At 41.3% G+C, this 72089-nt stretch overlaps 2 protein-coding genes across 8 annotated transcripts; both read right to left on the bottom strand.

Annotated features, from left to right (window-relative positions):
• Positions 1-37145: 37145 nt before the first annotated feature.
• On the bottom strand, positions 37146-51491 carry LOC120106258 (pentatricopeptide repeat-containing protein At2g17140-like). Of its 7 annotated transcripts, XM_039119225.1 has the most exons (4): positions 51407-51491; positions 48327-50578; positions 43129-43276; positions 42383-43042 (listed from the first exon to the last, which is right to left on the bottom strand). In XM_039119225.1, the coding sequence occupies exon 2, from the start codon at positions 50446-50448 to the stop codon at positions 48544-48546; it is 1905 nt and encodes a 634-aa protein (XP_038975153.1). In that variant the 5' UTR covers positions 50449-50578; positions 51407-51491; the 3' UTR covers positions 42383-43042; positions 43129-43276; positions 48327-48543. The 7 variants fall into 7 exon arrangements, 6 of the variants coding, with proteins under 6 accessions (XP_038975151.1, XP_038975153.1, XP_038975148.1 ...); XM_039119223.1 differs by lacking the exons at positions 42383-43042; positions 51407-51491 and adding an exon at positions 37146-37351 and having other exon boundaries at positions 48327-51168; XM_039119220.1 differs by lacking the exon at positions 51407-51491 and having other exon boundaries at positions 48327-51168.
• LOC120106259 lies at positions 38038-38618 on the bottom strand. The gene is made up of 2 exons (XM_039119226.1): positions 38139-38618; positions 38038-38055 (listed from the first exon to the last, which is right to left on the bottom strand). Exons 1-2 carry the CDS (start codon positions 38616-38618, stop codon positions 38038-38040), a joined length of 498 nt encoding a protein of 165 aa, XP_038975154.1.
• Positions 51492-72089: the final 20598 nt, after the last annotated feature.

The following is a 72089-nucleotide window of genomic DNA, read 5'->3' as shown; positions in this document are numbered from 1 at the left end:
CGTGGAAACAAGAATATAACCGTTAGAGACAAAAATAGAGCCGTTGGACACAGTCGGCACTTCCTGACAATATTACCGTTGGGATCGGAGTCGACTCGCGCGATCAGGAGTCGACTCGTCTGTTGCAGGAGTCGACTCGTGCTTTTCTGGAGTCGGCTCGGCCACTGTTCCAGATTTGAATTAAAGTGGTCTTCTCGACTGGGAGTCGACTCGACTTAACCCGGAGTCGACTCGCCAAAATCTGGAGCTGACCTTGCACTTTTGGAGTCGGCTCATCCCAAGGAATCCATGGATGCATTTTTCAACTTTGCTTACTCGAGTCGACTCGGAAATTCTGGGAGTCGACCCGGTGCTCAGAGTCCGAACTTCCGAGCTTCTGTCTTTGGCTCGTGCTGTCTCGGAGTCGACTCGAACTGTCTCGGAGTCGACTCGGCCCTCAGTATCCAAAAAAAAAAGTCTTCTGTCTTTTGGGGTCGCGCTGCCTTGGAGTCGACTCGAACTGTCTTGGAGTCAACTCGCCTCTTAGAGACGAAAATGCCGTCTTCTGTCTTTGGGGTTGCGCTGCCTCGGAGTCGACTCGGATTTTGCGGGAGTCGACTCGGCTCTCAGTGTCTGAAATTGGCTCTCTGACTTTTTGCTTGTTTTCCTCTGGGAGTCGACTCTAGCTTCCTTTGGAGTCGATCTGCCAACCATCGGAGTCGACTCGAGTTCCTCAGGAGTCGACTCGGCTCTCAGGGTCCAAAATAGCTTCTCTGTGTTTCTGCCTTGTTACTCCCTGGAGTCGACTCGTACTATCCAGGAGTCGACTCGAGGACTATTCTTTTGGTTTTTCCTTTGAATTTGCTCTTCCAACTTGAGTCCTTTGAACTTGAAACTTGGGTCAATAAATTGTAGCTTTCTTCCAACTTTTCTTGAGAGCTTTGGAGGCCTTCTTGTGTTCTTCCAACTTGCTATATTCCTTGCAAAATAACTATCTTTCTCCTTGCAACACAAACGTTAGTATTTATACTTCAAGGTTTTGTGATCATCAAAATCAATCTTTAAATCAATCTTTGGGTCATCAGTCTCTCCCTTTTTGATGATGACAAAACTTGGAGTATATGCAATATAAAAGATATTGTTTTCTAGGAGTAATACATAGCTAAGTTGCATGAAGTAGAAAACATATATATTTAAAAACATACTTCATGATAATGCTTTAGATTTAATCAGCTTAACACAATCAACATATTTCAATTTAAGCTGATTTGTATTCAATACAAAACACAAAGCATTATGAGCATATACTTAGATATTTCTCCTCCTTTTTGACAACATCAAAAAGATAGTGAAACATTAAGCACAAAGATAAGAATACTCAAATATTTCTTTTCCTTATTGTACTCTGATTTGCATGTCAAATTATTGCAAGGATATGAATCATAAAACTCAAGGCAATAATATTAGAATCAGATTAATGAGCATAGATCAGAGCCAATTAAGATAATTTCAGAGCAGAACACATCGAATGTGATTTCAAGAAGTTTTCTAATTTGATACCACAGATAGTTTTCTAATCAAGTATAGGTGAAATCTTCCTTAGGTTAATACAAGAAGTACCACAAATGATATTCAAGGAAACACATGAGTGGAAATCTAACCTCTCTTTAATAAGTATGAAAGCTTGTTCATTTAAAACCTTTTGCCCAATCTATTAAGTATTTTATCAATATGAGAGCAATTTAATTGATTTTCAGAGTAAAAGATCAAAACTTATATATTTGAAAGACATATCATCATGTTGGATCATTAATTCTTAATGACTTCAAGGTTCTTTTATGATAATAAGAGCATTGGGGCACAAATACCAAAATATGAATTCATGCAATTTATGATTCATCTCAAAGCTCTTTTAAAGACTTTCTTTTGTTCTTTTAGAAAATAAGCACAATTTGATACATAAAAAATATGAATTGGCACACAATTTAAGTTCTAAAGAGCAAGCCAATTTGGACTCATTAGTGAATTTCAAAATAGATTTTCTAAGAGATACTCAAGAAAATTCAACACGTTATTCTCCCCCTTTTTCATTAAATTAGAGGCTCTTAAGATCAACTATTTGAATTGCAATTTAGTTCATGATTGATGCATAAGACATACTAACCAAGTAACATGTCTCAAGGTGTATCATAAAGATATTCAGATTTAAATTTCAGATGATACATATTGGAGAGTATTAGGATCACTTTTCATTATGCTTTCTTTCTCCTTTAGTTATAGATTTATGCGATTAAGTTCTATAAGACCTCTTCTTCTGAAATTTTCTTTCTCTCCCCTCAATTGATCATTCCATTTAAGAATTTAGAATTTGAAGATAATGTTCAATAAAATTGTCAATCTCAAAAATATATTTTCTATAAGTTTCAGCTTATTTTCATAAGACTCAAGGTATGAGATAAGACAACCTTTATAGAACTCTTCTCAAGGCATAAACTTATAATTAAAGCAAGTATTGCATTATTGTTGGGATTTGTATCCTAAATGTCAATCGTCAGCATATTGATGATTGAATTTTGTAAATGAATTGACAAATTAATAAAGTGTTATTTGGCATTATTCATCATTTCATCTTCAAATGAACTCTTATATGATGAAGTCCTTAGGACTTATGTTATGATAAAGGAGGATTTATCTTTGAGTCCTTAAACTTGTTTGCGACGAAATGATATGTTGTTATTAGGACGACAACATTATCGAGATTAGGTCGTTGTGTGACATATATGTTGGTTGTCCTCTTAACCAAGGAGTGTGGAGACACTGGTATGCCACACAAGTGAAGTGTAGAAGTATATTTCACTAAACGTGACCAATTCCGGAACGCTCTACTGTCGAGAGATGTTCCGAGTGGATATGGGTATAAGTTTGGCCCTCTGACCTGAGACCGCAACCTGTGACTAGCAAGCAACTCACTGTACTTTGGTACCGGACTACCTGAATTTCTAATTCAGTGACGGAAGGTCACTGGGTGCAGTCAAGTACTTGCGTAGTCAGTTGTGAGTCAAGATGGAATTGACCCCTCCTGAAAACAGGAGATAATGTCTTATGATTAATTTAGCAAAACCTTGGCCAGGGTAATCCCAGTGAGGAGTCACGGGATATCTAAAGTTAATCACATAATGGATGTACTAATTATAGGGTTGACAGTGAGCTCTAAGTCATCCTGGCATTAGGAGTCAAAGGGATTGAATTATACAGTAACCATAGTTCAGGGTTCCAGAATATTTGCTTCGCATATATTCGGCCTATCCGGACGTTGGGTACCATTGCTAGATGGTCACATCAATTAGTGTAGGAAATTGTTCCTATACTACCGGCTTAGGTTCGAACCTATGAGGTCACACGCATAGAAGATTCCTGATTGATCAAGAAAGCTGATGAATGATTAAGAATCATTCAGGGATAATTTGGTCAATTTGATTGGCAAATTATCTTATAAAATAATTAAAGTAATTGTTGAAGGATTAATTAGTAATTAAATTACTAATAAACTCAATTTGATTGAGTAATTGTGCTAAGGATGAGCCAAATTGAATTGGATTCAAGTTTGGGCTCAATCAGGATTTTGACCTGATTGGATTAGGTTAGAACCAAAAAGGACTTAAGCTGATCAAATTAATTTTAAATTAATTTGTTCTTAATTGGGGATTGACCTAATTGGATTAGGTCCAACACAAAGTAATTAATTCAATTTGATTGAGTTTGCATGAGCCAAAATTGAATTGGATTCAATTTGAGCTCAATCAGGGTCTGACCTGATTAGATTGGGTTCAACCAAATTGCTTTGTTTTAATTTGGGTTTGACCAAATTTGATTAGGTGCAACCCAAGAGGATTAGGCTCAGATGATGTGGCAATTATTGGTGACATGGAATTGGATTTCATGAATTTTAAATAAACCAAAATTATTGCATGGCACATGGACCCATTGCTTGACACATGGCGACATTGTTTGTTATTTGAATTTAAATTCAAACATTAAGCAATGTGTTAAATGATTTTAATCACTCAAACCATCAGCCAAGGTGGCGTATGAGTTTTTGAATGGATTAAATTCGAATTTCAAGAGGTGATTTCGAAATCATGAAGTGTTTTACCTTGCCGCATGGATTTCAAATTCCTTCCCTCTTGCACATGTGTTTAAAATTTGAATTTAAATCAGATTTGGTTGAGATCTGATTTGGGTTGTTCCTATTCCTTTGCATGTGCCAACTAAAAGAGGTTTTCTGAAAATAAATTTCGAATTTTGAATGAAAATTCGGAGGCCATTAAAAGGGGTCAAACATGGGCACCAAAAACACATCCATTGCAGCCTTCTTCCTCACCCGCCTCCTCTTCCTCTTCTTCTCCATTTTAGATAGGGTTTTCAGGGTGAATATCTAGAAGATTCAAGATCAGATCTGAGTCCTCTACTTCTCTTACAAACCTCATCTCCATCTGCTTCAAGACGATTGATCAAGAGTTGATTGAATCCCGACGGGCAGATTTCAGCTTTCAAGAAATTCTGCGCAAGCTAGCACTTCCGCAGGATTGGATCTCTTCAGGAACTTCGCGTGGACTTCTCGTAGAGGCCATTCGTGTGCGTGGCTGCGAAGTCGAGGATCAGATCCACAAGTTTCTTCCATCATAAAAGGTATTAATCCTACATTAATCTTTTATTATGGTGTCAAGATCTAGGTCTGATTCCCCGAGGTTTTACCCTCTTTTGGGGCTCCTCACGGAGATATCTCCAGAATCCATTCAATGGATATTCGGAGATTAATCGGAATAGAGTTCTTAAATTTCAGATCTGATAGTTAATCATGCATAAAAGTTTTAGCATAATTGTTTAAACGATTCCGGCATAATCCTATGTGTTCTTAAGGTGCTGATTTCTAGATTTGATCTTGTAAGCATGCATGAATTAAATTGTTTGATTCGATTTTTCCGCTGCGTTTTAAAACTTAAAAAGAACTACGTATGGCTTGATCCCCCTTATGAAGGGGTACGTAGGCAACCCGATCAGGTTCAGCCATGGTTTTTTTTTTTTAAAAAAAAAAAAAAAATCAGCATGCTTAACACCGAAGAACCTAGGATTCACTTTCAATTATAAGGAGGTTCATCAAAATCAATCCATAAAAATCAAGGTATGCTTCAAATTGAAGTAACTTTAGGATAAGATATCTAAAGCTCCCCCTCGAAAGATGCATACTTCTTTAATCATTCTTTTCTTTTGTTGAATTTCAGATTTTAATGTTAAACGTGAATAAAACTGAAATTCTATGATATCGAGAATGTAGAGTAATCTATCATTATTCAAAATTTGTAGCAATTACTCTTTCTAATCCTTCAAGAACAAGTTATGCTTTCTCTTAATCTTAGAGAAAATGTGTAGAAATATTAATCAGAAAATGATTCATTTGAAGCTCAGTTTCTTTCAAAAGCATTCACATTTTCTTTCTTTTAGAATCATTTGAGTGAGCTGAAATATTTCTAGCTTTAAAATCATTCACTCTATATATATTCTGATGGAAGTCTTTAAGAATGTAGGAGAGAAAAACATATAGATGATCATTAAGGTATATATATTTATAGAGTTCTATTTCTTAATCATAGTTATTCAGCAATGTATACATGAAACACAATAAATCTTTTTAATATCAAAATAAAATCATATATTTAAAAATATTTGTTTGCAATTAAGATCATTGAAAGACACATCATTTGGATCAATATTAGTATACTTTGAAGATAAGAAATGATATGTTTCGGATGCGTATCGGAGCAATCAACCAAAGGCATCAAAATAATTTCTGTTTTTCTTACATTAAGATTTTATTTAGTAATCATATGGAGTTTAAACTTTTATACAAAATCAGATTCTGAATTACATAGGATTTTCAATAGAGGCTTTCTAAGTCATAATTTGAGATATGTATCTTTCACATTGTAGCTCATCTTAAATTATTATGATTGAAAGCACATATTTCAAACATATAAAAGTATATTCAGAATATTTGTATTTATGTTGAGTTTTGGTATGAATTAGAACATTATATACCAAATTTAGGCAAGTTGAAGAACAAAATCAATTTATTTTCCCTAAATAGAGATATCCTTCTCTTCTCCTTTTTACAAATTTATTCAACTTTCAGATTTTAGAGATGATTGTGGACGACAAATCTGAAATTTCTTTTCAATGACACCAAACAAAATTTATGTAGTATTCCAAACATTCAATCAAATTATCCAATCATGGAACATTATAAAATATTGAGAATCCATAATTCAGAACATCATGCCATATGCAAAAAAAATATATTAAGTGTTAAGTCATGCATTAATATAATAAGAACAAGCATGTCAAGGATCAAAATAAACTCCCCTTATTTAAGTATTGGTTTCATCCTTAAGGTGTGTTTCCAAGTGACAAAGAAATTGAATTGATTCTTCTTATATATTTTCATTTACTTTGTCTTTCATTTTTACTTTCTTATGCTCTATACTCTATTTGCTCCCTATCCGGTGGAGTTGGAAGGGGCACGAGGTACTACCACTAGCCTCCCTCTTGTGCCGTCCCTAATATGCCCTACACCGAATAGTTGGGTCAAATAGTGCCGGGTACTACCACTAGCCTCCCCATTGGCACCATCCCTATGATGAGCAATATAGAAAGGTTAAAATATTTACTTCAAACTCTCCCTGTTTAAGTGTAATTAATTATGGATTTTATCCCTTTCACAAGTCAAATATATTATGCTTGTTTTGCTTTTCCTTAAGATGAAGTATTTGCCTTTACTTAGATTTTACTTCTCTTGAATAATATCCATTTTCTTTTCTTTATCTCTCTCTCTTTTTGTTATTCTCAAGTAATTTACATGAAAGAGTAGAATAAAGAATTAATCTTATGTATCATATATATGTATATCATGCAAACAACATTTTCATTATGCTCATGGATTCATAACTTCTCACAAGTTATTTTACATCCAAAATTTTGAGCATATACTTGTGTATTTCATGGTTATGATATAGGCTAATAAATCATTTAGTTTGGACAAACTATGAAATAGTTTCTAAAAGTATAAGTCAGTCAATACACATATAGACATGATATCAAAAATTAATAATTAAAGAATTTAATCATGCCATCATAAGATTTAAGTTATTGACTTTGCTCAATTAATTTGTGAGAAAGGTATATAAAATTACCTATTCATTATATATATTCTTCAAGCCAAACTAGATTTCTTATGTGTGAACTTTTGGCTGAAGAAGATCCTCTCTCTTGTTTGCATGTGAATGTTTATTGTATCTTATGTGGAGGTGTCCTTCAAGTTGAAATCACTCATTTTCTTGCTCAAGGATTCTGCATTATTAACAAACTCCTTTTCTTTCTTGAAAGAAAGTCTTTAGTTTCTTTAAGATACAAACCATTCATCCAACATATTTCTAACTAGATGACTCAATATAAGATAAGACAATAGTTGATTATTGAGTCACTATACTCAAGAGATTGCCTAAATATAAGTAAGTACATGTCACTTGAACTAAAGAGATAGTTTCATTAACCAAGATAGTTCAAGGATAAACATGTGAGTCAATAGAAAGATTTATCAAGGTCAAATTAATTTCTTATTTCCAAAATCAATTTAGTTTAGATTCTATTTGCTTAAGATAATTATTAATAAGACATGTTAGCTAAGTTTTAATCAACTTTATCTTAAACAGTTGTTTCTATCAAAATTCTGATTATGATTTATTTGTTATCAATAAAATATGATTCATTAAAGTTAGATTGAAGTCTTGCACAAGATCACATAATGAGCATACAATCTGGTCTACTAGCTGTATGCTAAAATAATTATTCTATCATGCTTCAATACAGCTTTAAAACAATAGATCTACTTTGCTCATCCTTTTCAAATTCTACAAGATGGGGTCATAGATATACCTTCTTCATGCCAATCTTCTATAAGAGTTTTCTTGTGGACTAACGTTGGTCAATGAAGATCCCCTTTCTTGTTTGTCTTAATTTGGAGTTTGAGAGAAGATGTTAATTCATTCATCATACATATTTCAAACTCACCTTACATGAACTTAGTAAAATCTTCATATAACTCTTCATTAGTAGAACCAAAAATGATGTCATCAATGCATACTTTGAGCAAATAAGATATCACAAGTTCTTCTTTTTGATGCATAGATTTATCACTATTACTCTCTATCAAAAAGGTTACTTAAGCTTTTATATCATGCTTTTGATGCTTGTTCCAAATCACACATTGCCTTATCATATATGTAATGTGTAATTTTTTTAAAATATGGTGGTTATTTTACATAGATCTCCTTTTTAATGAAATAACCACATAGGAGTGAATTCTACACATTCATTTGACAGAATATAAAGCTCATGAAGCAAACGAATGATAATGGTGATCTTTACTTCTAGTCATGCAAGAATCTTATCAAGATCTATTTCATCTTTTCTTGATTTAGTCTTTTAGTAGTCATCAGTTTTTCTTCATTAAGTGCATTTCTGAAAAACTTAATTTGGTTATAATTATTAACAAGTTTTCAGATTGTTATATGTAAAATATTAACCATATACATACATGATTTAATTTTAGTATCTTGATAATAAATCATTAGTCTCATAAAGAATAAAATGACTTGATATTTTTGCAACTAAAAACTTTTCATTGAATATTCTATATGCATTGCTTAATGAATGATATCCAAGGATAGACATATCTCTATCAGATTTGGCATTATTTTCATAAGAGCATATCAAGTATAACATGTACGACTGAAAAATATGAAAGATATGCAATGGTTCATTTTCCATTTTTCAGAAGATCAAAATTTTCATCACAAATAGATCTAATAGAAATCATATGTATGACAAGCAGTGATGATAGTCTTTTAAAAATTATTTAAGTAGATGACTATCATACATAATTGTCTTTTTCATTTCTTCAAGAATTCTATTAACCCTATTTTACTTATGATGTCCTTGGAGCTGAAATAATTGAATTTAATATTATTTTCTGTATAACCTTAATCAGGATTTTGGTTTTCAACACTGTGCCATGATCTTCACAGTTTGGAAATCTTTTTTCATTTGAAACGCTTTTACAAGATTTAGTAAATACAGAAAAATACTTCAGTTTTATTTTCCAAGAACAAATCCAATGTAAGCTTTTGAAAACTTAGAGATGGAAACAACATCTTTAGATTTAGAAATGATTTTTGTTTGTTTCCTTAGTTAGCATGCATAGCAAAACTTTGACCTTTAAGTAGATAATCTAAGTAAGCCTATGGCAAGGTCTTTTGAGATTAAGTACATATTAGCATGAGTTGATTCTATGTGCCAAGGATGGTTTCTTTAATCTTGGTATTCATAGTGCATATATTCAAAAGCATACCAAGTACACATTATCATATCTATGATCAATAAACAATAATGCCATGGATAAAAACTCTCAATCAAGCATATAGAGAATTCATAGAATTAATCTTAATAATGATTAATCATTTAGCAACTTTATCCAATGGTGAGTAAAGTATCCTATAAAATGAAGTGATTTGATTATATTTCCAAAAGTATTTTCTATATCACAAAATTGATCAACACATGCAATTCATACTTTAATCAAATACTAAAACAAAAATAATGATGAGATGCAAGGATTACTGATTTCATTATTATTATTATTTAAAATTACTTTTCATAAGTATATTTTAAGTTTCAATGTGTCTAGAACACTCATTTGTATGAATCTATTTGTTTCATGGGTATCTTGGCACATCTATGTCTACATCCTCATATTTTCATTTTGGGTACCCAAGCTTGCTTGGGTCCTTGAGAGTTAGGACATATGGTTCCTTTTGGAATCCAAATCTGTTTGATAGTAATAACTTTACCATTTGATTTAATTGTGTTAGAACGATAGGTAAAGTTGTTATGCCCATTCTTTTCATTTTTGAAATAAGTTATCTTATTTAATGGTTTGCTTGGTGAATTGATAACCTTTTTTTCTAGAGATTTATGACTAAGTGAAGGAGTCAAGCTAAATTTTGATTTATCAAAATCAGCATGTTGGCTTTCAAACATCATTTTTAATCTTTCTGAACTTACAGTGAATTTGTTAATAAAAGATCTTAATTGATTGATTTCTTTACTTAAGTTTTGATTTTTTTTAATTAAATTCTGATTTTTCTGAATCAATTGTTCTGAATTTGACCTTAAGATTTCATTTTCAGAATTTAGTTTATCTTGTATTTCATCATTAGAATTTCTTTCTTTTGAAATTTTCAAATTTAGTTTCTTAAGATTTTTATTCTTCACAGTTAATTTTCTACATTCACCATACAAATCATGAAAAGCATTTAATAATTCATCATTAGAGAATTCTTCTTGAGAAACATTTGATGTAAGAGAAGATTCAGTATTTACCTTGTCTTCTTGTGCCATAAAGCACAAGTTAGTTACCTCTTGTAGTTCCTTGGAGCTAATATCATCATTGTTGCTCCTAACTTTTATTTTCTTGCTTGACGCTTTCTTGGTCAAGGCTTTCTTCCTTTTTATCTCTTTCTTCCTTTCTTCTTGCTTCCTCTTCTTCTTTGTCTTTAGGAGGCTGATTTGCCTCGGAGTCGACTCGAACCTTATTGGAGTCGACTCGGTTAACTTGAGGGTCGACTCTGGAATACTTGGAGTCGACTCGACTGAGGTGGGAGATTCAACACCTTCTTCTGCAGTCTCATTATTAGTAGGTAATTGAAGCACAAGTGAGCTAATCTGAGATTTATCATAAATATTTTCTAAAGTATCCCAGATCTCCTTAGCAGATAAGCATGCAGAAATTTCATTAAACTTCATTTCTTGAATAGCACAATATAATATGTTCATAGCATTAGCATTCAATTGTGCTACGTCCTTTTCATTAATAGTTTGAGAGAGTGTGTGAAGGTCATTTATTATAATTTTCCATAAATAATAGTTTTGTGATTGAATAAAAATGCGCATGCGTATTTTCCAATGTGTGTAGTTTATGCCATTAAATAGTGGAGGTGTATCAATTGATTGTCCTTCTCCTAGAAAACTATCTATTTGAGTTGTCATGATCTTTGGCTCTTGATCGTGAGATCTATAATTAAACTTAGAGCACCCGCTCTGATACCACTTGTTGCCCAGTAGATACAACCCAAGAGGGGGGGTGAATTGGGTCTTTTAAATCTTTTAACCTACTTCTTAAAGTGTTTGATTAATTATGCTAAGTTGTATAGATGCACAGTAAAAGTTAAACTTAGCAACAGTTTGATGTATAGAATGTGACTTGATTGAATATGCTTGCAACTAAAGGATGTGCAGATAAGAGTTAAGCAAGCAATTTATCTAAGTAAGTAAGTGTGATAGTTAGACAATGACAAGAGGCATTACAAACACAACAAACATATAGTGGTTCGGTGCACCCCAGCACCTACATCCACTCCCCAAGACCTCTTGGGAATTTCACTATAATCCTACAGATTACAGCCGGTTGTTTTACAAGCTCACAACCCAACTTGTTGTTTTACGAGCGCACAACGAACTCGGTCGGTTTTTCCAGGCTCACCGACTAGAACCACCCCGATTGTTTTTCCGGGATCACAATCGAACCCTTACACGTTGGTTTTACCCTCGGCTCACCAACCAACCTAACACCGTTGGTTTTCCCTTTGGCTCACCAACAAACCTTAACCCCTTGATTCAATCCCTTGATTGAATCAAGTTACAAGATATTAAAAATAAAGTTTAAAACAAATCAAAGCTTCTTAAACAAGCAAATATAACAATATAAACAAAATAGTGTAAAGAGAAGCCCTCAACCGAGTTTTGAAGATGAAGGAGCTCGGCTTCTTCTTTACTTGACCCTCTTCTGATTTGGCACGAAGTAGAGGATCACCGAGGCAGCACACGGATGAAGAGGAAGCTTTGTGATTCACTTGGATGCTCTTCTTCTCTCTATTTTGCTTTGAATGGCCCTTTTGTGCTTATGGGAGATTTTCCTTGTAATCTCTTTGAAATCTCTTTCCTAAATGTTCTCTCCCACTTCCATAACTTCTCCCCTAGCTCTCCTCTTGTTTTTATAGCTTTTGATGGCGTGGAAACAAGAATATAGCCGTTAGAGACAAAAATAGAGCCGTTGGACACAGTCTGCACTTCCTGACAATATTACCGTTGGGATCGGAGTCGACTCGCGCGATCAGGAGTCGACTCGTCTGTTGCAGGAGTCGACTCGTGCTTTTCTGGAGTCGGCTCGGCAACTGTTCCAGATTTGAATGAAAGTGGTCTTCTCGACTGGGAGTCGACTCGACTTAACCCGGAGTCGACTCGCCAAAATCTGGAGCTGACCTTGCACTTTTGGAGTCGGCTCATCCCAAGGAATCCATGGATGCATTTTTCAACTTTGCTTACTCGAGTCGACTCGAAAATTCTGGGAGTCGACCCGGTACTCAGAGTTCGAACTCCCGAGCTTCTGTCTTTTGGCTCGTGCTGTCTCGGAGTCGACTCGAACTGTCTCGGAGTCGACTCGGCCCTCAGTATCCAAAAAAAAAGTCTTCTGTCTTTTGGGGTCGCGCTGCCTTGGAGTCGACTCGAACTGTCTTGGAGTCGACTCGCCTCTCAGAGACGAAAATGCCGTCTTCTGTCTTTGGGGTTGCGCTGCCTCGGAGTCGACTCGGATTTTGCGGGAGTCGACTCGGCTCTCAGTGTCTGAAATTGGCTCTCTGACTTTTTGCTTGTTTTCCTCTGGGAGTCGACTCTAGCTTCCTTTGGAGTCGATCTGCCAACCATCGGAGTCGACTCGAGTTCCTCAGGAGTCGTCTCGGCTCTCAGGGTCCAAAATAGCTTCTCTGTGTTTCTGCCTTGTTACTCCCTGGAGTCGACTCGTACTATCCAGGAGTCGACTCGAGGACTATTCTTTTAGTTTTTCCTTTGAATTTGCTCTTCCAACTTGAGTCCTTTGAACTTGAAACTTGGGTCAATAAATTGTAGCTTTCTTCCAACTTTTCTTGAGAGCTTTGGAGGCCTTCTTGTGTTCTTCCAACTTGCTATATTCCTTGCAAAATAACTATCTTTCTCCTTGCAACACAAACGTTAGTATTTATACTTCAAGGTTTTGTGATCATCAAAATCAATCTTTAAATCAATCTTTGGGTCATCAACTGTCTTTAGGATAACCTACAAATGTACATTTGTCCGATCTAGCACTTAGCTTATGTCCAAAATTTCTTTTGACATAAGCATGACAACCCTATATCTTAAGATACTTAAGATTAGATTTTTTTCCTTTCCATATCTCATATGGAGTGCTAGATACAGACTTAGATGGTACTCTATTTAATACTAATGCAGCAGTTTCTAGGGCATGTCCCCAGAAGAAAATTAGAAGATTTGTGAAGCACATCATGGACCGTACCATATCTAATAAGGTACGATTCCTTCTTTCAGCTACACCATTTAATTGTGGCGTATATGGAGGTGTCCATTCAGAGAGTATACCCTTTAATTTAAGATAGTCTAAAAATTCAATAGAAAGGTATTCTCCTCCTCGATCAGATCGAAGGATTTTAATACACTTTCCAGTTTGTTTTTCGACCATACTTTGATACTCTTTAAATTTATCAAAGACTTCGGATTTATGTTTCATTAGATACACAAAACCGAACCTTGATAAGTCATCAGTAAATATGATGAAGTAAGAGTATCCATCTCTAGCTTGAGTTGACATAGGACCGCACACATCAGTGTGTACGAGTTCTAACAACTCACTTGCCCTTTCTCCATGTCCCGAGAATGGAGACTTGGTCATTTTACCCATAAGACAAGATTCACAAGTTCCTAATGATTCAAAATCATAAGGGTCAAAGAATTTATCTTTATACAACTTATGTAACCTTGTCTCACTAATATGACCTAATCGGTAATGCCAGAGGAGGGTATTATTAATATTTTCTTTTTTTCTTTTATTATCTTTGCCAATATGAAACATAACATTATTAAGACATAATACTAAAAGACCTTTTTCCATAGTGCCATGACAATAATACTCATTAGATAAAGAAATAGAGCAACCATTGCTCTTTCCATTTATTTCGAATCCTTTCTTAAGCAACAAAGGAATTGAAATTACATTTCTAATAATTTTTGGCATAAAATAACAGTCTTCTAGCTTCAAGAATTTTCTGGAGGGTAGCTCCAGTATGTAGGTGCCAACAGCTTCAGCCTGGATGGATTCTCCTCCAGCGCCATATAGCTCGAAGTCACCTTTCTTCAAACTTCTAATTTTCTGCAGTCCATGCAAAGATTTGCATATGTGAGAACCACAACCGGTATCCAATACCCATGAATTAGAATCAGAAGAACTTAATGTCATATTGGCATGTAATAAAAACATACCTTTTGATGCAACACTTGCATCAGGCTTCACACTTGCAAAAAAGCTCTTGCAGTTCCTTTTTCAATGCCCCGTCTTGCCGCAGTGGAAACAGGTACCGGGTCCAGAGATTTTCTTTTCCTTCTTCTTTTTGATGCGACTCTTAGGGTTTAATTTTTTCTTTGAACCCTTGTTGCCCGTTTTCTTTCTTTGAGCTCTCACCAACAAGAAGGATCGGACCCTTGTCCTTCTTGATGTGAGACTCTGCTGTTTTCAGCATATTTAGAAGCTCAGGCAAGGAGGAATTCAGTTTGTTCATGTGATAATTCACAACAAACTGCGAGAATGAGTCGGGTAGTGATTGCAGGATCAAATCTTGACTGAGCTCACTGTCCATAGCAAAGCCAAGTTGACTCAATCGAGTGATCAAGTCTATAACCTTTAAACAGTGGTCTTGCACAGACGATCCCTCGATCATTCTAGCACGGAACAACTGCTTAGATATCTCATATCTAGCAGTTCTGCTCTGCTCACCATATAACTCCTTCAAGTTAAGGAGTATGGAGTAAGTATCCATGCTATCATGCTGCCTCTGCAATTCATTATTCATAGAAGCAAGCATGATACATTTGACAGTCAAACTGTCATTTTTCCACATACGATATGTGGCCAGTTCCTCCTCAGTTGCATTTTTCCCTGCTGACCCTAGGTCAGGGGTTTCAAGAATGTAGGAAAGTTTTTCTTGTGTGAGAGCAATCTTTAAATTCCTCAACCAGTCCACATAGTTGGGACCAATCAATTTGTTTGTATCTAAGATACCTCTAAGTGAGAGTGAAGATGCCATTTTTGCAGAATTAATCTATAATTACAAAGAACACTAATATAAGCAGACCAATCATGATGACATGTATTCAATCAGACAAGGACTTTTATCTAATTGTTACTCCCACTATTTTTATCGAAAATCATAACCCTCAAGTATGATAAACGAGAAAATACTAATTTTCTTAGTGGGGTTGAGATCCAAATTCCTTATAAAAGACCTTGTGGGAATCACAACAAGCCCTTATAAGTTCAAAGGTAGAAAACTCTTTCCAATTGCATCCCATGCAATTCCCAACTCTATTCTGTCCTCTAGCACACATATAGTTTTGTGGGAATCACAACAAACTATTGTGTCTAGTTAAGTCAAACCCTTCATTTTTATACAGTCATATTTGAATAATGCTGCCCTTGTGGGAATCACAACAAGGCAACATATTAAAATATATGCATCATATGCACCAAGATATTACAATATCAATCCCTAATACTAGCCTTGTGGAATCACAACAAGCTAGCGTAGATATTGACATAATAATATCTAAGCATGAAGGAAGGACCTTTATAGTGTTATATCAGCAATTAGCTTTTCCATGGAGGTCAATCAAATAGTTGGCCAAGTAAGTAGATGGGAGGCTCTCCTTACTTAGTAAGGTCCTAATTAAATAACCACCTGTAGCCTCTTTCCTAGACACCAACTTAGCCAATTGATTCAGAATGGCTCAGCTTAAAGCAATTAACACTACGACTTAATTATGAATTTAGTGAGGGCTTTCAAATAGTAGTATCTTACTAACATTAAGCTCAACCATAAAGGACAATCAAATAATTGGCCAGGAAAGCAGGTGGGAGGCACCCCTCACTCAGAGAGTGAGGTCCTAATTAAGTAACCACCTGTGGCTTCCTTCCTAGACACCAACCGAGTCGATTGTTCCAGAATGGGTCAGCCCAAAGTTTTCATACTACTATATTGGTCTCCTTGCACATTCTATAATTTAGTACTAGCAATTATACTGTGCTACAACATGAATATAACACTATCTCATAGCATAAACTAATCATGCATACAAACTGTTGCTGGTGGTCCAAACCGAGAACGATTGGCACTGCGGTGTGAACGGGGTTCCGTCTGAGTTGTCTTGGTTGGTGTTGGTTGCGCTCCACCTTCCGCCAAGAAACCTGCAAACAAGCCTTGCACCACCACCAGGGTGGTGATGGCCCTCCGACGGTCAAGTCAGAGGAGATTGGAGGAGGAGGAGAGGTGATAATCGCAAGTAAGAGAGTGCTCTGGGAGATATTGCTCACCTCCCCCCTTTCTCCCCCCAGCCGCATATATACCTGGCTGGGGGGTCTCTCAGGGGGGTTCGTTATCGTGGGGCACGATGGTGTGGCCACTGACATGGCCGTTACAGGGCGTCGTGGAGCAGCACCGGGTACGGCCACGTCAGGGCATAGTGGGGCTCCGCTTTGTACGGCTGATGCAGGAGATCGTGGAGCAGCATCGGATACAGCCGTTGCAGGGAGTAGTGGAGCAGGAGGCCGCGGCGTGCCTCTGGGGAATAGCCTGTCGTTATCAAGAGATCTCCGACTCGGGGTCGGAGCGCTGGATCAAAGGGCAGCCGACTCGGGGTCGGGCTGCGGAGCCGAGGATATCCGACTCGGGGTCGGATTGCTGGATCAAAGGACAGCCGACTCGGGGTCGGGCTGCGGAGCCGAGGGCGTCCGACTTGGGGTCGGATTGCTGGATCAAAGGGCAGCCGACTCGGGGTCGGGCTGCGGAGCCGAGGACGTCCGACTCGGGGTCGGAGCGCTGGATCAAAGGGCAGCCGACTCGGGGTCGGGCTGCGGAGCCGAGGACGTCCGACTCGGGGTCGGAGCGCTGGATCAAAGGGCAGCCGTAGTCTTCCTGGCGCGCGTGCCGGTCACGTGGGGCATGGCGGCTTAGTTCCCCCGTAACAGTAGCCCCCCACTTCCGAGCCTGGAACCAGAAGGGGAACAGGTGAAGGGAGTGATGTTTCGGGATTGCCGCCGTTCCTCGGAGAGGCGCGCGCGCTTCGAGCTCCCCGCCCTTTTTATGGCGTATGGCGGTTATTGCTGACCTGGCAGTCTGAGGATTTCGGCGGACATCCTTCCCTAATGGTGTCGATTCGCCTTTGGGGCGCGAGCGACCCTTCGGCAGCCAGGCGTCCTCTGGCGTCATTGAGGCGTCACTTGCCTTTCCGCCTATTTAATCGGGGGCCTTTCCCCGTCCGTCTTCTTCTTTACAGATATTTTCAAGTTTCCTCTTTGCGCTGCTGTTGCTGCCGTCGGACTGTTCACTCGTTTCTCCTTTGGCGCTCTCGGAGCCGTTCTTACCTCTTTTCCGGTGAGTTTTCCCCATTCTTCTGCTTAGGGCTCTCCATACTTTCCCCTCTTATACTAGTGTACTCCAGTCGCTCCGGTCTTTCCCCCCTTCCGGTCCCCGTCCTAACCGTAGGTTTATTGGCCATTAGGAATGGGCGAAGTGAGAGCAGACCAAATTAAGTCGGAGCTGGTCGCCACAGATTAGACAGACTCGTGGCTCGGTACCACCTTCCCGAGGCCTGCAACGCCACGCTCCCGGGGCCTGAGGAGAGGATGTCCCATCCTCCTCCAGGGAAGATCGCCATCAATGAGGGCATTCTCCAGGCTGGGTTCCGCTTTCCCCCCTTCGGACTTGGTCATGCAGGTGCTACGGGGTTTAAGAGTGGCACCGACGCAACTGGTGCCGAACTCGTGGCGGGCCCTGACGGTCTTCCAGGTTCTCTGCCGTATGCACGAGATCTCCGCCACCCTGAATGTTTTTTGGGAGTTCTACAGCCTGAGCGGCCACCCCCAGGACAAAGGGTGGTGGTGCTTCGCAGCGCGGCGAGGATGCGGCCTTGTCAAGGAGGCTCCTACCTCCATTCACAAATGGAAGGAGCGCTTCTTTTTTGTTGATGCAGATCCCTCTTGGGAAATCAGGGCGACCTGGGAGACCCCGATGAAGTCTCCGATCGGCCTATCGAGACTGTCAAGGGAGGAGTCCGATGGCTTGGCCGCCTTGAAGGGGTTGGTTGCCGAGGGCCAGCTCCCCCCGGTGGCCCGCCTTATTTCCGAGGATACTTTGGTGAATGTCGGTCTGAGCTCGGTCCCCACCGACCGTGAGTCCGCCACCGATTCTTTCTTGACTTTTTTCCCTTCTTTCGTCCCGTTCTTTCCTTTGGTTTCTCCGTCTCCGACTATCCCGTCCTTTTTGCAGAGATCGACGACGTCATGCGGTCGGTGAAGACAAAGGCTGTTGGTAGGGCGTCCCTGCTGGAAGCAGCCCAGAGGAGGAAACGAGCTCTTCCGAGCGGGGCCCCACCGGCGAAGAAGTCCCGTAAGGAGGTGCCTCCGACGCCGACCGACGAGTCCGGGCCCACCGATCAGGGAGACGTCGTGGGCACGGACCGGCAGCTGACGCTATATCAGCCCTCCGGTGGTAAGATTGCCGCTACTCCGGAGATATCATCCGAGCCTGCCCGAGACGGACGGGTCGGACGTGATCAGTCCCCGACCCGGCCTTCGACTCGGTCGGCTCCTGATGACTCGAGGAGGGACGCGCCGAGGCCCCGACCGAGCGGGACCCTATCAATTCCTGGGGTGACCCCCGCCCCGAGCGCGATCGGCCGGACTCTTCCCCAGGCGATGGATAGGGGTAAGGCTGCAGAACCACCGTCCGGCTCTGGGGAGAAATCGGGGTCTGCCTTCACTACCGATGGCGCCCGAAATCTCATCGAAACAGTGCTGCTGGAGAAGGACCGTCGGCGGGTCCGGGAGTTGGCGGTCTCTGACGTTGGGGCTGCCAGCTGTGTCTGTCTCATGTCGGTGAGTATTCTTCTGGCCGCTTTTCACCATTTATTGGCTCTGTTGTTCTCCGCCTGACTCCCTTATTTTCCTATTTCTTCGATCGCCCAGTACATGATCCGTCTGGAGGAGTGCTACAAGGAACAGGCGGGGCTTCTGGCGAAGGCGAGGACGGCTGAAAGCAGTGGAAAAGGGAGGCCAGGCTGTGGCAGGCAGAACAACCGGGGACTTCGAGGCGAGGCTCCGGGAGGCCGAAGAGCGGGCACTCGGCTTTGCTGCCCTCGAGAAGCAACTGTTGGAGGCTCAGGAGCTTGCCTCGGGTCTCGAGGGCGAGGTCAAGAAGGCGGATGAGCGGGCCGAGAAGCAGTCCCGGAAGGCTGCCGACTACCGGGAGAGGTGGGAGAAGGCCCAGCGGTCAGCCGACAACGCCCGCAACCGAATCCGGTCCCTTGAAGCTAAGCTGGGCGAATTGGAGTCGGCCTTGGAGAAGTCCCGTGCGAGCGATCAGGAGCTTCATTCGCGCCTGACGGAGGCTGAGACTGCTCGCATTGCTGCCGAAGCGAAGCACAAGGAGGCTCGGGCTGAGCTGCTAAGGGTCTCCACCGAGGCGGAAGGCCGGATTGTGGCGAAGGTCTTGGAGGCGAAAGCCCAGATTATGGAGCGGGCAGAGGCGGCGCTGGCCGAGAGGAGTGCGGAAATCGGGCGTCAGGCGGTAGAGGCTTATCGCCAGTCCGCCGAGTTCGCTCATGATATGTCGGAGGCCAGTACAGACCTATCGTCAGTCCGACGAGTTTGTCCGTGACGCGTCGGACGCGGGGCCGAAGCCTTTATCTTAGGCTTCGAGGAGGGCCTGGCAAGGGTGTCGGCTAAGTACCCCGAAGTTGACCTTGAGCGAGATTTCCCTTCTCGACTCCTCTCCGGCGCCATTGCCTGCTGGTTCTCCTGCTGCTTCCCTACCTCCTGCGGACGAGCCCGACGTTCCCGACCCGGGAGTTCCTCCAAGCTGACCTCTTCTATCTTTCGTTGTCTTCTCTTTTTTTTGTATACCGGGGTTTTGCCAAATTGTATGGGCCTCGGCCCTGAAACAATGAAAATTGATGCAAGTTGAATGTTTCTTCATCTCGCCTTCGTCCTTCTTTTTCTTTTAACTCTCCGGTAGCGTCTTGCTGACTCCTGGCTTCTGAAATTCTTCCGGCGCTAAGCCAGGCATCCGAGGGTTAGGCCTCGGGAAATTCTTCCGGCGCTAAGCCAGGCATCCGAGGGTTAGGCCTCAGGAAATTCTCCGGCGCTAAGCCAGGCATCTGAGGGTTAGGCCCCAGGAAATTCTTCCGGCGCTAAGCCAGGCATCCGAGGGTCAGGCCCCAGGAAACTCTTCCGGCGCTAAGCCAGGCATCCAAGGGTTAGGCCTCAGGAAATTCTTCCGGCGCTAAGCCAGGCATCCGAGGGTTAGGCCTCAGGAAACTCTTCCGGCGCTAAGCCAGGCATCCGAGGGTTGGGCCTCAGGAAATTCTTCCGGCGCTAAGCCGGGCATCCGAGGGTTAGGCCTCAGGAAATTCTTCCGGCGCTAAGCCAGGCATCCGAGGGTTAGGCCCCAGGAAACTCTTCCGGCGCTAAGCCAGACATCCGAGGGTTGGGCCTCAGGAAATTCTTCCGGCGCTAAGCCAGGCATCCGAGGGTTAGGCCTCGGGAAATTCTTCCGGCGCTAAGCCAGGCGTCCGAGGGCCGTCAAGCCTCAGGGAATTCCGCTCGTTGGTCGGCCAAGGCTGGCGCAAGCCGAGGCGACCGGTCGGGGCTTCAGGCTAGTCTGCTCCCGGGATGATCGTCGGGTTAGCCTGGCATCCGAGGCCGAGCCTCGGGAAATTCCGCTCGTTGGTCGGGCCAAGGCTGGCGCAAGCCGAGGCGACCGGTCGGGGCTTCAGGCTAGTCTGCTCCCGGGATGATCGTCGGGTTAGCCTGGCATCCGAGGGCCGAGCCTCGAGAAATTCCCGTCGTTGGTCGGCCAGGCTGCGCAAGCCGAGGCGACCGGTCGGGGCTTCAGGCTAGTCTGCTCCCGGGATGATCGTCGGGTTAGCCTGGCATCCGAGGGCCGAGCCTCGGGAAATTCCGCTCGTTGGTCGGCCAAGGCTGGCGCAAGCCGAGGCGACCGTCGGGCTTCAGGCTAGTCTGCTCCCGGGATGATCGTCGGTTAGCCTGGCATCCGAGGGCCGAGCCTCGGGAAATTCCCGTCGTTGGTCGGCCAAGGCTGGCGCAAGCCGAGGCGACGGTCGGGGGCTTCAGGCTTAGTCTGCTCCCGGGTATGATCGCTCGGGTTAGCCTCGGGACATTCCACTCGTTTGGTCGGCCAAGCGCTGGCGCAAGCCGAGGCGACCGGTCGGCGGCTTCCGGGCTAGTCTGCTCCGGGATGATCATCGGCAGCCAGGCATCCGAGGGCCGAGCCTCGGGAAATTCCGCTCGCTGGTCGTGCGCTTGTCGTCGCTGCCCGACGGGGTTTTCTCCGTGGCCAGCCGCGATCATTGTTTCTCCTTTCTCTAAGCGTTGCCTGGGGGAACACGAGAGGGCATTAAATGCTAATAATGCGTTACCTGGGAAAATCGGATCGCCAGCTGCTGCTTGCGAGGAGTGTTAGCTGAGCGGCCGCGATTACGCGGGTTCTTCGTGGAGGATACGGGCCTGGGGGCGAGCGGAGATATGTGGACCTAGGGTACATGACACCCGGATTGTCCTGCACAAAGAATGCGGTTAAGGAGAATGACGCTTAGGAAATCGCGGGGAGATACGCCTCGGGAGCCGGAACGGCTCCGGTTTCAATGCGCCTGCATTTATTGGAGCCACCCGCATCGGACGACCAGGGGGCCGCAGTTTGGCTATAAATACAGTGCAGGTACGATGGAGTTTGCCAAGCTGGAGCTGTTCAGGTTGCCATGGATCGCGGACCTCCTCCTTGGCATATGACTGAGAGACTCCTGTTGAAGGAAAGGGGAGACGCTCCCCTTGCGACTTCAGCCAACTAGCCGTTTCATCTGGGATCAACAAGGAGGGTCTTCCCGGCGGAGCTCCGCTCTAGGCGTTTCATCCGGGATCACATCTCCCCTCCTTGAAGTTCAGCCTCCCGATCGAGCTCTGCACCAGACGCTCAGTCCGGGCCGCGCCTCCATATGCTCTTCCCCCTCGATTCCTTCTCTTCCCTATCCACTGGGGAGGATGGGAATATCCTTTGGAGGCGGCGTTCCCCTGGGGGCAGCGGGAGCTTCTTCTGCGGCGCTCCTCGTCTTTTTGGTGAGGTGCTGTGATGGCGCCTCCGGTTAGAAGCACCCACTTCCGGTGGGATTGCAGCTGCTTTGGATTGAGGGTTTGGGATCCTCGGTCCTCAGCTCCACGGATTCTCCACCTCTTCTTTGCTTTCTTTACTCCCTAATTCCCCTCTGGGAATTCCTTGTAATCACACGAGCACGCCATTGTAACCAGAAATTATTGAAATGAAAAGTGTTGCACCTTTCAAATTGTCTTTCTGGCCTTGTTGTTCTACTGGTAATACATCCGCAGGTTAGCGGAATTCCAGCCCCTTGGAATTTCTCGGCCATCTAGGGGCTTCCAACTGGTAGGAAGCCAGGTCGGTTTACCCAACGAACTTTATACGGGCCTTCCCAATTCGGCGCTAGCTTCCCACCTTCCGTAGGTTGAGATGCCTTAGCTCGCCTCAGCACCAGATCTCCAATTCTGAAAAGCTTCGGTCGGACTTTGGAGTTTGTAATATCGGGCCACCCTCCGCTGATACATTTGCCATCCGAACCTGCGCCATTTCCCTTGCTTCTTTCCAAGAGATCCAGGTTCCCTCGGAGTTGCTCCGAGTGGCCTCGGGTCGCGTGTGCGGCTACCCGAGGTGAGGAAGTCGAGCTCTACGGGGACAACGGTTTCCGTGCCATAGGTTAGGCTGAAAAGGCGTCTCCCCGGTAGGAGTCCGATGCGTGGTCCGATACGCCCAAAGGACATTCTCGAGTTCCTCGACCCAAGCTTGCCCCGTCCGTCCGATCCGCGCTTTGATACCTTGGAGGATTGTCCGATTTGTGACCTCGGCCTCGCCGTTGGTTTGGGGGTGCGACACGGACGTGAACCGATGTTCGATCGCCCGAACTCCTCGCAGAAGTCTCGGAAATGCTTGTTATCAAACTGTCGACCGTTATCCGAGATGAGGACCCGAGGTACCCCAAATCGGACAATGATGTTCCTCTTTACGAACTTCCGGACTTGCGCCTCCGTGATGGTGGCCAGTGGCTCTGCCTCCACCCACTTGGTGAAGTAGTCGGATGGCGACAATCAAAAATTTCCGCTGGGCCGAAGCGATGGGGAATGGTCGAGGATATCCATTCCCCACTGTGCAAAGGGCCAGGGGCGGTGATTGGCGCCAAGGGAACAGAGGGGACTCTCTGGATGTTGGCGTGGCGCTGGCAGGCGGTCGCATTTCCGTACGTGGATCCTTTGAGTCTTCCAATAAGGTCGGCCAATAGTAGCCTTGCCTCATGATCTTATGTGCCAGGGACCTAGCCCCCAGGTGCGATCCGCAGATGCCTTCGTGGACTTCGCTGAGGGCGTAAGCCGCTTCCGAAGGGCGGAGGCACCTTAAGAGGGGGGCGGTGAACGAGGTCCGATACAGCCTCCCTTCGTAGAGTACGTATGTGGGCGGACTTCATAACAAGTCGCCGAGCTTGATCTTCATCTTCGGGGAGGATCCCTTCGGCGAAGGTAAGCTACAAGCGGGTCCATCCAAGATGGTTCCGGATCAATTGCCATTACCGCTTCAGCCTCGCCGATGCTCGGGGCATCTAGGGTCTCCAGGTATATCGCCCTTGACAAGTTGTGTGGCCTCAGCGCCCACCAAGCGGGACAACCTGTCGGCCCTAGCATTTTCGCTCCTTGGGACCTGCTGAATGTCAATACTGCCGAGGTCGGGAATGAGTGCTTTGCACCTTCCGGACGTAGCTCTGCATGGTCGGGCTCCGTGCCTCGAACTCCCCTCGAACCTGCCCGACCACCAGCTGGGAGTCGGTGAAGACCTTCAGACGCCGGATGCCGAGCTCCTTGGCGAGTTGAGTCCCGTGACTAGGGGCCTCGTACTCCGCCTCATTGTTGGTCACTGGAAATCCGAACCTCAAGGCATACTCGGCTATCACTCCATCGGATTGGTAAGGACCAGCCCAGGCCCCTCCACCTTTCAGGGTTCGACGACCCTGTCAATGTGGAGCGTCCAGATCGGGGATGATCGAGGCTGGGTGTTTCCGGCGGCCTAGGTTCCGCCTCCTGCACAGTGCACTCAGCGAGAAAGTCCGCGAGCACCTGGGCCTTGATGGCGGGCCGGGCTCGGTAGCGGATGTCGAACTCACCAAGTTCTACTGCCCACTTCACCAGCCGTCCCGCATTCTCAGGATTGCTGAGGATCTGCCGCAGTGGTTGATCGGTCAAAAGGTGACAGAATGAGCCTGGAAATAGGGGCGAAGCCTCCTGGCCGCAGTCAGCAGCGCGAAGGCGATCTTTTCAGCCTTCGTGTACCGCGTCTCGGCATCCCGGAGGACTCGGCTGGTGTAGTACACGGGCTTCTGAAGTTTTGCCTCTTCCCGAACCAGTACTGCGCTGACTGCGGTGGGGAGACCGCCAAGGTAAAGGTAGAGCATCTCCCCCTCTTGCGGCTTGGACAGCAGGGGAGGAGACGCCATGTACTCCTTGAGCTGGTCGAACGCCACTTGACATTCAGCCGTCCAGAGGAAGTCTTTCGGGCGCTTCAACACCTTGTAAGAACGGGTTGGCAGCGTTCGGCCGATTTTGCCACAAATCGTCCCGAGCGCGGCGACCCTTCCAGCGAGCTCCTGAACCTCCTTCACTTTGGTCGTGAGGGGACATATCTTGGCATGGCCTTGATTTTGTCCGGGTTGGCCTCGATCCCCCGCTGGTTGACAATGAAGCCGGGAACCTCCCGGCCGAAGCCACCAAAGGCGCACTTCGCTGGGTTTAGCTTTCATACGAACTTCCGCAAGGTGGCGAAGGTCTCCTCCAGATCCGCAATGTGCTGATCCGCATGGCGGCTCTTTACCAGCATATCGTCCACGTACACCTCCATGTTCCGGCCGATCTGCTCCTTTGAAGATTTTATTGACGAGGCGCTGGTAAAGTAGCGCCAGCGTTCTTCAGGACCGAAGGGCATTACCTTGTAACAGTACAGCCCCTGTCTGTTATGAGGCCGTTTTCTCCTCGTCCTGTGGAGCCATCATTATTTGGTTTGTAGCCGGAGAAGGCGTCATGAAAGACAGCAGCTGATATCCGGAAGTCGCGTCGACAGTTGGTCTATTCGCGGAAGCGGAAAGCTATCCTTGGGGCACGCCTTGTTCAGGTCGGTGTTAGTCGACGCACATCCTCCACTTCCGCTCGCCTTCCGGACAAGTACGACGTTTGCCAGCCACTCGGGTAGCTCACTTCCCTTATGAAACCTGCCTCCAAGAGTTTGTCTACCTCCTGGTCGACCACCCGGATCCGATCCGGGGGCACAGTTGTCTCTTCTTTTGCTTTACTGGTCGGTGGGTCGGGTCGACGTTGAGGGCGTGAGAAATGACCTCCGGGTCGATCCCAGGTACATCGGCCGCCGACCAGGCAAACACATCAGCATTGGCTCGGAGGAATTCCACTAACCGGAACCGAGCTTCCAGTCGAGGTTGGCACCGATCCGACCGTGCGGTCCGGGCGGCCTTCTTCGAGGGGAACCTCGATTACGCCCTCGGCCGGCTCCCCGTGCCGCAAGGCCACTTCGTCTCTGGCGTCAAGGGACTCGACGCTTAGGGCCTCCATGGGCTTCTTCCCTTTGAGAGTTGCTAGGAAACACTGCCGTGCGTTGGTTGGTCACCTCGGACCTCTCCAATCCCGGCCGCCGTGGGGAACCGCATGAGCAAATGGTAGGTAGAAACCACCGCGCGAAGGGCGTTCAGTCCGGGTCGTCCGAGGGATAGCGTTGTAGCCGAGGGACACGGACGACCAAGAACCCGAGTCGCACCGTGGCTTTCTGCGGGTGCAACGCCCGCAGTCACAGGCAGCTCAATGACACCTTCGGCCGAGGATAGCGTCTCCAGTGAATCCTATGAGGGGGGTGGATGTTTTGTGCAACAATTGTCGGACAAGCTCATCTTTCGAAAGGCCTCGTAATACAGAATATCAGCTGAGCTTCCACTATCCACAAGAACACGCCTTACATCATAGTTCGCCATAGTGAGAGAGATCACCATGGCGTCATCGTGGGGAGTCTGAACCCCCTTTACATCTTCATCACAAAAGTGATTACATTTCCGACCCGCTGCCTCTTCGCGACGGCCACTCCTGATGCTTCCGCCGAGCCCCCTGCGTTCCTCACGGGCCGAGAGCAGCCCCCAGTGATGGTGTGGATCACTCCCGCAACGGGTCGATTCTGTCCCGAGGCTCCTGAGGGGCGGGTCGGCCGGACGCGGGTCTGCCGGGGGACGTCGGTCGTTTACATATCGACCGAGACGCCCTCGGCGAATGAGAGCCTCGATCTCGTCCCGAAGCTGGAAGCAGTCTTCGGTATCATGGCCGTGGTCTCGGTGGTACTCACAGTACGCCCGAGAAGGCCTCCTTCCCAGGGATCTTCTTCATCTGCCTCGGGACCGGGAGGTCCTCCCGCCCCTTGACCTCCATGAGGGATCTGGGCCGGGGGCCAGGAGTGGGGTGTACCGGTTGAAGCGTCGGTGCGGAGAACGAGGGCGTGTGGCGCCGTGGTTCCTTGCTGGTGACGGGCTTCTGCGCCGGCGTTGAGGCGTCGGGCTCCTCCTCTGGGGTGCCTCTTTTCGCCTTTTCTTCCCGGGGCTTTAGAGGGGCCTCGGCGGCCTCCTTGTTCCGGTGGGATGCTGCCTCCTCGGCGTCTGCATACTGGTTTGCCCGAGGATAACAGCTCCGGGAAGCTCCGCGGCAGGCGTTTGTCCAGGGAGAAGGTGAGTCTGCCCTTCCGGAAGCCACGCTTCAGGGCTGAGAGAGCCACTTCCTGGCTCAGGTTCCGGACCTCCAGTGTAGCCTTGTTGAAGCGGGTGAGATAATCCCGCAGGCTTTCTCCCTCGTTTTGCCGGACATCAAAGAGGGAGTCGGAGACCAGTCGCCGCCTTGCTACTGACGGCGAAATGGCTGATAAAGAAGCGGGTGAACTGGTCGAAGGACTGGATGGAGTTAGCCTCCAGGCCGGCGAACCATGCCCTTGCCGGGCCACGGAGGGTCGCCGGGAAGGCCTTGCAGAGGAGCGGATCCGATGCTCCATGGAGGAGCATAAGAGTCCTGAAACTCTCCACATGGTCCCGCGGGTCCGCCGCCCCGTCGTAGGGTTCGATCGCCGGCATTTGAACCCCGGCGGGTTCGGGGTCCGCAGGATCCTCGAGGCAAGCGCCGGCTGGGAGGAGATCTCCAAGTCAGCGAAGGGATCTTTGGAGTGGCCCTTCAGGACCTGGAGTTGTCTGTGGAGATCGTCCACCCGCCGGTCCAGGAGCGCGACCGGTGGGTGGGGACAAGGAGCGGCGCGAGGGGACCGACTGGCGTGCGGCCCCTCGAGGACTGGGGTGTTTGAGAACGCGCCCGGGTCCGCCTCTCGTACCCCGCACAGCTCCGATGAGAAGGTCCTGGCAGAATGGACCGCACTCGAGAATCCTCCTCGCGCGGCGCTCCTCTCCATGGGAGAGGAAGGAGCGCGGGTTGTGAGGAAGAGGCGAGTGCTCGGGGGGCAGCGGCTCCTGAGCCCGTTGCGGCACCCGAGAGATCACACCCTGCAGATTCTGCACTGCCTCCGCGGAGGGTGCGAACCTGCTGGGCTAGCTGGTCGAACTGAGCAGCTTCGACCGTCTGAATGGGAGAAGGGGCGGTGGAGTGCTGCTGAGAGATGCGTTGGGGACGCAGCAGCCTCTCGGCCGGAGGCGCGTGAGCTCCGCGACCGGAAGCATTGGAAGCTCCACGACCACCTCGCCGTTGCCATTACGATCGTTCTAAGATTGGCCCTTCCTCTAGCGCCAACTGTTGCTGGTGTCCAAACCGAGAACGATTGGCACTGCGGTGTGAACGGGGTTCCGTCTGAGTTGTCTTGGTTGGTGTTGGTTGCGCTCCACCTTTCCGCAAGAAACCTGCAAACAAGCCTTGCACCACCACCAGGGTGGTGATGGCCCTCCGACGGTCAAGTCAGAGGAGATTGGAGGAGGAGGAGAGGTGATAATCGCAAGTAAGAGAGTTGCTCTGCGAGATATTGCTCACCTCCCCCCTTTCTCCCCCCAGTCGCATATATACCTGGCTGGGGGTCTCTCAGGGGGGTTCGTTATCGTGGGGCACGATGGTGTGGCCACTGACATGGCCGTTACAGGGCGTCGATGGAGCAGCACCGGGTACGGCCACGTCAGGGCATAGTGGGGCTCCGCTTTGTACGGCTGATGCAGGAGATCGTGGAGCAGCATCGGATACAGCCGTTGCAGGGAGTAGTGGAGCAGGAGGCCGCGGCGTGCCTCTGGGGAATAGCCTGTCGTTATCAGAGATCTCCGACTCGGGGTCGGAGCGCTGGATCAAAGGGCAGCCGACTCGGGGTCGGGCTGCGGAGCCGAGGATATCCGACTCGGGGGTCGGATTGCTGGATCAAAGGGACAGCCGACTCGGGGTCGGGCTGCGGAGCCGAGGATCCGACTCGGGGTCGGATTGCTGGATCAAAGGGCAGCCGACTCGGGGTCGGGCTGCGGAGCCGAGGATGTCCGACTCGGGGTCGGAGCGCTGGATCAAAGGGCAGCCGACTCGGGTCGGGCTGCGGAGCCGAGGACGTCCGACTCGGGGTCGGAGCGCTGGATCAAAGGGCAGCCGTAGTCTTCCTGGGCGCGCGTGCCGGTCACGTGGGGCATGGCGGCTTAGTTCCCCCGTAACACAAACAACCTAGCTATCTCATAGCATCAAGATAATAGCATGTATTATCATTTGGTTAAACTGATTAAGGGTGGCTCTGATACCACTGTTGGTTTCCCAGTGCCCTAGGCGCAGCGGAAGATACGGATTATAAAATTTCTTATAAAACCCATTATATGAAACCCTAATAAGCCAAGATCGCCTTAATAGTATAACCAAATAATATAGAAAATATAATCTTGGTATAGAAGAATACCTATCACGCTATATCCAATATGTCTGAAGATGTCCTAAGGTGCCCAAATATTCACCCTCCGATGTTGATCCACACAGAAATGGGTTCAAGACTCTAGCTCCACCAAAACTCGATTCTAATTGTTCAATCCTTCCAAAAGATTTAATTGGCTGATTTTTCTTCACTTCCTTCTTCCTTTCTACCTCTAAAACATTCACTAGCCTTTTTGTCCTAAAGAAGACCCTCTTGTCTTGGTTAGGACAAAAGAGAGAGGCTTGTAAGAAAGAAGGGATAAGGGAGAGAGAAGGAGAGGCTTTTCTTGGATGATCTTTAGAACCCCAAGGCACCTCCTTATTTATAAGAGATGGAGGGATGCATCATAAAGGGATGCATCCCATCCACACACCTCATCATGATGAGGCATGTGCCAAGAGATGCATCCCATCATGATGGGTGCTAAGGAGAAGGGTGTATCAACTTCTTTCTCACATCTTCCTCTTAAATCCTATGATCCAAGGGCCCAAATGCAGTGAACCAAAGCCAATGGTCCAGATCTAGGCGCCATCTAATGTCCAGATCAGGGAATCATCATCCAGGGTGCCATCCAATGGTCCAGAAGCAAGATCCATCACCGATGGTCCAGATTCAGGCGCTGAGCAACGGTCCAGATCTTTCATCCAGAGAGCCATCCAGTGGTCCAGATTCAGGCGCTGAGCAACGGTCCAATCTTTCATCCAGAGAGCCATCCAGTGTCCAGATTTAGGCGCTAACCAGTGGACCAGATCCTTCATCCAGGGAGCCATCCAATGGTCCAGATGAAGGCGCCAACCAGTGGACCAGATCCTTCATCCAGGAAGCGATCCAATGGTCCAAAAGTGAAGGCCCTATCAAACCCAATCCAATTGGATTTAACCAACTTAAAGAAAACATTAAACCTAATCAAATCAGGTCTAATTAAAGCCAAATGGGTTCCAACTCTGGCTAACCCATATTTGGTCATGATCTAATCATATTAGATCAACCTAACCTAAGAATCAGATTCAAATTTAATTTGAATCAGGAGCTAGGGTTTGCAACATGTGCTAGCATGTTCATCTTGCAAACATGATCTAATCCAATTAGACCCTTGATCAATTCCCTTGGTGTGACCCATTGGGTTCCTTATCTTAGCCAGCAGTAGGTGCAGGTGCAAGTTGACCTAACCTGATTAGAATACCTCTAATCCAATTTAGGTTCAATTTAGTGCTAAACCCGACTTAGCAATCAGAACCTTTCTGATGCTTTGATCTAATCAAACTCTTTGATCCGATCAACCCCACAAGACATGATTGACGTCTAGCAACGTATCATGTCTACCCGGAAGATTGAGGAATGTATTGGACAAATCCAAACATACCCTTCAGTGGCAAGTTACCGTGCAATTCAATCCCTCAGTCATACTACATCCTGAATAAGTGCATGAGTATGGGATCAATATCAAACTCAATCACTTATTCATGTCTCTCTCAATCTTTATAGATAATTCAAACCAATGAAACATTAGAAACTCTTTCTAATATTCATTTTGCTTTGATCAAAAGGGCTTCTTGAATCATCATAAGATTAGAGTAAGTAGGATGTTACCTTCTCTTACTAGAAGTGACTGATTCCTTGTTGACATACTCACAAACCTTCGTACAAAATCCACCATAATCCAGAATATCCCGGTACACAACGCAATGTCGTGAATGAGGGTAAACCAAACATAGCTTCAAGTGCACAAGGTACCATGGTGATCTCAGGTCTAAGGATCACTTGCACAACTCCCACTATTGAGAACCATCTTTTGATAATTAAGTAAGAATCCCATAAGATGTTCTCATGGCTGGTCATTTCAGTGAACTCATTCCTCTAATGAGCACCCACATCTTTGTATTAGTGTCTCACATAAGTGATTGTGAGATCAATCACCCTCTACATTGAGCATACATAAGATGTGCCAGTCTTTCCCGGTAAATATTGATCCCCGACTCAATATACCCAATTTGACTGGAAATATTCTAAATTAGGATTTTAGGATTTTAGGTCTCACTGGTATGATCTCATCATAACCCTAAAACCAATGTCCTAATTTATGGGGTTCATCATCCAATAATAAAATAGATAAGCAGCAAATGATGAAACACAATGCCTTTATTGATATATATCGAGTGTCAAAGTACATGATTTGGAGGATGACAAAGAGAAACCCATCAAATGATTGGCTTATAGGGCATCTACTCTTTCACCGTGATCCCAGCGTTCGAAGCTTCCGGAGCCGATCAAGCCTCTCCCATCTGTCCACGACGCATCCGGATCCACCTTCATCTTCCATGGATCCCGCGTCTGTTCCGAAGCCGTGATCCCGCTCACGATCCCAGGCGCCCGTTCCTCCTCCTCTCCATGCACAATCAAGAGATCCATGGCTAGCTTCAAGGCTCTGGCGATCTATAAGAGGAGGAGGAGAAGGAACGGAGGGGGGGGGCTCGGCTATTCAAAAGAGGAAGTGTCTTTGTTTCAACTGCTCTATTTTCAAAGGAATTTGAAAACAGAGCATGTTCTGTTTTTTTATTTTTTATTAGTATTTTAATTGAGAGTTATGTTTTAAGTTTTAACTTTAGAGAGTTTTATTTTGGTGGAGAGTTTTACTTTTAAGATTTTTTTTATGCTTGCAATTTTAATTTCTACTCTTTTATTCTATTCTGCAGATTCTGTAATTTTTCTTCTTCATGCAATATATTTAATTTTTTTTTATGCAATTTATGTTCCAGGCTTCAATCTTAGCTTCCATCCATTTTCTATGCCAAAGCTCTTCTTTGATTAATTAAATATATACAATGCTTTTCGAATCTAAGTACCTGTCTTTTCGTTAATTTCAAATGGAAAACATTCTCTGGTAGACCAGAGAATCATTCAACCTTCTCGAAGTAATATTTTTTTTTATTATTATCATTCAAAAATCGGTTTTTAATCCAAGTGAACGTTTTAATTTTTAAGCATCTCCAATCGCCTCCCTGTGGATCGACCTCTTATGACCACTATTCTTCGAGTAGAAAAGATAAGAGTATAATTAATTTAAACTTTGTTTGTTAGTTCTAACAACGATCTGTTTAGCGTATTTTCAGGTAACAGGAGATCGACAACACCGAACCACCATTGCACAAAATCCGGATCCGAATCGAATCCGAATATTTTGGGTTGGGTCCGACTTTTACATGGATCTGACCCGAGTGACCCGTTGGATCAAAAATTATAAACCGTGGACTCGAACCAACCTGGCCCAATCTTCTATTGGGTTTAGAACTGGATCCAAAGTTAGGACCTAAATAAGGAACCGGATTGGGTCGGGTCACTCATAATTCGGTCCGATCCGCCTCATTTGCATCCCTAATTATGACGGCCAGTGATGCTCTTGTGGAGTATCTATGGAAGGCATTTTGATGCCCCAAGAGGTGCAACAGTATATTGTGGAACATTCATGGAAGGCATTTAGATGCTCTCAGAGGTGCAGCAATGTTTAGTCCAACAATTGTCTCCTTGGACCAAATTATTTGGCTTTTGAGGCTGGGGATTTAAGCTGACAAGAAGGGGAAGCATTGTGGATCAAGGTTATTAATCACTATAGAACTCTAAGACGCTATTTAAAGAGAACTCTCGATTGTATATCTGCAGTTGTGTACATTCTAGGAAAGTGGTTTTCACTGGGCGGCTGCACAGTTGTTTGATGAATAGCTTGCTGCTAATTTCTCTGCCAACAACTTTGACGTGCCTTTCAAATCTATTCAAATTGTTCTTTTGGGCGGAGTTTGGTTGACAAACTTGATGCAGCCGCATTAGATCCAACACCCACACCAATTGTATCCTAATTGCTGCTCATTTATTGTTGTCAACATGTCCATTATAAGCAGAAATCCCCCATGTACGTTTTCCTTGTAAATCAATTTCTAAAATGATTGATTATGCAGGAGTGTTGGATCTTATTCGGTATCCTATCTAGCTGTTTTAGAATATTCTTCGTTTCTTTCACTGCTGAAATAATTGCTCGCTGCTTTAAATTTTGTCAAGTCAAAAGAACGACTAGAATGGGGCTCAGGCTGTGGGGGATTCAACTCAGGTTTGGGCCTAGCCTTGAGCCTGGACCGAGAAAATCGAGTGGGGCTTAGGGCTTAAAACCATGACTGATTATTCAACTGCTTCTAAATTGCCGGGACACTGACGAAGGTTATAGAATGTGGTCTACGCTTGGTCCGAACCTGGCCCAAAGCCCAAGCTCGATAATAGGTCCGGTCTAAGCCCCAAAAGAGGCCCACCTTCTCCCACGTGTTCTCCTCTCTTTACTACTCGGTTCCCTCCCCCCTCCACTTTCTCCCTCCCTCTCTCACTCACTTCCACTCTTTATCTTGTTTCGCACCACAGATGCTTAGAAGCTAGATCCGACCAACCCAATCAAGCTTAAACCTAAGCTTAAGTTTGGGCTCAAGTCAAGCTTGGACTGAAATTTTCAAAAAAAATCGAACCTTGACCTAGGGCAAAACTCGAAATTCCAGCCGGGCACAACTATGTAGAAACAGGCAGGCCCCATTCCATCCCTAAGTGATAGATTTTTCGCTACTATCATGCAATTTTTTCCAAGGCACAGCATTCACATGCTCTAGAGACTCTGGCTTTCCCATCACATGAAATAGATATCACCATCAACTTTTCATCAGCATAACACTAGCTACGCTTGTTCTCTGGGCCTATATGTTTATGTGATGCTGACATGAGTAAGCATAACCACATGATCAACAGCAGGCTCGAACGTGCGCGCATTTCGTAGGTCTTAGCCTGCACAAATGCCCGTCGACATCGTAGCACGACCACGGTTATAGACAACCAAAGGCAATGAGGGGCGATGTATGCACGTACCCGAGCAATACCGAGAAAATTTGCAAGCAGGAGAGAGAGACCATGTGCCGTACACTGAATTTCTCCATCTAGAGTTTCCATAGCATTGCTCTATTTGGATAAAGCCTGATCCTCTGGATAAGCATATCCAGACTAGACATGAGAGCTTCGAAAAAGCAGCAGCTAGAAACATCAAGAGGGTCACATGTAGATTGTAGTCCCCAGCTAACATTACTAGGATATTTTTGCCACGTGAAACAACAGCACACTCCAAGATTCATCACCTAGTGTACAAAATAAAGATTGGAACTCCTACGCAGATATGATAAAAATGCAAGAGTTAAACACCATGTGTTCAAGAAAGGAATAGCGAACGATGCAAGGTCCTTGGAGAACACCAATGCCACTAGCAGATCTCCACCACATGCCTCACAAAAATCTAAAGGCACTTCAATTTGCCATCAAAGAAAAATCAACCTGTCTATTAAAATTCACCAGAAGTTCAGACGGCACACAGCACATTAAGCCATATAGTATCTAAATACTTGCCGGTAAATGTAGTGCTTCATGCTACGTCAGAACACTTGATTTGTGGATTTGATAATGTTTCGGTTGAGCAAAATGGAAGTTTAAGCAGTAAGCAAATTCTGTCTTCGGAGATTATATAACCTGCTGCATTGCTATTTTATACCGTAAAATCTACTGCATTTATAATCTTCAAGTCCAACTACATTTTCTTGTCACATTTACATACAGAGGAAGGAGGAAGGCATTCCACCACAAACTGGAGGAACCATGATACATGCTAAATTACATAAAAGAAAGAAAATTTGAACATGGAAAGAAATGTAAATATTCAAATGCCATAGGACCTGCTGCAAGAGTATCTGAGATCTGGACTAGAGCGTCACAGAAATGTAAAAGAATTGGACTTTTCTTCAAGAGAAGTTTTTCTTCAACCTCTATAAAATTGCCTGGGACTTTGCTCAAAATTAAAGACCTTTTCATTAGTAATCAAATCAGACACATCCTAAATATCCCTTTAAAAATCCCTTCATGAAAGAGTGAGAAAAGTCAGACCAACTTAGTAAGAATGCATATATCAGTACAAGAACCAGACTAGCAAAATTTCCTGAGATACCCAACCAAACTAATTCCTCCAAAAAAAATGGAATAGAATAATGGATGTTATAGTTCAAATATGAAGCTGGAAAACTTGTTGGTATTTCCTATTAAGTTGTTAAGGCCAGGAGCTTAACCAAAGGTAGGTCTACATGTCAAAGTCAAAACCCTTGCATGATCAAACTTAATTATGCAACTCAACCATTAAAATGCATTTTGGCTTGGCTCTTGGTATCAAGATTCATTCATTGTCCCCTCTTTTTAGGACTCTTATGTCTAGAAATCTTCTAAGGGCTTGCCGAAGTTCCAGCCTAAATCCCAACCTATGGGTCTGTTGATCTTCAGGAAGAAAAAAGATCCATGGAGGTCTTTCCCTTTTTCCCATAGGATTCGGACTGGGGAGTGTTGAGTCCAAATGAGCTGTCCAATCCATGACTCCAGCAGGAAATCCAGCCCAAAACAGCTGGATGACCCAAGCAGGCCCTTAAACTGCGAACAAAAAGGCACATCTCCCTTCCTACCAATTGGTCTTGTAGGCTCAAATTATGGAAAGTCCCTTTCTTGTCTAATCTTGCCCTTGCTAGGAACTTAGCATCATTTTCTATATGGTGGGCATCAAATTGACAGTCAATCATAGGATTGCAATGATAGTGGGTAAAAACTAGGTTTTCCAAGTAAACATTAATACACTCATATCAAATTACTTAAAATATTTAAGCAAATTAGGTAGGCCTTACCTAGGCAATGAATCTTGCATAAGTTCCTAGAGACACTGCATTGACCACTCTATGAAGAGGAGCGAAGCCAAGAGAGAGTGGTCACAATGGTGGGATTCGGTTCTTCCTTATTTACCAGATTATGGGAGTAGACTCAGGTGCATGCAGGTATCGGAAAGCAGATCTCTAGAAAAAAAATTGATCAGCAAATAGGTGTAGGGAAGGGTTTCCAAGAAGGTTTGAAAGTGGGGTGCAGTACCCTAGGTGGAAGAATTTTGCTACTTCCTTCTTTGAGGTTATTATTAGTGTTTTATGGTAAAATTAAAGAAGCAGGAGAAATTTTGTCTATGCTGCCTATCAGTCTACAGTACAATTCTATTTGGCACATATATACCCATGTTAAAAATAAAATAAGATTCACACATACAGTGGGATACATTCGAGGCATCCATTAACCAACTGTTACAAGAAACATGGGTATTCTAATTCCTAAGATTATACTTAGAGATGACCCAAAAGTGGAAGATATTAGAGAATACTAGAATCGCACAAATCAACATGGCTCCAAAAAAATATTCTACAAAATACTAGTTGCTATGAAATTATACTGTTGCATTACTCTCAACCAGTCTATAGAACTATGTAGTATAATATCACTCAAAACCAACGAATCTGTAGCTTCTTAACCACCCTTCACATATTCCAAAAACTAATAAAGCTCTAAACTACTAACACAACCACAAATACTCATAACATAGTGTGTATTAACTTCCTAAGACACCTTTTTGAGTTTAAACTGACAAAGCGATTACACAAGTAGAATTACAAAAATGATGGTTTTGTAGAAGCAATCCTTTTAGTTAACTTCAGCATTGCACTACAAAATGATATAGAAAATCAAAAAGAAAAAAATAATAAACCTAAGAGAATAAATCCCTTCCAGCTATGAAATAAATGGTCCTGCATAATTGCACGAGAGTCTTGTTGATGGGGCCATCAAGTATAAAAAGCAAATAGGAGTTTGAGGGTCACAGAAGTAAAAGTAACATGAGTCCCCTTTGCTTTAGGCATGGGGTGAAAATTCATGACCTACTATGAAAGATAGAAGCTAATGACAAATGGCACAGCTAGGAAACTCTAGTTCAATCGAAAGATACAGTTGGATCCAATGATGGCACTTCACTAAGCAAAAAAAAAGTTGAAGCAAATACAAAATGCTCTCAACAATCCCAAAAGATTGCTGGCATCCATCAGGCACTGAAATCAAAGCATACACAGACTCGCACAACTAACTCACGAATGCAGTCACTTTGTTCGTCTAACCCATGAATATGGCTCTGAAGTTTGTCCAAGAGATTGATGAATCTGCAACAAGTGCAAATAATTAAACATAGAACAGAATTCAAAAAGTATCATCTCTGACTCAATTTTAAACTTCCAGATGACTTCTCGTATTTGCAAAAGATGCCAAACACTTGCTTATACTCAAATAAGAGCTTTTAAAAGGAAAAAGGAAACATTTGTTTCCAATCATCGAACTAGTAATACTAAAGATGGAATAATTGGTTATACCTTTTCTTTTTTGGTATTCACAAGATACCGAGTGTTCTTGAAACACAAGATTATAAGATGTAAAAAGTTAAAGTCTTCACCTTGAGTTGATTTGAGGCAACCTAGGACCACCATCAGCATCTACCCACGTTCCTCCTTAAGAAAAGCAGTTGGAGAACCTAAAAGAAATCCCCTATCCTTGCTCTCAATTTGGCCCACATGATTTCCAGTATGTGGTGAACTCCCTACCTTGCCCTTCATGTCGACATGATCAGCATGGTTGTGCATCCCAGTTAAAGAAGACACCTTGCTTTTATCATCTATGAAACCTTCAACTGGCTTTGGCACCATTGCCATCGGTTCCTGGAACTTCATCCACCTATCAGTATCCCTGTTCTGCACCCTCTTCTGCCCCACATTGGCTGCCAACCGTGCTGCCCAGCTTTGGTATCTTCTCCTTTGCCTCCACCACCTCTGGCAAGGGAACCACGGCGGCCTCATTAGCTTCCTTCTTCTTCCTCTCCATCTCAATCTTCGAGAGTGTGAAGACCGTCTCCAGCATCTCCCTCGCTCTCTTCCTTGCCAAAGTCGCCTCCTTGACCTTCCTCTCCACCTCGGCCCTCGAAGCCACCGCGGCCCTGCTCATGGAGGCCGCCGCCAGCCGCGCGGCGGCGAGAACCTTAGCTGATGTGAGATCAATCGATCGCTGCTGTCCATCATTGCTGACGAGAAAGTAAGAGAAGCCAGCGGAGTTGCAGCAGCTAGGGCAGAGGAAGGAGGAGGCGCGGTCGGCTTCTGCAAGGCAGGCGAAGTGGGCGATGGAGGGGCACCGGGAGCAGCGGACGAAGGCGGATGGCGCCGGCTGGGGCCCGTCGAGGAGATTGAAGCAGACGGTACAGAAGGATCCGGCGTGGTACTTGAGGACGCAAGAAGTGCAAAGGCGGCAGAAGACAGTGCGGTGGCGGACGTGGTGGAGCGGCCAGGGGTCCCGGGCATCGCAGCCGTCGCCGCCGCAACCGGTGGGGCAAGGTGGCGGTGGTGGGTCCCGGCCCAGCGTCGTCACCGCCGCCTTCATCGTCATAGCTGCCGCGGCATTGGCCGGAGCAGTGGATCCGGACCTCAGAAAACCCTAGAAAACCCAAGATAGGAAATTAAGATTTCGGAATCCGAGATTAGCGTTTCGAAACTTCAAGATCGAGGGAGAACGGAGGAAGGGGAGGGGGCTTCAGAGCTCTTGAGAGGATTCGGGGGGAGGATTGAAAAAAGATTTAGGAAGAATATTTGTCGAGCTTTGAGGGATTTTCCTTCCGTACCTGTTCTCTTTCACTTCGGAAAGGTCGTCTTCTCAGGGTTGGGTTCCCGTCTCAAACGACTCTCTCTCGGGTTTGACGCTCGAATGCGGAGGAGCTGGTAGGGTGGGCCTCCTTGGCCAACTTGACTAAGCTGTTCTGTCGGGACCTGGTTCGGTTTAACTGGTCTATTCACCGGTTTATTTCTTTTAAACCTGCTTAGGGCCGGTTCGGTTAGCCAGTTGAGATCTAAATGAGTTTAGACTTTAGATCCATTTTGTTCATAGGAAGAATTTTTTTTTATTGAAATATGTTTTCTTCAATTTTTGGATATATGAAGCCTGAAAAAATAATTTTTGTGTTTTTAGTTGACCATAAAAAAATAGTACATTTCAGAATATCAGAATATCTTATATTTGGTACTTTGGTTGAATATCTAATTTTTTTAAAAAAAATATTAAGTAAAATATCTATAATGCACTTAATAAAGAAAAGATCTAAACTCATTCTATATTTTATATAAAAATATAAAAGTACTTGTGAAAAAAAAACTACTTTCTCATCTCTCTTCTTTAAAAATTCTAACTAAACATAAGATATTTCTCTATTTTTCGTTGACCCACACTTTTCTCTCCTCTCTTCCCACAAACCAAATGAGCCCTAAGTTTTGTTGGAATACATTACATTGGGAAATAAATTAATGTTGACATTATACATGAAATACTTAATATATTATAAATAAAACAGATCAGAAAAAATCTTTAAAAGTTACTGTATGCTAGCATAGATTAGCTTTCAATATTGTTACGTTTGTAAAAATATCTTATGCTTATCTCCTTCATCTCTTAATTATTTTTGCTTCCCTCTTCCACGCATGCAATGGTATGTCAGACTTCAGCATTTTATCTCAAACCATGCAGCAAATTAAAATCTGTGCCTTCTGCACTTGCACATGTATCTCAATTGTCTTCTACTGCATAGACACTATGTCAATACCTCCTATACATTGAACAAATACAAGATGTGGTAATCTTATATTTGGGTAAAACTGCTGACTTGTCATTACTGTATAGCAAATGCAAAATAACAACCGATTTTAATGCTTAGTTGAGCTTTCTCCTAACTAGTTTTTCATGAGATAAACAAGAGAGAGTGCACCCCCCAAGATCTAATATAAATCATTCAAAATATCTAACCGCAAGGATGTAACTATTTGATCTACTTCCCATGCATTATGCAATGCTCGATACTAATTTACAAAAGATAAAATAAGTGGAAGTTTGTTTTTAAACTTTGATTACAATAAGGGCTTGTTTGGTTGCATAAATGAATCAGAAATAACTTTCACAAGCTTTCTGAGAGCGGTAGTTGGTTATACAGGGTTTTTTTTATTCAATGTTAGCTAACCAGCTTCTCTGACAGAATACAAAAATTCCAAGGATTTGGAGACTCTTCCTTTTGAGACTAGGTATACTATGAAAAAGCAAATTCAATCAAGTGGAATCTAATGCTTGCTACAAGAACAACAGATTTTTAGATGCCATATCTTGCAATTTGTTGATCAATTGTGTTTGATCCCCTATTTGATTTTGATGAGCCCAAAACACTTGAGTATATTCCTTATTGTACTAACGTTCTTAAGTGAGTGTTTCAGGAGAAATTATATAAAAAACTTAAGAAGAATTCATTAGAAAAAGGTTCAAAGGATTTAAGACAAGTTGAACACTTAAAAATGGACAGTTACCAATGAACAGAGCACGAGACGTCTCTCACCGTAGACGAGACATCTCTGGCACATAGAAATTGAACTGGCACATCTTCAAGTCGACTCTTGACTGAGACGAGTCGACTCTCACTATAGAACAGAAAACTGTATTAAACGTGCCAGAGCCCGAGTCGTCTCCAGCTGCACCCGAGTCGTCTCGAGAAGTAAGGAATCAGAGCGCAAGTCGACTCCAGTATGTTTCAAGTCGACTTTTCTCAGAAAGACAGAAATCCAGTTTCAGAAAGCCAGAGCACGAGTTGACTCAAGTATGTTTCGAGTCGACTCTTCTCAGAAAGATAGAAACCCAGTTTCAAAGAGCCAGAGCACAAGTCGACTCAAGTCTGATACGAGCCGACTCCCCGCAGAAAGACAGAAAGTCAGGCAAGAGCGCGAGTCGACTCCAGGGTGTCACGAGCCGACTCCCGCAAAAAGAACAGAAAGCAACTTTTTGAAGAGGCCGATCGCAAGCCGACCCCCATAGGCGCGAGACGTCTCCTACCTCAGGTGAGCCAACTCCCAAAATGCTCGAGTCGACTCCAAATCTGCTGAGACGCCAACGGCTATATTGTCAGAAATTCAGAAAGGGGACCGGCTAGTTTTCAATCTCTAACGACTAGTTTTGTGAAAATAGAGTATAAGAAGGCATTCTTTATTATTCTTCAACAACCAAGTGAATCCTCATTAAAGCGCATTAAAAGAGAAAAATCATTCTTGAGCTTTGAAGTGAGATTTCAAGTCAAAAGAGAAGAAGTGCTTCTAAAAGAAATCTCTACTTTCTTCTCAACTTTCAAGGCATCTGATCCTCAAGCTTTTCCAGCCATCTGAGGAGGATCAAGAGAGAAAGAAGCCAAGCTTTACAGCTGCCTTCATTCCAGGCTTCTTCTCCCATTTCATATTTATAATTGTTTTATCTGCTTAGTTTAAAAAGCTTGTAACTATTCTAAACATTCTTTCATTATCTTGCAACTTGATTTGATTGGAAGATTGAATCAAGGGGTTAAAGCCTTGTCCAAGTCCAGAAATCAAGGGGTTAAGGCCTTGTCCAAGCCCAAACTGTGTACAACTAAGGTTGGTTGGGGTTGGTTCTAGTTGGTGATCCAGAGAAAACCAACTGGGTTCGTTGTGACCCCGGCAAAACAACGAGTTGAGCTGTGATCTCGTAAAACAACTGAGTTGTAATCTAAGGATTATAGTGAATTTTCAAGTGAAACTTGGGGAGTGGACGTAGGAGTAAGGATTAGCTCCGAACCACTATAAAACTTGTGTGTTTGCATTGTGCCTTATTATTTCCTTCACAGCTTTTCATATTTGCTCTAATTGCTGTAGCTTAAAGTTAAGTTACCCTTCATCAAGATAATTTTAAGTAGCTTAATCTTTAAAGAACCCAATTCAACGCAATTCAAGGACAGCTTTTTTTTCGAAAAAAAATGTAGGGGACCCAACTTCAATATAATAATCTGGACTCAAATACTTATGAATGCATTATCCAAGAATCTAACTCAAAAGCCCTGGTTACTAAGCACAGGGATATGACCATAGGGATAAGTCCCAATTCATTTCTAAATGGCATGTTTCAAGGAACAGGCCATTGCCAACTACCCATTCCAAAACCACTAATAATAGCCAACTCAAAAATTTACCATCATACCTGTTAAGAGTAAAGAGCTATAGTATCTTTTCTCCTTTCACATCCAGTTATTTCCTCACATTTTCACTATTACAACAAAAACTTATTAAAGTAAAGGTCCATGACATACTCTTGAATGAATCACATGTATCAGACATACCAAATAATAATAAAAAAACATATATTCTTTAAGTTGTGATTTTGGAGTTCGGACAGCAAATCCTGCTTAGCATAGATAATAAGATTGAATGAATGACAAATAAATGTCTCACAATTTATAACAGAGATAGAAACAGACAATTTATAATAGAGATGGAAACAGATGGTGGATATAGAGCGAAATAAAGAGAACATCTTCAATAGTAAATTTCATCAAAAGCCCACCCATGACCAACAAGTGCGCGATAAACAAAATACTTAAAATTTGGAAATGGAAGCTGCCACAAATTATGATGTCCAGTCTCCCACACAGGGAACTATGACTTCTAGTTGTCTAAGCCTCTCTGTTTATCCTCTCAGGCCTCTGGTCTAATCTCCATCATACTAGATGTGGGACTAAATCTACTTTATGAGCAATGGAATCAACTCCACTAATTGCTGCCAACGTGAGAACTGAGCCAAGCAAGTTTTGGACAACGCATGCAAAACTAGCATGGCTACTAGGTGAACAGAAGAGAGTTGGCTCGGGAGAACAAATAAACAAAATAACCCCATGGATGTAAAGTTTTTATTTCGATCTCCATGGATGTAAAGCTTTTGGTATATCTCGAGTTGCACCTCTTCCATTACCTTTCTGTTCTCTCAACATCTGGTACACCAGGTTACTGGAAGCAGGGGGGAAGGAAAAATTATTTGAGTTTACAATAAAAAAAATGGTTACAGTTGAAACCTGCTACGACAATCCTCCTACCTGGCAATTTTTTCTTGAATCTGACTGCCAAAGACACCTTCTCCATGACATGATCCATCCATCAAAGAGCGCTATCCAAGCAACCACCATGATATGTAGGTTTATGTCCAGCAAGTGGTGGGGAAGGTACTATGATGCAATTCCTGTACTGTAAGCATGTCAAAAATGATGAAAATAAAAGAAAGGAAAAGAATATGTTATGACTGCTACATTCAGTGCTGCTTGATAAAGCAAATGACTGATGACACATACAAGGAGATCCGCATGAAGCAACCAATTTTCAGGTGATGGTTTCATGATTACCAAGTTCACAAAACTAAAGAAAAGCAAAATAATACAGGCAGACAGGATCTTAAGCATTCCTGTTGTTTATATGAAAAATATCATGAATTTTTGAGCCTTCCATTTTTTCATGGCATCCTGATGATTCCGAATGAGATACAGGACAACAATATATGAACAATCAAACCAACCATCATGGAGACTCTTACACTGTAACATAATAGGTCTTTGAACCATTGTAAATCAATAAATGAGATTCTTCACTGCTGCAGGTGCCAAATGCTTGCATGTGATGGTCACTATATTGCATTATTTCTTTCAGAGACAAATAGATGGATACATTGAATATGGTTTTCAAATCTTGGATGAGAAAGAAGTTAAAAATTTCATGTGAAACCTATTTAAGAATTCACTGGGCGGAGTTCATATTTTCCTGTGTCAAGGAAAAAATTATACCACGTCCCAGTTGTAGCCCTGGACTGGAGTTGCAAAGAACTCTTGTTCAGTGATTACCATTCATTCAGCATAGAACACACTAGCTATCATTTTTCCCCTCATTTTCTCCACCAAATAGCATGTGAGGGTCAGCATTAGCATTTCTATTTCTTCGCTTTGTATATGATGAGGCAACATAGATGCATTGGAATTTTCTAAGGAAAACAATAGATAGCATTATTGGCTCTCCATTTTTGAAGTAAAATAGTGATGAATAAAAATAAAAATGGAAGTCTTTTCAGTGGAGTATATCTATCACGCCCCCGCCTCTGCGAGGCACGTGAGGCACCTAGTGCCCACGTGGGGGCCACATGAGGGGGGAACACGGGGCTCCCCTGCCAGATATTGTCCGGTTCTGGGGCTTCACGCAAGCGTCCTTCACCCCTCCCCGGTTTTGTTTTCCACCCAAAACGCGTCTGCAGGATTAGGAGACACCCGCCTCATATGCCCAGGCTCTAGAACGAGTCTTTCCGATGTGGGACTATTGGGCCTCACACTCTTCCCACCATCGGATAAGAGCCGTCCTCGGCTCTGATACCAAATGTCACGCCCCCGCCTCTGCGAGGCATGTGAAGCACCTAGTGCCCACATGGGGGCCACATGAGGGGGGAACACGGGGCTCCCCTGCCAGATATTGTCCGATTCTGGGGCTTCACGCAAGCGTCCTTCACCCAAAATGGCTCGCCGAAAGTTATTATTTGGGTTCCTTAACCCTGTATAAATACCCAAGATCTACCCAGCAGATAACCGATGTGGGACTAAACACATGCCCGCACGGATCCTCACAATATCCCCTCTTTAAACGACCATTAGTAAAATTGCTGGCATGTTTGGTGTTGCTTCTGCTTTAGAAAAAGATGTAAGATAAGATTTTCTATCTTCTCCTAAAAGAGCTTTTTTTGACTTTTCTTCTCTTTAAATGATGGTACCAACAATTTATTTTCTTCTGAGAAGTGCTTTTTGCTTTACAAGATACAGAAACAATTCTTAAGTAATACCAAACATGCCCTTTCTATGTTTTCCAATTGTAGCTGCTTGTACATCGTGCGGAACATAGAATTAGCAAGAATTTAGACTTTGACTTCATAACGTGCAGGAGGTAATGATAAGACCTCGAAAGTAACCGCCATTTGACTGTTAGATGTATGCCCTAAAAGCCAATCTGCCTGATAAATTATTTATTCTGGGACATAGTTTTGTACTTGACTTTGTTATTATTTAATAATATTGGGTATATTTTTCATTCATGTTGTGTATGTGTCCATGAATCGTCCAAGAAATTAATAAGATGATGATACATGTTCTCAAGAGTTGAGAATTTGAGCCACGTGTCATTGGTGATTAATTCCTAAATGTTCCTGATCGATGGATCATCACGAGGACGGTGATTGATCCGATGAGATTAGTGCACAGATCGCTTTTCTTTTGGATGAGTCTCAAATCATAAGCCGCCCTATTCCTGGACGAGTCTCAAATCCACAGTGTAAAGACACTGGAGTGATAGTGCAGATGCTTGTTAGAGAACAAGAATACTGAGCGTGACCAAAGCAAGAAGTTACTTTGATGTCTATCCACTCGTCAGTGACTTACTTGATGCTGCATTAGTATGACTGGTCCTTTGACCTGCGATGCTTTAGCTATTCACAGTGAGATTGCTGTAGTTTGACTGCACATATACATAGTCTCTAGCCATATAGATCCTTGTGGTGCAGATTAGCTGCAGTAGGTTCACTATAGAAGTAGGGTGTGCACCTATATAGAATGTATCGACCTTGGTAGATAAGGAGTAGTCCTATGTGATTTATGAGACTAGGTTCGAAAGATCTCGGCCAGGGCACTATTTACAGTGGAAAAGGAGTTTTCCGCTCTCGAACAAAAGTCGAATAAATCTTGACATATGACAGACGATGGGATTTGACGAGTTATTCATAACCTCTATCTTGTAGGGATCCACGATAGAAGAACTGTATCATACGAAAACTACACCTAACGGTTCATCTTATTCTATTCTACTGGGTTGCCACTACATGTTGCTAGGTGTCACTAGTGAATGGTGAGACTCACAGGAATTATCTTTATGGTCAATGATCTCTGATGAGATAAGTTGGAATTGTTCCAACCCATTGAAAAAGGTTTTTAATGATATTATGATAGGGATCACAATATATCTCACTATCAGACAGAATAGAACCTATGAGATCACACATATTAGAGGTTATGACCGATCTGATGGTTGGATTGTGATTTATAATCACAATAGATCAAGATTATCAATTTAATTGATAATTAGTTTAACCCACTAAGAGTTAGTGAGTTGAAAAATGAATAATTGCAATTGGATTGCAATTTGATTGAATCAATTGGATTTAATTAAATTGAGCTTGACCTTATTAGATAAGGTTTAAGAGTCCTACTTGGAGTAGGACTCCTAGAGTCCTAATTAGATTAGGACTAGAAAATCTTAATTGATGAAGAATCCTAATTGCAATAAGACTCCTTATTAGATAAGGATGAAGAATCCAAATTGCAATAGGACTCCTTATTAGATAAGGATTAAGAGTCCAAATACGTTGGGTCACCTAATCCTCCTTGGAGGAGGATTCACGCACAAAATAAAAGGAGGGGCATGCGCCCCTCATTAATTTATTTTATTTTTATTTTAGGATTTTTTTTGGGTGTGCGTGAGAGGAAGCCCTAGGAGGCTTTGGGGGCAAATCTGGACCGCAAGAAAAAGAAAGAAAAAAATAAAAAGGGTGCGCGCGGCCTTTCTTCCCTTCTCTTGGGTGTGGCCTCCTCTTTCTCCCTTCATCCTTCTTCTTCCTCTCAAAACAATCAAAGAGTTGATTGATAAAGAGAGGGCTTCAACCATCAAAGGTGATTTCTGCAAGGAAGCTAGCACCCCGGTGAGATCTAGGCATTTGGATTGGTCTTCTTCCTCGTGTATATATCCGTAGAAGCCGGACGCATGTGCGGCTTCAAGCGAACGCTTTCAAGATTACCACGATCATCAGATTGCAGTGAAAATCTACCCGCACAAGGTAAAGATACGATCTTTTTCCTCTAAAGTTTTAATCTTAATCTATCTACGAACGGTCTTTAATTCGTTCATGAGATGAATGACCGTGCATGCATCTTCCGCTGCGATTTTAATTTTCTGCAGCATGCACGGTTTTCCAACATTGACTTTTTATTTTGTCCAAATTTTATCTGTGCATTGCAAAAATATCTGTTTCCCTAAATGGCCTCTTAATTCTGAGTCTTCTTGTCTATAAAATTTCTTCAAATACCAGGGTAGTAAATTACATTCTTATCTGTCCCGTTGCAATAGTCCCTGATATAACATCACAATGCAGCACATAAAAGAACTGTCAAGTATCAGATCTAGAGGCATGTCATGGCATCACAGATCCTTTTAAGAGCAAACTATGCTGCCCAAAATAGAGATTGAAAGGGAAGATGGCTTCAACTTTATAATAACTTTCAGCCATGTCTTGACAAATCATTTGGCATACACATTGTTTTATCCCTACATCACTGATAATTTGAAAGGATGATACTTCTGCAAAAAGCCCCTAACCATTCTGAAAAGTACATGACTATCTTTTATAGAATAAAAATATAACCAGCTAGATGTTCACTTCTTGATTCAGTTGGTCTCCATGATACTACACTGTATTGAATGCAGATCCACACCAACTGCTACTAACCATTAGTTGTTCTTTTATTTTTATATGACACTATTTTTGTTAACTTTGGCGTGCATGATTATGATTTACAGTTTCGCACACCCTATTCTTATTTGTTATGGCAATATTTCTTTATTTTAATGTCACATATTTAGCCAAAAGAATTAGTTGGAGTAAGGCTTATAGAAATGGTTGTTTCATGTGATTTTTGGCTGTTACCCATCTTGACCTTGTTTATAGTACAGTACTCAATTCCATGTTCTACCATTAGATAATTTCTAACTATTTTGGATGAATTCTCATCTTCCATGATCACTTGGTAAGCTATGTGGTCCTACAAGTGAAGCAAGGTATTCATAGACATAATCCAGCTGGCAGCTAGACTATCTCAAGTTATGAACTGTATGGCAGAATTAACAAGTTTTTTGAGATTAATTCAAAATGAATAACCTACTAACTTTCTAGTAATGTGTTTTATGATGTAAAAGATTGGAAAAGAGTATGACAGGTGCCTAAGGCATTAAAGTACCAAATTCAAGAAAGTCATATAGCAGAAAGGTTTAGTTAGACCTGACAAATGCGGAATGCATACGTTAGAAATGAGAATTTGTTGAGACAGAATTATACCTAAAGTCTCATAAATAAAGACAAATTGGCAGCATGCATAAAGGGAGAAGAAAGCTTCAAACACTAACTTGTTAAATAAGGTGCATCTAACGATAAGTAAACCTTTACCTAGACTCATTACCATGAATGGCACCTTCCATGATGATACAAAGGATAAGGGCAGTCTCCATGGAAAGCTGCTTCCTTTTGCAGCTTCTAAAGATAATGGATGGTCAAGCCCTCCACATGAGGAATCTCCCCAGATGAGATGAAGCACTTGGAACTCGAATGAGAGCTCATGCACATCAATCATCATGCAGCTATGACACTTCAGCATATTGTTACATTATTCTTCAACCATGTGCTCATTATATTTGTTCAGACCTTCGGCCAATATGTTGCTCACGTTGTCATTCTTAAGAGCTTCAGATACCCCAGTAGTTCCATCCCTTTCTTCTACATTGAAACTTCCAACCAACAATCCATGTGTATCAGCATCTGGAACGCAACCCATCTCTATTATCCGGTCCAGAAACTTACAAGCCTCATGTCTGTGGCCCTCTTTCAAGAGGCCATGGATGATCATGTTACATACTGTGGGACTAACTAGTCTGTTTTCATTAATTATTTTTTCTAAGCTATGCACCACTATATGCAATTGAGAGAATTTTGCCATACTGAACACTAAAGTTTCAAATGTTTTGGAATCAGGAATAAATCCATCACGAATCATTTGATTGAATAAAAGAGTGGCCACAGTCATTGTGCTGTCGGTACACAAGCCACGTATAAGAATACAGTATATTCTTGCATTTAGACTATGGCCTTCCACCAACATTTGTGAAAGGAATACTAATATATTCTTTTCTTTGTTCAGATCCAACAATGCAAGCAAAATAATGGCGTATGTATCTGGAATACAATAAGTACCCTTATGAACTGCAAGCGAACGAAGTCCGATAGCTTCATGCACCTTTCCAGCATGACAAATTTCTTGGATCAACACATTGAGTAAGTTAGTGGTGAGACTGAGGCCTTTGTTAGTAATATAGTAAAACACTTCTGTGGCCTCCTGTACTTGTTTTACATGACACAAACCCTCAATCAATTCTGAGCAAGATTCTGAATCCAAAGTCATGTTATTGACACAGGCCAGTCTGAACATATCTAAAGCATTCTCGCATGAACCCATCTTACAATACCCAATTATAATTGCAGAATAAGTAGCCTGATCAAGCATGTAAGAAGAGACAATCATTCTACCAATAACTTCAAACGCTTTTCCAACATTCTCATTCTCACAAAGGCCCCTTATAATGATATTCCAAGACATACTGTCAGTTAGTCCCTGATCTGCCTTCTTTCTAAGATATATAATTGCCTCCAGAAACCTGCCCTCACTACAATAACCTTTGAGCAAGGCATTATAAGGTTCGATTTCCAAGGTATTGTTTCCATCCAAGAAGGTCATAGCTTCGTCCAGGTTCCCTAATTTGCAATACCCATTCACAATATCCACATACAGACTAGTCACAGGAGCGAAGCCTGATGCTAACATATCTTCAAAAAGCTCAACTGCATCATCCAAATGTTGATTTTCACATAAAGATAGAACTAAAATACTGTACAGATGGACCTCAAGCTGAAGACCTGTATTTTTCATCATTCTAAACAACTTAATGCCTTCCTCGAATCTGTTGACCCTGCAAAATAGAGGTATGATACTAACATAAAAGTCATGATGGGGTTTGCTGCCCAGGTCCAACATCTGATTCAAAACCTTGACCGATTCATCTACTCTGCCGCTTGAACAAAGAGCACTGATGAGTATCTCAAATGTCTGACTATTTGGAGCACATTGTTTCTTGCTCATTCTATGAAACTGGTTTAGCGCCAATTCTAAGTGACCAGACTCACACAATGCCTTTATTAAGTAATTCAATGTTTCAACATCAGGAAGAATCCCTGCTTTAACCATTTCCTTATAGACAAACATCACAGACTGAAAATTTCCCCTTTTTGAGACAAAAATGCCCAATAAAGCATTGCATGATGATACCGACAATATGCGCTTCACCGAATTTGCATGTTCAAAAACCTTTAAAGCTTCTATTAGCATGTGGTTTCGGCAAAACGAATAGATCATAGAAACCAATGCCTCTTCTAAATTTGAAAGCTCCAAGTTCACCATCTCCTTCAAGAGATCCCCCATTTCTTGGTGGTTTCCTGCCAGACCCAGCTTCAATATCATGTGGGTATAAATCTCCAGTGTCGGCTGGAATTTTTTCTGGACGGATGCCCATTTGAAGATGTTAACAGCCAAGTTCAAATCCAATGTCGAATCCAAAACACGGATTAGCCTGTCTGGGTGGAGCCTGTTCCTGAGAGAGCAGGTCGCAGATTCAAACTCAGCAGAATTTGGAGTACTTCTATCTATTTCTGGAGGATTTTGAACACAGGCAGCACAGGAAATTGAATAAAACCGAAAAGTTTTTAAAGAAGACTGGATCGGAAGCCGCTTGGAGAGAAAGAAAGTTGGGATTTTTGATGCCATTGGAGCCAATTTCTCAATGGCATTATCTTACAGTATATCATAGAAGAGAGTAGATGAGAAAAAAGTTAGAAAAATATTTATGTATATCAAAGGGAACAATTGGAGACCGAAATCTCCAACATCTTAAGACATGGACAGCACGAGGATTTGAATGAAAGATAGAATCTTTAGCCATTCGAACAGCTTGTCAATATTGAATTTGTTCCGGACATCGATAGATAGAGCTTACAGGGCATGTACAGATCGAATAACAATAAATTCACTTATCTTCGCACCTGAAATTGAAAAGAGGAAAACATATAAAAAACCTAGACAACAGATGGCTTCCAGATGACGAAAATTTCTCTTTGAACAGCTTCTAAAAAGAATAATCTCTCTTTCTGTCCCAAATCTTCAAAAAATCAAAGACCGAAAAAGCTTTTTCTTGATGAGAATTGGACGCGGACGCCGCGTGAAATCGAAACAAAACAATAAATTTCAGAAATCCGGTTAGAAAATAGCGTGGAGAAGACGAAAGGTGGGATCTTTCAAGCCATCTCAGACATCGTAGATGAAAGAAACCTAAATAAGAAAAAGTATTGCAACGAAATAGATCGAAGGTGAGAGGAGAGAGTGGGAAGGGAAGGAGGACAGAGTGGGAAGGGAAGGCTCTGACCTACAATAATCGCGTCCGGAGCGAAAGATTATGGCGAGTACAAATCACGCCCCTTCGTCTCTACCCTACTTGTATGGATGGAGAGAGAGAGAGTCGAGGGTTGGAGTCGAACGTCTCCTGATCCACTTGGTTTTCGTACTGGACGGGTCGGATTATTCTGTTGAAATTTTAATTTTGGACGATAGAAGACCGTCGGATCAAATCGAATCCACCATAATAATTTTTGAACCAACAGATCATTCAAGTCAAATCCAGTCCATATATAACCCAAACCTAACTTAAAAAATTTAGATCCAGTTTGGATCTCTCAGATCCGGTTCGGATTAATCCATTCATGACTTTAGAACTTATTTGCGCCCCCGCAGGTTGCGGTCCGTGAGCCTAAATAATTTTACAAATTCGGGTCGAATCAGATTAGGTCGGATCGTATGATTGAAAACGCAAAATTATCTAAACTTCAAATAGGTCAGATCGAGTCAGATTGGGTCTGAACTCGAAAAATGGAACGGGTCGAATTTTAGAATCCGAACCCACCCCACAACTCATCCAAAATGAGTTCGGTCGGGTATAAACGGGTTGGGTCACGAGTCAACCCGACTTATTTGCAGCTTTAGTTCCAAATTTTTCCTACCCCATGCGCAAAAGATGATATGGATGGAGACAATAGGATCATTACGTTTTTAGCAGAAATTTTAAATCATGTTAATATCTATCTCTAAAATTGCGAATCCTAGATCACCACAGGATGGTAAGCTTGAGTTAAAAACTAACAAAACTATCCCTTGACCCAGCAAAAAAAAAATAATATATTAATTTATAATCAATATATTGTATTAATTTTATATAAAACTATATTATATTTATGATATATATTATAGTATATTATTAATCATATTTTTGTTATATTACTATTAAATGACAATTTTAAATTATAGTAAAAATATATTATTGTACTTTATATTCATATAATCAAAGTATTTAATATATTACTTCTATTTATGGTATTTTTTAATCAAAATAATTATTAGGATTAAAAATAATGTATTATCACTATATTTAAAAATATTAATTCTATAATAACAATCAATATATCTTTATAGGATTAATAATTTGTAGGACTAATAAATATATTTTTATGAAATATATTAACAATTAATATATTAGTCAATATATTAATATTTTATTATAATACATTTTATATGATTAATAAATATATTTTTATGGAATATATCAAGAATAGTTTTGGTATATAGTGAGTGTTCTTGGATTTATATGAAATACCAAATAGATTACTTGCGGATACCTAGAAATTCTTAATCACTAAAACATATCATACAAAATATGGTTATCTTAAATTATTAGAGATCATATTATCTCGGAATAAGGATCACCGGTTTTTTAAGATCATCTCAGTGATCCCATTTGGATCACTAAATGCCACCATAAAATGAAAAATACTTATTACCGATCCGATGCATAAACAAAATAAAAAAAAAAGGCTAAACAAAAATACCTCTTGCATTTTGTATTGAGTTACAAATATATTTTAAATTATTGCAATATCAACCTTGCCTTTTCTACGTTGCTCAAAAAGATCCAAAATTCACCCAATTCCAATCATAGCTCGCTGGAGTTGTCCTTGTGGCAGCTGATGTGCAAAAGTTGGGTCCCGGAACCAAAAATACGCGCCCACCCCTAGCATGTAAGCTGCATATGCTTTTGAGAAGAAAAAAAAAAAGGATCAAAGTCCCTTTCATTCCCTAGTAAGTCAGTCTCTCTCACTCAAACTCTCATTCCCTAGTAAGTCGGTCTCTCTCACTCAAACTTTCATTCCCTATTTCGCTCTAATTTCTCTCTACAGTATGCAATTTGCTTCAAGGAATATGTGATTATATCAGGTACTTTAATCATTTCGAAGTTGACTATTTGACTGAAAAATGCTGCAATGTTTGACTTTTTCTTCGAGTTTTGCTTCGTATTTTATTTGTATTTATTTCAGTCATATCAGATTAAAAAAAAAATTATGCTTGATTAGGTATGCTTGTGATATTTTGAAATTAGAATTTCTAATATTGAGGTTTTTTGCTTGCATATTTTTGCTTGATGTTTCATATTGTAACCGTAGCTAGACGTAATGTTATTATGTGCGAACTTAAAGAAATCTTCTTTGATGTTCAAAAATTGAAACAAAATATATTAGACAGCCTATATAGGTTGATTCTGCTTCTTTTGAATGCATTTGTATTGTTATGGTTGCCTGGATTTGTCATTATTGCACATGATTATTGCATGGAGTTTGGTTTGCATGAGACTATTGCATGGTGTAGGTGTTTGTAGTCAAAGAATGGTATGCTTTTGTTTATACATTGTGGGCTCATATATGAAATATTGAATTATTGCATTGTCCACATTCTTGAAGTATGTGCTATGGCAATTGTTTGTCATTTGTTGGCCTGTTCCTATTTTATATGACATTTGTTTATGTGATTCTTTGGGTTGGGGTTTATTCCAATATGATTCTTTTGCTTAATTCTATGTGCAATTCTTACAGTTTTTCTTTTGGCTCCGGTGATGTATTTAAAATTAGCAGAATAAAGTTTGTGAAAAGGATGTTTTTGTCTTGAGGGTGTAAAATCAAGGGGTAATAGGGTCTCCTTCCGAATGTATTCTGGAGAAAAATTTGTTGATAAACCTCGTAAAAGATACATGATGTAAAGATAAGGCATGAAAAAATTATGATAGATTCCCTATTTCTTTTTTCAATCTGGAAAGTATTGTAGGAAAGTTTGTGTTGCCCAGTAGATACAACCCAAGAGGGGGGGGGGGTGAATTGGGTCTTTTAAAACTTTTATGCTACTTCTAAAACTTTTTGATTAACTATGCTAAGTTGTATAGATGCACAGTGAAAGTTAAACTTAGCAAGGGTATGATGTATAAACTTCGACTTGATTAAATATGCTTGCAACTAAAGGATGTGCAGATAAGAATTAAGCAAGCAATTTATCTAAGTAAATAAGTGTGTTAGTTAGACTATAACAAGAGGCATTACAAACACAAAAGACATATAGTGGTTCGGTGCACCCCAGCACCTACATCCACTCCCCAAGACCTCTTGGGAATTTCACTATAATCCTACAGATTACAGCCGGTTGTTTTACAAGCTCACAACCCAACTTGTTGTTTTACGAGGTCACAACGAACTCGGTCGGTTTTCCCAGGCTCACCGACTAGAACCTCCCCGATTGTTTTTCCGGGATCACAATCAAACCCTTACACCGTTGGTTTTGACCTGGGCTCACCAACAAACCTCTCACCGTTGGTTTTCCCTTTGGCTCACCAACAAATCTTAACCCCTTGATTCAATCCCTTGATTGAATCAAGTTACAAGATATTAGAAACAAAGTTTAAAACAAATCAAAGCTTCTTAAACAAGCAAATGTAGCAATATAAACAAATAGAGTAAAGAGAAGCCCTCAAACGAGTTTTGAAGATGGAGGAGCTCGGCTTCTTCTTTACTTGACCCTCTTTTGATTTGGCACGAGGTAGAGGATCACTGAGGCAGCACACGGATGGAGAGGAAGCTTTGGGATTCTCTTGGATGCTCTTCTTCTCTCTATTTCGCTTTGGATGGCCCTTTTGTGCTTATGGGAGATTTTCTTTGTAATCTCTTTGAGATCTCTTTCCTAGATGATCTCTCCCACTTCCATGAGTTCTCCCCTAGCTCTCTTCTTGTTTTTATAGCTTTAGATGGCGTGGAAACAAGAATATAGCCGTTAGAGACAAGAAAAAGAGCCGTTGGACACAGTCTGCATTTCCTGATAATGTTACCGTTGGGATCGGAGTCGACTCGCGCGATCAGGAGTCGGCTCGCCTGTTGCAGGAGTCGGCTCGTGTTTTACCGGAGACGACTCGGCCACTGTTCCAAATTTGAATTAATGTGCTTGTCTCGACTGGGAGTCGACTCGACTTAACCTGGAGTCGACTCGCCAACTTCTGGAGCTGACTTGGCAATTTCGGAGTCGGCTCATCCACTGAAGTCCGTGGATCCAATTTTGAATTTGATCCACTCGAGTCGACTCGACTGTCCTCGGAGTCGACTCGAATCTCAGAGCCCGAACTCTCGATCCTCTGTCTTTTGGCTCGTCCAGTCTTGGAGTCGACTCGAACTTCCTTGGAGTCGACTCGGCTCTCAGTTTCCGAAAGTTGGTCTTCTGCCTTTTGACGTGAAGCTTGTCTTGGAGTCGACTCGAGCTGTCTGGGAGTCGACTCGAATCTCAGAGGCAGTAACATGGTTTTCTGTCTGTCTTTGGGGTCGCGGTGTCTCGGAGTCGACTCGTGCAATGCGGGAGTCGACTCGAATCTCAGAGTCCAGAAACTGCCCTCTGACTTTTTCTTTATGTACCGCTGAGAGTCGACTCTTGCTTTCTTTGGAGTCGACCTGCCAACCATCGGAGTCGACTCGTGTTCCACTGGAGTTGACTCGAATTTCAGACCCGAAAACTGCTCTCTGACTTTTCTGCCTGTGACTCCTAGGAGTCGACTCATACTACCCTGGAGTCGACTCGGTGAACATCGGAGTCGACTCGAATTCCTCAGGAGTCGACTCGAAGACTATTCTTTTGAATTTTTCCTTTGATTTTACTCCTCCAATTTGAATCCTTTGAACTTTAAGCTTGGGCCAATAAATTGTAGCTTTCTTCCAACTTGAGAGCTTTGGAGGCCTTCTTGTGTTCTCCCAACTTGCTATGTTCCTTGCAAAATAAATATCTTTCTCCTTGCAACATAAACATTAGTATCTATACTTCAAGGTTTTGTGATCATCAAAATCAATCTATGAATCAATCTTTGGGTCATCAATCTCCCCCTTTTTGATGATGACAAAACTTGGAGTATATGCAATATAAAAGATATTATTTTCTAGAAGTAATACATAGCTAAGTTGCATGAAGTAGAAAACATATATATTTAAAAAACATACTTCATGATAATGCTTTAGATTTAATCAGCTTAACACAATCAACATATTTCAATTTAAGCTGATTTGTATTCAATTCAAAGCATAAAGGCATTATGAGCATATACTTAGATATTTCTCCCCCTTTTTGACAACATCAAAAAGATAGTGAAACATTAAGCACAAAGATCAGAATGCTCATATATTTCTTTTCCTTATTGTACTCTGATTTGCAAGTCAAATTATTGCAAGGATATGAATCATATAACTCAAGGCAATAATATTAGAATCAGATTAATGAGCATAGATCAGAGACAATTAAGATAATTTCAGAGCAGAACACATCGAATGTGATTTTAAGAAGTTTTCTAATTTGATACCACAGATAGTTTTCTAATCAAGTGTAGGTGGAATCTTTCTTAAGTTAATTCAAGAAGTACCACGAATGATATTCAAAGAAAGCACGATTTGATACATATATAAAAATATGAATTGGCACAATATTGAAGTTCTAAAGAGCAAGCCAATTAGGACTCATTAGTGAATTCCAAAATAGATTTTCTACGAGATACTCAAGAAAATTTAACACGTTATTCTCCCCTTTTTTTTATTAAATTAGAGGCTCTTAAGATCAACTATTTGAATTGCAATTTTGTTCATGATTTGTGCAGAAGATATATTAACCAATTAACATGCCTCAAGGTGTATCATAAAAATTTTCTTTCTCCCCCTTAATTGATCATTCCATTTAAGAGTTTAGAATTTTAAGATATTGTTCAATAAAATTGTCAATCTCAAAAATATGTTTTCTATAAGTTTCAGCTTATTTTCATAAGACTCAAGGTATGAGATAAGACAACCTTTATAGAACTCATCTCAAGGTATAAACTTATAATTAAAGCAAGTATTGTAATATAAGGAGGTTCATCAAAATCAATCCATAAAAATCAAGGTATGCTTCAAATTAAGGTAATTTTTGGGATAAGATATCTAAATCTCCCCCTCAAAAGGTGCATTCCTCTTTAATCATTCTTTTCTTTTGTTGAATTTCAGATTTTAATGACAAGCGTGAATAAAACTGAAATTCTATGATATTGAGAATGTAGAGTGATCTAGAATTATTTTAAAATTTATAGCAATCACCCTTTCTAATCCTTTAAGAACAAGTTATGCTTTCTCTTAATCTTAGAGAAAATGTATAGAAATATTAATCATAAAATGATTCATTTGAAGCTCAGTTTCTTTCAAAGGCATTTTTTTTTGAATCATTTGAGTGAGCTGAAATATTTCTATCTTTAAAATCATTCACTCTATTGATGGAAGTCTTTAATAATGTAGGAGAGAAAAACATATAGATGATCATTGAAATGTATATATTTATAGAACTCAACTTCTTAATCATAGTTTTTCAGCAATGTATACATGAAGCACAATAAATATTTTTAATGTCAAAATAAAATCATATATTTAAAAATATTTGCTTGCAATCAAGATCATTGAAAGACACATCATTTGGACCAATATTAGTACATTTTAACGATAAGAAAAGATATGTTTCGGATGCGTATCGGAGCAATCAACCAAGGCATCAAAATTAATTCTGTTTTTCTTAAATTAAGATTTTATTTAGAAATCATATTGAGTTTAAGCTTTTATACGAAATCAGATTCTGAATTTCATAAAGATTTTCAAAAGAGGCTTTCAAAGTCATAATTTGAGATATGAATCTTCCACATTGTAGCTAATCTTAAATCATTACGATTAAAAATACATATTTCAAGCATATTCAGAATATTTGTATTTATGTTGAATTTTGGTATGAGTTAGCACATTATATACCAAAGTTAAGCAAGTTGATGGATAAGACAAACTCAATTCATTTTGCCTAAATAGAGATATCCTTCTCTTCTCCTTTTTTTTTTTTACAAATTTATTTAACTTTCAGATTTTAACGATGATTGTGAATAACAAATCTGAATTTTCTTTTCAATAAAACCAAACAAAAGATGTTATGTAGCATTTCAAACATTCAATCAAATTGTCCAAGTATGGGGTACTACAAAAGATATTGAGAACCCATAATTTAAAATATCATGCCACATGCAAAATATAGTGTGTGTTAAGTCATACATTAAAATATTAAGAACAAGCATGTCAAGTATCAAAATCAATTCTTTTCAAATAAACTCCCCTTATTTAAATATAATCTTGCAATGATTTCATCCTTAAAGTGTGTTTTCAAGTGATTAAAAATTTGACTTAATTCTACTTTCATTTACTTTGTTTTTCATTTATAACTTTCTTATGCTCTATACTCTATTTGCTCCCTATCCGGTGGAGTTGGGAAGGGGCACGAGGTACTACCACTAACCTCCCTCTTGTGCCGTCCCTAATATGCCCTACACCGAATAGTTGGGTCAAATAGTGCCGGGTACTACCACTAGCCTCCCCATTGGCACCATCCCTATGATGAGCAATATAGAAAGGTTAAAATGTTTACTTTAAATTCTTCCTGTTTAAGTGTAATTAATTATGGATTTTATTCCTTCCAAATGTGCCGAATATATTATGCTTGTTTTGCTTTTCCTTAAGATTGAAGTATTTGCCTTTTACTTAGATCTTTACTTCTCTTGAATAATGTTCATTTTCTTTTCTTTATCTCTCTTTCATTTTGTTATTCTCAAGTAATTTACATGAAAGAGCAGAATAAAGAAATAATCAAATGTATCATATAGAGGTATATCATGCAAACAACATTTTCATTATGCCCAAGAATTCGTAGCTTCTCACAAGTCATTCTAAATCAAAGTTTTAATTATATACTTGTGTATTTCATGGTTATGATATAGCCATAGAAATATTTTAGTTTGAGCAAACCATGAAACAATTTTCAAAAGCATAAGTCAATTAATACATATATGGACATGATATCAAAAGATTAACAATTAATCATGTCATAATAAAATTTAAAGTTATTGACTTTGCTCAGCTAATTTATGAGAGAGATATCTAGAATTACTTATTCATTATATATTCTTCAAGCCAAACTAGATTTCTTATGTGTGAACTTTTGGCTGAAGAAGATCCTCTCTCTTGTTTGCATGTGAATGTTTATTGTATCTTATGTGGAGGTGTCCTTCAAGCTGAAATCACTCATTTTCTTGCTCAAGGATTCTGCATTATTACCAAACTCCTTTTCTTTCTTGAAAGAAAGTCTTTAGTTTCTTTAAGATATAACCCATTCATCCAACATATTTCTAACTAGATGACTCAATTTAAGATAAGATAATAGTTGAATATTGAGTCACTTTACTCAAGAGATTGCCTAAATATAAGCAAGCACATATCACTTGAACTAAAGAAATAGTTTCATTAACCAAGATAGTTCAAGGACAAGCATGTAAGACAATGGAAAGATTTATCAAGGTCAAATCAATTTCTTATTTCCAAAATCGATTTAGTTTAGATTCTATTTGCTTAAGATAATTGTCAAAAGGATATGTTAGCTAGGTTCTAATCAACTTATCTTAAACGGTTGTTTCTTTCAAAATATGATTCATTAAAGTTGGATTGAAGTCTTGCATAAGGTCACATAATAAGCATACATTCAGGTCTACTAGCTGTATGATAAAATAATTATTCTATCATGCTTCAATACAGCTTTAAACAATAGATCTACTTTGCTCATCCTTTTCAAATTCTACAAGATGGGGTCATAGATATACCTTCTTCATGCCAATCTTCTATAGGAGTTTTCTTGTGGACTAACGTTGGTCAATGAAGATCCCCTTTCTTGTTTGTCTTAATTTGGAGTTTGAGAGAAGATGTTAATTCATTCATCATACGTATTTCAAACTCTCCTTGCATGAGCTAAGTAAAGTCTTCATATAACTCTTCATTAGTAGAACCAAAAATGATGTCATCAATGTAAACTTTGAGCAAGTAAGATATCACAAATTCTTCTTTTTGATGCAAAGATTTATCACTATTACTTTCTATCAAAAAGGTTGCTTAAGCTTTTGTATCATGCTGTTGATGCTTGTTCCAAATCATATATTGCTTTATCATATTTGTAATGAGTGTTTTCAAATATGGTGGTTATAAAGTAAGCACATAGGAGTCCATTCTACACACTCATTTGATAAAATATAACGTTCATAAAGCAAACAAATGATAATGGTGATTTTTACTTCTAATCATGCAAGAATCTTATCAAGATCTATTTCATCTTTTCTTGATTTAATCTTTTAGTAGTCATCAATTTTTCTTCATTAAGTGTATATGTAAAAGATTAACCATATAATTTGATTTTAGTATTTTGATAACAAATCATTAGTCTCATAAAGAATAAAATGAATTGATACTTCTACAACTAGAATTTTCATGAATGTTCTATATGCATTGCTTGATGAATGGTATCCAAGGATAGAAATATCTTTATTAGATTTGGCATTACTTTTCAAGAGAACATATCAAGCATAACATGTACGACTGAAAAATATGAGAGATACGCAATAGTTCATTTTTTTTTATTTTTCAGAAGATCAAAAGAAGTTTTCATCAAAAATAGATCTAATAGAAGTCATATGTATGACAAGTATTGATGATAGCTTTTAAAAGGCATTTAAGTAGATGGCTATCATACAACATTGCCTTTTTCAATTCTTCAAAGATTCTATTAATCCTATTTTACTTATAGTGTTCTTGGTGCAGAAACAATTGTATTCAATATTATTTTCTGTGCACAACTTAACACAAAAATTGGTTTTCAAAACTATGCCGTGATTCATAGTTTGCAAACCTTTATCATTTGATCGCTTTTTGTGAGTTTGTGCCAATACAGAAAATATTTCAATTTGAGTGCCAAGAACAAGGCTAATGTAGACTTTTGAAAAATTAGTGTTGGAAACAATATCTCTAGATTTAGAAATTATTTTTGTTTGTTTCCTTAGTTAGCATGCATAGTAAAACTTTGACCTTTAAGAGGATAATCTAAGTGAGCCTATGTCAAGGTCTTTTGAGATTAAGTACATACTAGCATGAGCTGATTTCATATGCCAAATATGGTTTCTTTAATCTTGGTATTCATAGTGCATATATTCAAAAGCATACCAAGTACACATTATCATATCTATGATCAATAAACAATAATGCCATAGATAAAAACTTTCAATCAAGCATATAGAGAATTCATAGAGTTATTCTTAATAAGTTGATTAATCATTTAGCACCTTATCCAATAGTGAGTAAAATGAAATGATTTGATTATATTTCCAAAAGTATTTTCTATATCACAAAATTGATCACTAATAGCAAATCATATCAGATACTAAAGAACAAATAATGATGAGATGCAAGAATTACTGATTTCATTATTTTTTTGTTAATAACTTTTTAAGTTTCTTTATGTTCCATGGGTACCTTGGTACACCTATGTGTACATCCTCATTTTCTCATTTTGGGTACCCAAGCTTGCTTGAGTCCTTGAGAGTTAGGACATATGGTTCCTTTTGGAACCCATATCTGTTTAATAGTAATAACTTTACCATTTGATTTAATTATACTAGAACGATAGGTAAAGTTGTTATTCCCATCCTTTTCATTTTTGAAATAAGTTATCTTATTTAATGGTTTGCTTGATGAATTGATAACCTTTTTCTCTAGAGATTTATTGTTAAGTAAAGGAATCAAGCCAAGTTTTGATTTATCACAAGCAACATATTGGCTTTCAAACATCATTTTTAATCGTTCTGAACTTACGGTGAATTTGTTAATAAAAGATTTTAATTGATTAATTTCTTTACTTAAGTTTTGATTTTCTTTAATTAAGCTATGATTTTTCTGAATTAATTCTTCTGAAAATGACCTTAAACTTTTATTTTCAGAATTTAGTTTGTCTTGTATTTCAGTAATAGAATTTCTTTTTTTGAAATTTTCAAATTTAGCTTTTTAAGATTTTTATTTTTCCTAGCTAATTTTCTACATTCACTATACAAATCATGAAAAGCATTTAAAAGTTCATCATAAGAATATTTTTCATGAAAGTCATTTGGTGTAAGATTATATTCAGATTCTACTTTATCTTCTTGTACCATAAGACATAAGTTAGTTACCTCTTGTAGTTCATTGTTGCTCCTAACTTTCAATTCCTTGTTTGACTTTCTCTTGGTCAAGGCTTTCTTGCGCTTTACCTCTTTCTTCCTTTCTTCTTGCTTCCTCTTCTTCTTTGTCTTTAGGAAGCTGATTTGCCTCGGAGTCGACTCGGACCTTATTGGAGTCGACTCGACTAACTTGGGAGTCGACTCTGAGCTACTTGGAGTCGACTCGACTGAGGGAGATTCATCAACCTTTTCTGCAGTCTCATTGTTAGTATATAATTGAAGCATATGAGAGCTAATCTGAGATTTATCATAAATATTTTCTAAAGTATCCCAGATCTCCTTAGCAGATAAGCATGCAGAAATTTCATTAAACTTTGTTTCTTGAATAGCACAATATAATATGTTCATAGCATTAGCATTTAATTGTGCTAAGTCCTTCTCATTAATATGAGAGAGTGTGTGAAGGTCATTTATTATGATTTTTCATAGATAATAGTTTTGTGATTGAATGAAAATGCGCATGCGTATTTTCCAATGTGGGTAGTTTATACCATTAAACAGTGGAGGTGTATCAATTGATTGTCCTTCTCCTAGAAAACTATCTATTTGAGTTGTCATGATCTTTGGCTCTAGTCGGTTAAGACTACAAATAATATTTGAGCACCTGCTCTGATACCACTTGTTGCCCAGTAGGTACAACCCAAGAGGGGGGGGTGAATTGGGTCTTTTAAAACTTTTATGCTACTTCTAAAACTTTTTGATTAACTATGCTAAGTTGTATAGATGCACAGTGAAAGTTAAACTTAGCAAGGGTATGATGTATAAACTTCGACTTGATTAAATATGCTTGCAACTAAAGGATGTGCAGATAAGAATTAAGCAAGCAATTTATCTAAGTAAGTAAGTGTGTTAGTTAGACTATAACAAGAGGCATTACAAACACAAAAGACATATAGTGGTTCGGTGCACCCCAGCACCTACATCCACTCCCCAAGACCTCTTGGGAATTTCACTATAATCCTACAGATTACAGCCGATTGTTTTACAAGCTCACAACCCAACTTGTTGTTTTACGAGGTCACAACGAACTCGGTCGGTTTTCCCAGGCTCACCGACTAGAACCTCCTCGATTGTTTTCCCGGGATCACAATCAAACCCTTACACCGTTGGTTTTGACCTAGGCTCACCAACAAACCTCTCACCGTTGGTTTTTCCTTTGGCTCACCAACAAACCTTAACCCCTTGATTCAATCCCTTGATTGAATCAAGTTACAAGATATTAGAAACAAAGTTTAAAACAAATCAAAGCTTCTTAAACAAGCAAATGTAGCAATATAAACAAATAGAGTAAAGAGAAGCCCTCAAACGAGTTTTGAAGATGGAGGAGCTCGGCTTCTTCTTTACTTGACCCTCTTCTGATTTGGCACGAGGTAGAGGATCACTGAGGCAGCACACGGATGGAGAGGAAGCTTTGGGATTCTCTTGGATGCTCTTCTTCTCTCTATTTCGCTTTGGATGGCCTTTTGTGCTTATGGGAGATTTCCTTTGTAATCTCTTTGAGATCTCTTTCCTAGATGATCTCTCCCACTTCCATGAGTTCTCCCCTAGCTCTCTTCTTGTTTTTATAGCTTTAGATGGCGTGGAAACAAGAATATAGCCGTTAGAGACAAGAAAAAGAGCCATTGGACACAGTCTGCATTTTCTGACAATGTTACCGTTGGGATCGGAGTCGACTCGCGCGATCAGGAGTCGGCTCGCCTGTTGCAGGAGTCGGCTCGTGTTTTACCTGAGACGACTCGGCCACTGTTCCAAATTTGAATTAATGTGCTTGCCTCGACTGGGAGTCGACTCGACTTAACCTGGAGTCGACTCGCCAACTTCTGGAGCTGACTTGGCAATTTCGGAGTCGGCTCATCCACTGAAGTCCGTGGATCCAATTTTGAATTTGATCCACTCGAGTCGACTCGACTGTCCTGGGAGTCGACTCGAATCTCAGAGCCCGAACTCCCGATCCTCTGTCTTTTGGCTCGTCCAGTCTTGGAGTCGACTCGAACTTCCTTGGAGTCGACTCGGCTCTCAGTTTCCGAAAGTTGGTCTTCTGCCTTTTGACGTGAAGCTTGTCTTGGAGTCGACTCGAGCTGTCTGGGAGTCGACTCGAATCTCAGAGGCAGTAACATGGTTTTCTGTCTGTCTTTGGGGTCGCGGTGTCTCGGAGTCGACTCGTGCAATGCGGGAGTCGACTCGAATCTCAGAGTCCAGAAACTGTCCTCTGACTTTTTCTTTATGTACCGCTGAGAGTCGACTCTTGCTTTCTTTGGAGTCGACCTGCCAACCATCGGAGTCGACTCGCGTTCCACTGGAGTCGACTCGAATTTCAGACCCGAAAACTGCTCTCTGACTTTTCTGCCTGTGACTCCTAGGAGTCGACTCATACTACCCTGGAGTCGACTCGGTGAACATCGGAGTCGACTCGAATTCCTCAGGAGTCGACTCGAAGACTATTCTTTTGAATTTTTCCTTTGATTTTACTCCTCCAATTTGAATCCTTTGAACTTTAAGCTTGGGCCAATAAATTGTAGCTTTCTTCCAACTTGAGAGCTTTGGAGGCCTTCTTGTGTTCTCCCAACTTGCTATGTTCCTTGCAAAATAAATATCTTTCTCCTTGCAACATAAACATTAGTATCTATACTTCAAGGTTTTGTGATCATCAAAATCAATCTATGAATCAATCTTTGGGTCATCAGTTTGGGTATGCAAGGGCGGACTATATGTATTACTTAAGGCCAAACAAACTGTTGACCAAAAAAAATTGATTTTGATGATTAAAAATATTTGAGTAAAAAAAATTACTAATCACTTACTTGGAGTGTACTAGAATGCTCACAAGAAACTAAGAAGATATCAATCCATAACTCTCAATATGGTAGAATGAAACTCAAATTTATAAAGCTCTACATAAGAGGGGTCGATCCTAGAGACACTACGAGCCGATCCCTGAACATCCACAAGTCAAAATAGAAGATTTCAACTTTCGGTAGTTTTAAGGGTCGACCCTAGAAAAAATACGAGTCGACCCTGACACACTAACAAAGACTAGCATGCTTTCACTAGTCGACCTCTGAATCAGACAAGTTGATTCCAGAACAGTCTCAGATGAAAGACAGTGAGATGTAAAAATTTGTATGTTTGTGAATCAATTAATGAAAATTATAAGCTAATATCTGTTGAATAAGAATCGACCCCAAAAGCTAACAAGTCAACCCTAGAATAACCACAAAGAGAGATTGAAAGCAGCCAAAATTAGTATGTTAGCGACTCGACCCCGAAAGAGCACGAGTCAACCCTAAAAAATAGAAGAGTCGACCCAATAATGACCATAAATGAAAGATAGAGCGTACTAAAAACAAAAGCTATCTTGAGTTGACCCTAAAGATCACAAGTTGATCTCTGAAAAAGTTGAGCCACCCCTTCTGCGTCTGACAACAGTAACGACTAGTTTTTAGGAAATCAGAACATCCGTTTTTGCCTCACAATGGCTCTTTCATCCTATCTAATGTCTAGAAATATCTTCCAACTAATTTTTGAAGATATAAATGCATAAGAACACTTAAGAAAGACAACAAGAAGAGAAAAAGAAAGGAGAACAACTAGTAGCACAAAGGGAGAAAAGAAAAGGAAGAGAAAACTTCAAATGCATTCAGTAAGAGCCTAATGATCATATCTTTTACTATCAATTTTGATGACCAAATAAATTCAAAGCAGCTCCGAGCCAACCTCGCCCTGCTGGAAGAAATCTTGAGAATGAGCACAAATCCGCTTGGCGGCATACCAGCGGAAAGCAGCTGATGGGGACATCAGAGCCCTTCATCCAGATAATCCTGAGCCCCCAGATTGAGTCAGACCCGAATTTGGTCCATTATTTTCCCACCCGGGAGGAGTTGATGGCGACATCAGCTAGGCCACCATTTTATTTGCATGTTTATTTTATTATTTTATTTCTGGGTTTATTTGCATTTTAGGGCTTATTTGTGGTTTATTTTATTTTTAGCTTATTTGCATTTTAGGGCTTATTTGTGGTTTATTTGTGTTATTTGTGGGCTTATTAGGATTTATTTCTGTGTAAGGGGGTTTATGCAAATTGTGTATTTGGGCCCTAGATATAGGGAACTTTTTTCATGATTAGGGTTAATGAAGGATTAAGAATTTCCCCCCCGTCTTCCCCTCCTTTCTTCCTCCTTCCCTTCTCCTTCTTCTCTTCTTCTTCCTCCTTCCCTTCTCCCTCTTCTTCTACTTCCATTTTAAAGTTACAACACACGGCAATAATCTCAAGAGTGCATCGTCGCCGCTGCAGCCGTTGTCCCCGAATTTGGTTCGGCATCAACTTGGTATCAGTGCCTCAGTTTTGCCTCTGTGCCAAAGCTCTGGTCCCTAAACAGCATCTTTTCCCCTTGCTGCCACTTGAATCCACCGCCACCCCCGCTGCATAGCCTCACCCCACCGCCTCCGCCTCCCCAAAACTACTTCTCCATCTACTTCCCACGGTCCACCACCCCTTTCCTCACTCTCTCTCGGTGCTCATAAAAAAAAAAAGAAAGGGGAAACCTTGCGGCTGCTCTTCCCCTTCCACCCGTCACCGCGCCCGAGGCCACCACCAACCCACCTCGCAGCGCCACCGACTCGCCACCAGAGATCGTCGCGACCCACGAAAACCTGCCGCCCCTGGTCCGACAGAAAGCCCTTCGGCCGCGACTTGCCGCCACCGTCTGTGGCCGGATACGGGAGAGGACCGCCGCCGCCCTTCGGGTCCATAGAGGGGACTGCTGCTGACCTTCGCCGCAAGCCACAAAGCCGTGGCCGTGATCTCGCCGCCGCTGCAGGTCGCGGAGCCGCCATCGTGATCCCTGCCCGGGCTCGCAGCCGCCGCCGCGAAGATTGATGCCCTTCCGAATCCATCGGGAGGTTGAAGAAGGAATCAGGGTAACGGGTAAGTTCTCAACCCATTAACCCACAACCCGGTAACCCGGGTCCCAAAAAAAAAAAAAATCACGTGACTTGCACATGAGTGACTGCAGAGGGTTATCGGAGCGTGTGGAGTGATTGACTATATTCCTATTTGATTTTGATGAGTTCAAAGCATTTGAGTATATTTCATGTTGTACTAATGAATTCAATGTAGTGTTTCAGGCAAATATATGTGAATTTATCTTTAAGAGCATTGAGCTTTTTGTTCAAAGTCATTTGGCTAAGTGTTGAACTCAATTAAGCGAAAGTCTGAAGCTCGAGTCGACTCCGGAAGATTACGAGTCAACTCCAAGTGTTTCAGAGGTTCTGGCACAAGCTCGAGTCGACTCCGGTACACTACGAGTCGACTCCGACTGAGAACATACAGAAGGACAAAAAGATGAATTTCAGACCCTGTCACCGAGTTGACTCCGACGATTTCGGGTCGACTCCGATGCTTGCCAAGTCGACTCCCGACAGTTTCGAGTCGACTCCAAGGAGTAACAGACAGAAAGACAAAGAAGTGTTTTCTAGATCCTGTTACCGAGTCGACTCCAGAAGGATTCGAGTCGACTCCAACGTTTGGCGAGTCGACTCCTAAACATGCAAGAGTCGACTCTCAGAGGAAAGCAGACTGAAAGGCAGAAAACCAAACAAAGTGACTCTGTGAACGAGTCGACTCCGAGAATACAAGAGTCGACCCCAAGTCAGCCGAGTCGACCCCAACAAAGTGCAAGTCGACTCCGAGGTAGTTCAACTCGAAAGACAGATGATCAGTTTTCGGGCTCTGATAGCCGAGTCGACTCCAAGATAATCCGAGTCGACTCCGAGGCAGTTCAACTCGAAAGACAGAGGATCAGTTTTCGGGCTCTGAGAGCCGAGTCAACTCCAAGATGATCCGAGTCGACTTGAGAGAGAAATGCAGAAAAATAGATCTCTGAAATCCTGAGAACGAGCCGTCTCCAAAAGTGTCGAGTCATCTCCGGATATTGGCGAGTCGACTCCAGGTTTGGTCCGAGTCGACTCCAGGATGAGACAACACTTTAATTCAAATCTCGAACAGTGGGCGAGTCGTCTCCAGTAAAGCATGAGTCGACTCCAGCAACAGCCGAGTCGACTCCAAATCGAGCGAGTCGACTCCGACCCCAACGGATACATTGTCAGGAGGTGCAGACTGTGCAGAACAGCCATAAATCAGTGTCTAACGGCTATTTTTCAAGGAGGACTGCTTAAATAGCTAGAGTGAACAGTAGTAAACATCAAGAGAGTTACTCCATCTGTGCATTAAGTGTTTTCCAACTACAAAGAGTCTATAGAGAGAAAAGACAAGAAAAAGAAGGAAGAAACGTATTCAATACATTTCTAGAAGTCTTTCCTTCGCATTCAAGGCTCTCCCTCTGACATCAAATCTTTAGTGCACTCAAAGAGGAGACTCAGAGTTCGAAAAGCCCTTCTCTTTCTCTTCCAAAATCTGTTTGAGGGTTTCTAACTTTATTCTATTCATATTGATTCATATTTGCTTGTTAAGAAGCTTTCCTTGTATCTTTTTTCAAACTGTTTTCTTACTTGATTCAATCAGGAAATTGAATCAAGGGGTGTAAGGTTTGTTGGTGAGTCGAAGTTAAAACCAACGGTGTAAGGGTTCGATTGTGATCCCGGAAAAATAATCGGATGGTTCTAGTCGGTGAGCCTGTAAAAACCGACCGAGTTCATTGTGATCTCGTGAAAACAACAAGTTGGGTTGTGAACTTGTAAAACAACCGGCTGTAATCCAAGGAATTATAGTGAACTCCCAAGTGAAGCTTGGGGAGTGGACGTAGGAGCAAGGGTTAGCTCCGAACCACTATAAATTGGTTTGTGTTTGTATTGGCTACTGTCCTCTCTCTCTCTCTCTTCATTCACTTCATCTAGTAGCTTAACTAATTTGCTTGCATTAGATTTAGTTAATTACTAATCATACTTTTTAATTGGTCGAGAATTAATCCAAACCCAATTCACCCCCCCTCTTGGGTTGTCTTCTTGGGCAACAAGTGGTATCAGAGCTGGAGCTCTTTTATTAAAAGAGTAAAAGATCAAAATGACAACCCCTTTTGGATCTTCTCTTAGTGAGGGGCAATCCACCAATAGGCCTCCATTCTTCAATGGAACTACTACACCTATTGGAAGGCTAGGATGATGATATTTATCCAAGCCCAAGACTATAATGTTTGGAGCATCATAGTTATGGACCATACATTCCTTCTATTTATGTAGATAACATTACTATACCCAAGCTTGAAAAAGATTGGGATGACAATGATAGAAGGAAGGCACAACTAAATGCCAAAGCAATGAATGTACTTTATTGTGCCTTAGACCATAATGAATTCAATAGAATCTCTACTTGCAATTCTGCAAAAGTGATATGGGACAGACTTGAAGTGACCCACGAGGGCACGAATCAAGTCAAGGAATCCAAAATAAACATGCTAGTTCATAAGTATGAACTATTTAAAATGGAATCTAATGAAACTATCACTTGCATGTTTACTAGATTTACTGATATTGTCAATGGCCTAAAAAGCCTTGGCAAAAGTTATACTAACAGTGACCTTGTCAGGAAAGTTCTTAGATCTTTACCAAAGTCATGAAAAGCCAAGATAACGGTGATCCAAGAAGCCAAAGATTTGAACAAGCTGGCACTCGAGGAGCTCCTTGGATCCTTGATGACACATGAGCTCACAATGAAGCAATACAGTGAAGAAGAGTCCTCCTACAAGAAAAAGGTAATTGCCCTTAAGTCTACTTCTTCTAATAAGAATCTCTCTTGCAGTAGCAGCAGTGAAGAAGAAGACAATAAGGGAGATAAAGATGAGGCTCTTCTCGTGCGAAAGTTCAGAAAATTCATCAACCGGAAGACGTCTTTTCATCAAAAGAGAGGTTCCTCAAGTTCCTACAACAAGGACAAAGGTAAGGAAAGGAAAAGTGAGGAAATCGGTTGCTATGAATGCAAGAAGTCGGGACATTTCAGAATCGACTGTCCCTTGCTGAAGAAGGGCAGCAAATACAAGAAGAAGAAAGCTCTTATCTCCACCTTGACAGACTCCGATCAATCATCATCATCATCGGATGAGGAACAAGAGGAAAAAGCAAATTTTTGCTTCATGGCAAATGATAATGAGGTAATATCTGAAACACATTTAGATTTTACCTTTGATGAATTATATGATGCTTTTAATGAACTAATGGATGAATATAAGACAATAAACCTTAAAAATAAAGAATTAAAACTAACTAATCAATCTTACACTCATAAGTACGATAAATTAATTAAGGACAAGGACTCTATCATCAAAGAAAATTTAGAACTTAAAACAAGCAACCAATTGCTAACTCAAAAAACTAATACCTTAATTAAAGATAACGAAAGACTAACTAAGAAAGTTTCAGAACTTAAAAACAGTAACCAAACTATAAAAGATAATCTTACAAAAGACTTAAACTTACTAAAAACAGAAAAACTAAAGTTAACAAAAGAACTTGAAAAATGCAAACCTATTGTAGAAAAGTTTACATATAGTTCTGAAAAATTGAAGATGATTCTTAATAGTCAACGAGATGTGTTTAATAGAGCTGGTTTAGGGTATAAGCCTAAGAATAAGCAAAAGTTTCTTAAATTTTTTTTTTGTAAAAGCTGGGGAAAGTAAAACTAAAAATATAACATGTTTTTGCCGTGGAAAAGTAGGACATAAAGCTAATGTGTGTGACCATAGGAAAATAGAAGCTAAAAGAAAAATTAAAAAGGTTTGGGTTCCAAAAGGAACCAACATAGCTAACCTTGAAGGACCCAAGAAAACTTGGGTACCTAAAATTGTATGATTTTCTTGTGTAGGGTCTTGCAGCCAAGGTCGACAAAAATTGTTGGTACTTAGATAGTGGCTGCTCAAGACACATGACGGGTGACAAGGAGCAATTCGTCACCCTAGAGCCTAAAAAGGGAGGTGCTGTGACTTTTGGAGACGATAACCAAGGTCACATCATTGGCATAAGTAAAGTACAAATCACCTCTTCAACCTTCGTTGATAATGTACGATTTGTAGATGGTCTTAAGCATAACATACTTAGCATTAGTCAATTATGTGATAGAGGTTTTGATATTCTGTTTAAGCCATCTCTATGCATCATAACCAACTCAATTGACAATAGCTTAGTATTCAAAGAAATAAGACGTTGTTGCCCAAGATGACAACCCAAGAGGGAGGGGGGTGAATTGGATTTTCTAAAAATTGTGTTTCCTAATTTTTTACTTTAAATTAAATGCAGCGGAATGATAAGATGTTACTTACTTAAGCTCTAGGCAATTACAAGTTATGTAGTGATAAATTAAGCTAGAGCAATTATACTATGGCTTTAGGGCGCAATTGATCCTAAATTAACTTATAGTTGTATGATCAATTTAATCTATGTGAATGGTTAGAATAGAGTGAAAGCTAAGCAGGTTCTAAACAATCTCTTATAATCAATTAGGAAATAAAGCTAGAGATATTACATAGTCAAGTATGTATGTAAGGTATCAGACGCAAGAAATAAGGCATCACAAATACAAAGATATATAGTGGTTTGGTGCACCCCAGCACCTACATCCACT

Source organism: Phoenix dactylifera, unplaced genomic scaffold, assembly GCF_009389715.1.
Source record: "Phoenix dactylifera cultivar Barhee BC4 unplaced genomic scaffold, palm_55x_up_171113_PBpolish2nd_filt_p 000509F, whole genome shotgun sequence".
Taxonomy (NCBI): domain Eukaryota; kingdom Viridiplantae; phylum Streptophyta; class Magnoliopsida; order Arecales; family Arecaceae; genus Phoenix; species Phoenix dactylifera.
This window is presented reverse-complemented; position numbering and strand designations above follow the sequence as displayed.

Excerpts from the sequence above, each read along its gene's own strand:
- LOC120106259 (XM_039119226.1), bottom strand. The coding sequence starts at position 38,618 with ATGACGATGAAGGCGGCGGTGACGACGCTGGGCCGGGACCCACCACCG.
- LOC120106258 (XM_039119223.1), bottom strand. The coding sequence starts at position 50,751 with ATGGCATCAAAAATCCCAACTTTCTTTCTCTCCAAGCGGCTTCCGATC.